General features: G+C 42.6%; 4 protein-coding genes across 7 annotated transcripts; 2 read left to right on the forward strand and 2 right to left on the reverse strand.

The window, feature by feature from the left end:
• Positions 1–5024: 5024 nt before the first annotated feature.
• On the forward strand, positions 5025–12180 carry CDKN3 (cyclin dependent kinase inhibitor 3). Its single transcript, XM_061356286.1, has 9 exons — positions 5025–5130; positions 5246–5335; positions 5553–5733; positions 6446–6501; positions 7150–7194; positions 8544–8766; positions 9658–9689; positions 10510–10613; positions 11857–12180. Exons 1-9 carry the CDS (start codon positions 5025–5027, stop codon positions 11941–11943), a joined length of 924 nt encoding a protein of 307 aa, XP_061212270.1. The 3' UTR covers positions 11944–12180.
• Positions 12181–16868: 4688 nt separating this feature from the next.
• CNIH1 (cornichon family AMPA receptor auxiliary protein 1) lies at positions 16869–25086 on the reverse strand. Of its 2 annotated transcripts, XM_061355634.1 has the most exons (6): positions 24904–25086; positions 23137–23205; positions 22823–22870; positions 19515–19627; positions 18376–18519; positions 16869–17629 (listed from the first exon to the last, which is right to left on the reverse strand). In XM_061355634.1, exons 1-6 carry the CDS (start codon positions 24982–24984, stop codon positions 17602–17604), a joined length of 483 nt encoding a protein of 160 aa, XP_061211618.1. In that variant the 5' UTR covers positions 24985–25086; the 3' UTR covers positions 16869–17601. The 2 variants fall into 2 exon arrangements, with proteins under 2 accessions (XP_061211618.1, XP_061211627.1); XM_061355643.1 differs by lacking the exon at positions 22823–22870 and having other exon boundaries at positions 24904–25084.
• Positions 25087–32962: 7876 nt separating this feature from the next.
• On the reverse strand, positions 32963–46073 carry GMFB (glia maturation factor beta). The gene is made up of 7 exons (XM_061355654.1): positions 45967–46073; positions 43552–43648; positions 42973–43022; positions 41964–42015; positions 40887–40967; positions 38932–39005; positions 32963–36727 (listed from the first exon to the last, which is right to left on the reverse strand). The coding sequence occupies exons 1-7, from the start codon at positions 45967–45969 to the stop codon at positions 36656–36658; spliced, it is 429 nt and encodes a 142-aa protein (XP_061211638.1). The 5' UTR covers positions 45970–46073; the 3' UTR covers positions 32963–36655.
• Positions 46074–46617: 544 nt separating this feature from the next.
• Positions 46618–60758, forward strand: CGRRF1 (cell growth regulator with ring finger domain 1). 3 transcript variants are annotated; one of them, XM_061355891.1, is made up of 6 exons: positions 46618–46655; positions 52775–52914; positions 54176–54353; positions 54545–54692; positions 57808–57915; positions 59394–60758. In XM_061355891.1, exons 2-6 carry the CDS (start codon positions 52836–52838, stop codon positions 59700–59702), a joined length of 822 nt encoding a protein of 273 aa, XP_061211875.1. In that variant the 5' UTR covers positions 46618–46655; positions 52775–52835; the 3' UTR covers positions 59703–60758. The 3 variants fall into 3 exon arrangements, with proteins under 3 accessions (XP_061211875.1, XP_061211865.1, XP_061211884.1); XM_061355881.1 differs by lacking the exon at positions 46618–46655 and adding an exon at positions 47570–47686; XM_061355900.1 differs by lacking the exon at positions 46618–46655 and adding an exon at positions 47778–47796.
• Positions 60759–61809: the final 1051 nt, after the last annotated feature.

The raw sequence follows: 61809 nt of genomic DNA on the forward strand, positions 1-61809 counted from the left end.
AATAAATATGACAGAATAGTGATAAAAGAAGGGCAGACAAGAAACATGCACCATCTCGCATCAGCTGCACACTATTCTCGACTCCTGATAGCACTAGACCTTCTTTGTCCCTACAAAAGGCTTCACAGTTGAACTCAGAATAAACAGGGATTTGTTGAAGACTGCATGTCAAAATATCCTGATATGTCTTTAGTCTCAATAAAGCAGGGCTGCACCCTGCTTAGAAGTGTAGAAGATCATCTGCGCCAACAATTACCAGTAACCATTATAAAACTTCATGGAATGCTATTTCATTTACCTACAACACTGTTTTTCACCAACCAGCTTTAGGGCCAAATCTCAGTTCAATAGACAAGTAGGATTTACAGAGCTAGACAGAACTTAAGCCCCTTTGTGTTTCTTTCAACTCATAATTCCATAGTACTATCCTGGCAAAACAATCCATAAATCCGGTTTTATGGCAGCAGCAACAGCATAAAACACTATATTCACAAGTAAGTCACTCTACAAGCCAAGAGCTATTCTCAGTACGCAGGGTGGTTCTGTTCAAAGCTACAGAGAAATGACAGTTCTGAAGCTTTATTGACAGAAAAGACAGCCAGTCCATGAATCTTCTGTTTCCAGCCAGCTGTCAGCCGCAGATGTGTTTGGGTTGTGATGGAAAGCAATGAAAACCCACATGGATATGAAGAAAAAAAGTTCTCTCAGAAAATTTGGAGTAGGAAGGTAGATGTTCTGAAATAACAAACCTTGCAAAGAACCTGGCTTCAGCAACTCATTGGCTTGGAGCAATCACCATTCACAAATATTTGTGTAGGTGTTTTCTTGGCATGGTATTTATCTTTGAACAAGATATGCTCTAAGACTACATACCATCAAGCTCTTTTGGTCCTCCTTTCACACTAAGGAAAGACTGTGCCTGTCTCTGTATACACACTACTTTACTCCCAGGCTTTTACATGAGGTAAATCAATTATTTATTTTGTCTGAGAAACCTGAGTGCAGAACAGCAGATAGGAGATACCACACATATGAGCCACTCCAGTGTCCTCAGGGATGAGGGTTCTTTCCCTGACCCAAGAACAGTAAAACGAGGTTAGGCTTAACTGCATTTGTCTAGCAGTTAGAATTTGAACACGCTACTGATATGACAACCCGTGAACTCAGGGTGTAAAGATCTTCACCTTGTCTTTGCACACAGACATGAGAACCAGGTGTAACCAGGGTGACATCTGAAAGCCACCTGGCTCTCAGGAGCTTGACTGTTTGCTCAGAAACAAGAAATAAAAATTACCCTCAAACCCAAATAGGTTTATACAAAATAGGTTTGTCCCAAATAGGATTGCTTTCATAGGAGTCAGAGTTGGCTCAATGAGAAAACTCTTGGCTAACCCATCAGGCCTGTCTGGATTTTCAAAAATCTCTGACATTACAAATTTTGTTACATTACAGATTTTGTATGTGTCAGACCACAAACCCATTCTACATATATGTATTTAAAGCCTGGAACATTGTGCTCCTTGGAAAACCTTGCTGTTCAACCTCCCTCACTGTAAAGTACTTTTAATACCTTGGGGGGGGAGGGGTGTTAGTTATCATTGCATTAGAGGCATAAGTGTCTTATGTCATGTAACTTAAGTGTTATTATCTCTCTCAAAATAAAAAGCAATGAAAAAAACATAACCCTAAGCAGCTACCATGTAAATACAAACTTACCACTCATTAATTGCTGTTGGCAACACCCACAGTAAGCAATTATTTTCTTACATGAAGTAGAGACTTCCCATATTCTAACTGCTGTTCATTGCTCCTTCTCTTTCTGCTACACTTCTCTAAGAGCAGACTGGATCTTTTTTTCAACCTTCCCATTTGGTCCTTGTAGACAGCAGTTCCTAGCCTAACCATTTATCTAAAAGGCCAATTAAAATTCTGGTTAAGTCAAACCTTCTTCATCACCCTCTCTCACCAATGAAATACATCTTCCAAACTATGTATTTCAGCCCATCCCTGGGACTATTTTTCTTCACTTTGCACAGGCCTCCAAAACTGACAAAAATTTCCAGAAGGTAAAGCTTTGATGTTGATACATTCCTTTTTATATGCCAAAAGGGCACTTTCCTGTAGACCAGCTGATGTTAGTCTTTCCTATAAAATACACCACAAACAAGCTGATCTAGATAGTTTAGCACATTACAATTTTATGTGCTGGGCAACAGTTCAAGTTAAGAATTAAACAGAGAACCCTAAGGCAGTCAGATAATATTTGTCATAATAAACATATCATTTGTCATTTAATGCTGCAAGATGCCCAAGGTAATAAGGAAACTCACAGGATCTCCTCAGGTTTGGCTTTGGGTTTTTTTTTCCCCCACCTTTTCCCTATATTAATTTCAGATTTCATATTTACATACTGTACTTACTCATCTCTGCCACAGCAGATCCTAAGTTCCAGCCACACATTTTGCAGGCTCCTTGGCATCACCTGCTGTTATGACCGTTTTAGATTCCATGCAATGCTGCACTGATTTCTACCACATGAAGGCACCCAAACTCCAGAGAATTCTTTTGATCTTTTCAAACAACCAAAAGTGTTGTCACTGTTGCTATTTAGTATCATTGCTATACAAGCTCAATAAGAATGAACGGTGTGCAGCTGCAGCAAAGAAAACCAGCAGGATGCTGGGTTACCTCAACAAGAACATCACCAACAGAGATATAGATGTTATTGTCCCATCTAGTCAGTGCTTGTCAGGCCACACGTGGAATACTGTGTTCAGTTTTGGTCCCCACCATACAAAAAAAGATGTGGACAGGCTGGAGAGGGTCCATAAAGATACAACTCTCATAGTTAGTCTGAAATACCTTTTACAAGAATAGGCAAAATCAATCACAGAGGGAAAAAAAAAAACAACAAACCAGCAAATTTCACATCTACATCAAATGGTATAAGTGTTACACATAAATTCTAAGAGACCCAAGATCATTAGACACTGAACAGAAGCAAATAACATACCTGTTCCTTCACACAGTGGCTGTAGAAGTTAATAAAATGATGCTTGCAGCTACAGTAGCTGGCTGTCTCCTGTTGCCTCAATTCTTAAGCAGCATTTATTCCCATTGCTCATTTGCATAATTTTAATCCTCTATTATGCTCACTAATGTAATTTTTGTACATTTGCTATCATATTCTGGGTTTTAATAAACTGGTCTTCTCAAGCCTCTTATCATGTTTCTTTATTCCCTGAACCTACCTTAAATCCTGCGATGCCAAGCAATTTGTTTCTATAATCCTCCTCACGCAGCTTCATTAAAACCTCAATCTGTGGAACTAACATTACCAGTGTTAAACTAAAATCTCCACATGTGGAGATCCTTGCACTGGTCCTACTGAGAATCCCACTAAATCCAAACCACGTCAGGGATTTGTTCTGACTTCAAACAAGATCTATCAAAGTCTCTGATGTCATCCTCTAGATCAATGCCAAAAATCACTGTTTGTGCCTGGCTCCTTCAGAACACGGTTCTATGCAGATCTGAACACAGGCTGTAGAAATGCCTTAATAAAGTTTTTAACAACACAATTCCACACTATCAATTTATGCACTTCTTCCTGCTAATAAATGGACAGAATTACTGGCACCATAAACCAGAAATGATGCAAAAAAGAGGTCTACTAAAATGTTTTAAGCATGGGCAACAACCTAGCTTTTAAAAATGAGGAAGCCAGAATCTTTTTTCCCCCTCCCCGAAGCCATCTTTCAGGCTTAGGTGGAAACCTCCATGCAATATCCCTAAAACCTATTTGCACATAACATTTAAGAAGAGGACCATGTCAAGAGTGGGGTGAACACATCTAAAGTCTGAATTTTCCATGGAATGTCACAAGGGCATACACGACAGCCACCTTTAGCTTTCCTTCTGCATGGAGTTATGACTTGGCTATCTAAGCAGCAACATTAAAAGAACATTTGTGAGGCCTGGATAGTCCCAAAAGCTAGATGTCTTACTGCTGCCAGAATATCTGACATTAACTCCATGGTTTAAATGAGTAAACATTCCTCATTTTCTGCTTTTAGAAAGCCCTATTTTCTCTGCACCCAGAATTGACCACACGAAAACCTCTGCAGGGCACCTGGGAGCCACTTGAAATCTCCCCTGCACCCACAAAGGCCACAGCCACACACAAAGACCATGCAAATGCAAAAAATTGGCCACCACACTTCACTGCAGCCCGATGAAGTCAAGCACACCCCTGCTCTCACATGTGCTGTGAGTGAACACTCCCATCTGCCTCCATTGCTTACTCACAGCCTGTGTAGATGTATATTCTTTATTCCACAGCTCCATAGTTGAGGAAAAGCCCATTCCTTTAGTTTTTTCTTCTCACTCTCTCCTGGGTTCAGCAGTAGCAATCATTTTTCTCCTTCTTAGTAGCTGGTGCAGCACTGTGTTTTTGACTTTCATCCTGGGAACAGCGCTGATAACACCGATGTTTTTAGTTGCTGCTCAAATGTTTACTCTGACCAAGGACTTTCTGAGTCTCATGCTCTGCCAGGGAGGAGGGAAGCCAGGAGGAAGTAGAGACAGGACACCTGACCCAAACTGACCAAAGAGGTATTCCATACCACAGCACATCATGCCCACTATATAAACTGGAGGCAGTTATCCGGAAGGGCTAGATCACTGCTCGGGTGGGGCTGGGTATTGGTCAGTGGGTGGTGAGCGGTTGTATTCTCTTCCCTTGTTATTTCCCTTATCATTATTGATGGCAGCAGTAGTGATTTCTGTTATACCTTAGTTACTGGGCTGTTCTTATCTCAACCCATGGGGGTTACATTCTTTCAGTTCTCCTCCCCATCCCTCTAGGAGCCAGGGGAGGAAAGGGGAAAGTGAGCAAGTGGCTGGGTGGTTCTGGGTTACCAGCTGGGCTTAAACTATGACACACCCCACCTGCACTAAGCACCCCACAGCTGATATAAGCCCAGTAGGGGGAAATGGAAATAAAATGATAAAGCTGCAGGAGCATGGGGAGCCAAAGAGTGCATGTCTGCTGCGTGCTTTCCAGCACATTTACCTCAGGAAGAGCATCCCAGGTGAAAAGGACCAAGGACAATGTGGAAGCAAACCACAGTAAGCCAGTGCAAAGGCTATTTCCACCCCTTTGTGAGACAGAAAGGCGAAGCTGGCTTTAACAAATGAATTAAGTGGGGACGAAGGCAGCACCTTCCTTGTCCGCCCCTCGCAGAGCCCGCAGAGAGCCCTCGGGCTCGAGACACCACCCCTTCCCACTGCACGGCCTCAGCCAATCAGCGCAAAGATGACAGCGCCAGCTTCGGTTTGTTTTCCTTTAAGCCCGCCTCTGCCTCGCTGCCCGCCAATCAGAATGCACCATAGTGAAGCCGTCGGGAGGGCTTTCCACGCATCCGGCGCGCGACAATTTTCCATTGGAGGAAGGGAGGCAAGGGCTCAGCCAATGAAATAGCGCAGCCAGCGGGAGGGTACAGTTCAAACCGGTAGCTGCTCGGGAGAGACGCCATGGTGAAGCTGGTGAGGCTGGGGGCCGTGGCCGGACCGGGATCCCCCAGCGCTGCCTCAGCCGAGGGGGGAGCCTCGGCCCCCAGGTGAACTCCTCCCTCTCCTCCAGCCACAGGCCTGCGCAGTGTTGGTGGGTGACTTTGATTCCTCTGATGAAGACGATGCTGAGGAGGACACGAAGCCGTTACTTATTTCCTGGTGAGACGTACCCTGAGGCGGGGGCCGGTGTCTTTTCCCTCAGAAGCTCTACAGGAGTTATCGTAAAATCCCTGTCTTGCAAAACGGAAAGGCTTTTTCCTGACGGAAACACCTGCCGGGCTCTGGTGCCCTCTCAGAGCAAGGACGGAGGTTGTAGTTGCCAGGATAGTGCCCCTGACAAGGGATTAAGTTGATGCTGCTGCAGAGAAACAAAAATAGCAGCCTTTCAGTACCTAAAGGGTGCCTGCCAGAAAGCTCGAGAGAGGCTTTTGCCAAGGGCATGTGGTGATAGGACAAGGGAGAATGGCTTTAAACTGACAGAGGGCAGATTTAGATGAGTTATTAAGAAGTTCTTCCCTGTGAGGGTGGTGAGGCGCTGGCACAGGGTGTCCAGAGAAGCTGTGGCTGCCCCATCCCTGGCAGTGTTCAAGGCCAGGCTGGACAGGGCTTGAAGCAACCTGGACTGGTGGAAGATATCCCTGCCTGTGTCGGGGGGGGCTGGAACTGGGTGAGCTTGAAGGTCCCTTCCAACCTAGACCACTCTGTGATTCTATGATGTGGGGCCAGCTCCACTTTGGAAGCATTTACCAGTCACTGTCAGTCTATGTACCTACCTATATAGGATAAGTGTAGTCTATTCTACCTACCTGTATAGGCAGGTATTTCTATTCAAATAATAAAACGTTCTCATTTTTATCTTATTTCCTGGCAGGTTGTCTTTGCCTCCTGTCTACCCTTCTGAGTTCCTGGGATTATGTTCCCTTCCAGGTAAGAAGCATTCACTGAAATTTGCAGGCCTATTTGAAGCTGAAGAGAGGCAATAACTTGTACCCCACAATTCTGTGTTGCATTTACCCCGTGCAGTGAGTTGCTTTGTAATCTACCACTGGAATAATTGTTTCAGAAACACTGAAGCTAATTTAGATGAAAGATAATATGGCAGAGTGGTAAGAGAATAGTGAAGAGGGAGAATTTTTATGTGATTTGTGCTGAGTATTACAGAACAGGGAACTTACTTTCCTGTTAGTCAACTAGACAATCTTAAGTGATCTCTATCCAGCTTTTTTTTTTTTTTTTTGGTTGTTTTGTGAGGCTTCTATATTTTATTTTATTTTCATAGTTGTACCTAGATTTATAACGTCCAAAACTTTTCATCTGGAAAATGCATAGCAGCTTAAAACCTTGGACAGATGTTTTCAATCTTATCACATTACAGTATTAAGCAGATAATGGTGCTTAAACTGACTTCTGCACTAGTGATCTATTTGCAAAAATAAGAACTGTGTTTTACTTGGAGTGTGGCTTTGTTCTTTGGTTTGCGGAGGAGGTTGTGTGTGCTCTGTTCTTCATCTGTAGCAGCTATTCCATAAATGTCATTTACCCACAGTGGTAATTGTCACTCATCATTTGTTTTAGGTTGCAGGTTTAAAGGTATTAGAAGAAATCTTCAGAAAGATATAGGTGAGTCTTCTGGCCAGCGTGTAAGTACCTCTCATCTCCATGTAACAGCAAGAAAAATGTGCAGGTAAACTGAAAGCATAAGTTACTAGTTTTACTTTGTCTTTGTCTGGATACTGCTGGAGTTGCTGTTCATCTAATCTGGGCATAAGGATCCAGACACCTGATATCTAAACCAGTGGTGTTTTACTGATGCTTTTACAATGGTTGCTATAGTTGTCCATGTACGTGCCATGATATTGCATGAATGCAAGGTAGTTATTTACAAAGTCTTACTGGGGGTATGTACAACAGCAGTGTCTGTCTGACTTTTAGTAACACTGCTTGAAGGTACAGCAAATATGTTAGCACAGTCACTGTTGTGAGTACTAGACATAATTGTAAAGTGTGCAGTGCCACTTTTTCTGTGGCTTCTCTACCAAATACTGAATAGTCAGGGTGTTTCCAGGCTGGAGCTAAATAGGCATCTGTGTATCTTTCAGAGTAACCATGAGGTCTGCTAAGTCATGTGCAGGAGACAGTATCTTCAAAGCAGATAGGGTCAAGATAAATTACAAACTTGTAATCTCTTCTTCCCAGAGAAAAGTGAGATTGGGACTGAAAAAATGAAATTATGCAAAGATTTGTGCTGGATATTAATCTATAGACACTAGAAGAGCAGAAAGTAATAGCAAAACAAAATAGCAGCCCTCTAATACTTAAAAGGGGCTTGTAAGAAAGCTGAAGAGGGACTTTTGACAAAGGCATGTAGTGATAGGACAAGGGGGAATTGCTTTGACCCGACAGAGGGGAGATTTAGATTAGATATTAGGAAGTTCTTCACTATGAGGGTGGTGAGGCCCTGGCACAGGTTGCCCAGAGAAACTGTAACTGCCCATCCCTGGCAGTGTTCAAGGCCAGATTGGAAGGGCCTTGGAGCAACCTGGTCTAATTGAAGGCATCCCTGCCTGCATCAAGAGGGTTGGATGATCTTTAAAGTCCCTTCTAACCCAAACCATTCTGTGATTCTAAGATTCAAAACACCATAGTGTTTGGACACAGCCTCAGCTGGAGACAAGACAGAATCATGCTTAAGCTAGCAGCAGTAACAGACTGTTCCAAATGGCAACATGCCTTCTAGTTAGGCTTGTCTCAACTCTTACTCTGAACTGAAAAAATTCCTGTCATGGCTTACCTGAAAGCAAATGTGGGAGAGACTCAGTAGAAGTAAACGCTGCTCAAAGCAAAGTTGCTGACTTCTGTTGGCTTAATCTCAAAGATTAAGCAAGAGAATCAGTACCAAGTAGCTTATCTGTTTATCCTTGAGCTTGACAGGCTTTTGTTTATTTGCAAGTGTCTTAATCTGTTTGCAGAAGAACTAAAGAGCTGTGGTACCCAGGATATATTTGTGCTCTGTACCAGAGGAGAGCTCTTAAAATACCGAGTACCAAACCTAATGGATGCCTACCAACAGCATGGGATCTGTGTGCACCACTATCCTATTCCAGATGGGGATGCTCCTGACATTGCAAAGTGCTGCAAAATCCTGGAAGAACTCAGAAGCTGCCTGGAAAGTAACAGGAAAACAATCATACAGTAGGTTCTGGTTGCCTCTCTTTCACCCCACATTATGTAAAAGATACCAGCTTCTCTCTAGATGTGTGACCAGCTGAAACAGAATCCTCTCAAACAGTTGCATTCTTTAGGGTTAGTTCAAGCTGTGAAAAACTGCTTGTTTCTTCTCATGCACCTTTTTGAGCTATTTTGCCGTTTGTAAGATTTGAATCTCTGTTTTCCTCTTAACTCTGTTCAGTAAGCCCTTCAAAGCGTGTGTTGGATGACACCATGTTTCTCATTGCTGCTAGCCTAGCTGGGTGCGCAATGGATACAATATGAGTTGTAAACTAAAGCAGCTGTTTCAGAGGATACCACACGTCTGAGCTATTTAACATGGACTCTGAGGGTTCCAGCAGTGCAAAATTCACTCTTAAATTGTATGACACTCATGTAAAGTTATTTCTTTGGACACCTGTAGCTGAACTCGGAGTAGAGGGGAAGAGCTTTCCAAGTTCTGTGCATGACCCTGCTGACAGCTCTCACACTTATATCAATGGAGTCCTTGGGCTCCCTGCTGATGCAGAACCCTGCTCACAGCTATTGTCCAAGCTTTAATGTGGAGTAGGAATGAAAGAAAATTGAGGGTGTCCATCTTCTTGCTGTTTTGTGGCTTCCTGTGCCATTGAGACTATCCCCATCAACAAAGGGGAATGTTAAAACCACAGTTTCTCTAGAAAAATGCTACTTAAGGGAGGTCTGAAGAATAAATGGAGATAGTCTTGTAGGTATTTCTGTAGACATGCCTATTCTGACTTTGTTGCACCACTGCTCCTCTTGATTATATTGAGACAAGAATTATCTATGAATTATGGGGGCTGTGTGTGTTGCAGTGTACTACTTGTTACAACCAAATGTCTTCTTCTCTTTCAGCTGTTATGGTGGCCTTGGACGCTCATGTCTCAGTAAGCAGTTGTTTTCCCTCAATGCCTGACTAACCCATCTTAAAAACTTATTCTTGTGAGACAGCTCTGTCTAAAGTAGCCAAATTCTGCTTGAAGCTTGCCTGTTGGTTACATTACAAACCGTGGCTACAGGTAGCAGGCTAGTTAATATATTTGGGCTCATTTTTTGTGAAAGGTGCTATCAAATGGTAGTAACATTAGCTGCCTGTATAGAAACCCTTGGGGATGAGTGACATAAGTATTTCATGCTATAGACCTGAGTTTGTAGGTGAGGAGGGTCAGGCAGGGTCAGTTGTTCAGTGAGGCTGACTGAAAGTTCTCTCATATTTTCTGACTTTCCATTTTCGCTGCAAATTTTACTGTTCTCTGACTGATGGGATTGCACTTTTCCCTGAACATTTCTTCAAGAAAAGGAGATAACCCTATTCCTCTGCATCTTTCCTCAGTGCAATATTTCCCCTAAAGTTTTCAGGGTCATTAGTTCACCAAATGTGATCAGAAGACACAAAGGGGAATTAACTGTGTGTACTGTGATTGTTGAAGAGCTTAGGATTTGCATCCCAAATGCTGCTGGAAAAGCAGGGGGGAAACAGTGGGAGGGTTTTCACCAATTTCCTGCAGGCTTAGGCAGGAGCACCAAGTGAGCAAGGCCAGTGTCAAGAAACACCATTCAGCAAAAGATCCAACAGATCTGTGACCCTGGTGTGCCAAGGTTGAGTTTTGCTAGAGTGGTTTTCATGGAACAAACCATGCAGAAGTGGTGCAGTGCACAGTGGGAAGTGCTCAGTAGCATGTGTGTGTCTGTACCTTTCTCTTACAGTAGCTGGGTGTCTCCTGCTTCAGCTTTCGGATGCTCTGGCACCTCAGCAAGTGATTGACAGCCTCAGAAACCTGAGAGGATCTGGGGCGATACAGACCATCAAGGTAATGGAGCTAGAGCAGGCAATGCATGTGCTGAAATTAGAGTGGAGAACTTGCACAATCCTCCCCTTCACAAAGGGATCCCTGTTTGAGAGACTCCACAGCTGATGCCCCTGCTGCTCCCCAGGGTTCAGCTACTTCTAGGTTTCTGCTTCCATGCTGATTCTGTCTTGGTCTGTCCCTGCTGAATTCACCAGCTGTTCTGCCTGTCTGCTCATCATTAGTAAGTTTCTGCTTTCTTCTTATCCCTGCTCATAACTCAATTATTCTCTCTTTCTCTGTTTCTCACATTCTGTTCACAACTTGGACACCTTTGATTTTTCTGCCTTGGTTTTGTTCCATTCTCCTAACCCAGCCATGTTCATCTCCTGTAGCTATCGCATCAACCTACTGGCAGGTTTTTTTAAGAAGTATCTCTAGCATTAGTGGTGAAACGTACATGAACAGAGGCCTAAGTTACTGAGCATAATGGGTTTTACTACTTTTGGTGGGATTTTCAGCTACTCTATACATTTTTCTGTTGATAGGAGTCCTAGAGGTAATGCTCTTAACATACTTCTGTGTACAAGAAAGAGGATCTGATGTTTTAAGAGTTTACAAGATGGTAGTTTCTGAAGATAAAGACTTGCCTAAAGACTGTCTCTATTAGCTCTAAGCCTTTCTGGAAGGCAGGTCTTGTTTAAACTACTCATTGAAAACCATTTTTCCACAACCTAAGAGGCAGGTGGGGAGCAGCTTGTGTCCTTGACTGAAGAGAAACCCTCACAGACACTTGGGTCAGGTGATCTGTCCTTCAGCTTCTGCTGAGCAGTGGTTTTATTTCACTTTGAACTCGTAACTTTTTTGAGCATATGATGTGTGAGTTGACCTAAGAACTCTCACTACAAACTGTTGTACGTGATACTTAGCTGTGTTCCACATCAAGGACTCATTATGGAAAGACTAATATTCTTGCTGACCCAATTAAAGCAGCTTTGAATTCTGACATGAAACTCCCACCTATGAGGCCATGGTTTATGTTGCCTTGAGCTCATGTGTGGCCTTTATGAGGAACCACAGGATCCAAGCCAAGATCCATGTACCTTCTGTCTGATGGTGAAAAATCACAGAGTATTTGGAGTCAGCACAAGAAGAATAAATAAATGGACTAGAGGGTGCAGTTTTCATCCTGGGATATCAAACAGCTTTTTAAGATGGGTACTGCCTCTTCTGAGCACTCACTGTAAATCTGGTTGTGCTTTTTCAGCAATACAATTACCTCCATGACTTCCGAGAGAACCTGGCTGCACATCTGGTGACAAAGAATACAACACCAAGATCGGTGTCGCGGTAACTAATCCCAGTGTGGTGTGTCTTTGTGTCTACATGGCTGCAGCAGGCTGACACTTGGGCAAGACACCTCACCTCGCTCCTGACCTTTACAGTCTCCTCTTTGGTACTGCATGTATGACACAGCTGCTTGCTTCCAAATCTGTGTGTAAAGCTTTGGGGTGTGGGGGAAGGAAGTCTTACAGGACATTCAGTATCTTCCTCTATTTGGTAGTTTTTAATACGCATGGCCTTAAAAACACATGGGAGTGTACTTGTGTTCATTGCTGTTCTGCTGGTGGCCTACATGCCTCATCTCATGCACTTCTTTATAATAATGACTTTTGCACAATGTCTTCACTTTTACCATCATTTGATACCAGCCACACACATCTGCTGCCATTGAACTGGTACACTGATGTTTTCATATTGAGGTCCAAAGGGGTGCTTCCAAAGGGTGTACTTTCCAAGCAGAAGAGATGCTAGGCTAGCAAACTAGCGACTACATTTCAGTTTGATTTCATTTCCACTTCACATACTGTGAGAATTGGGACAAGCTATTGGATGTGAACGTAGGATCTGTGAGAAAACAGAATAGCCTGTACCTCCTCACAGCTATGTACAGGCTTCTGGTGCCAACAGGCTGGCTTTTACTGCAGTGTGTCAGGGAGAGAAAAGGAAAGGAAGTGAAGGGTAAGTCCTCTGCTGCCTTTGTAAGAGTGTCATGCTGGGGTAATGTAGCTAGATAAAAATTACACTGGGGCTGTTTAAGAAAAATCCCTTGGCTCTAGCTTTAAACCGAATGAAAGTCAAGTATGAAAAGTTTCCTGCTGGAGTGCTTGCTCCTCTCAACTAGTAAGAGCTCATTCTGAAACATTACAGTTCTGCTCTTGGTGTGTTCAGTGCTACTTAGGAATGAGACCCCTCATTCCCAAAGGAGGTTTAGTACTGAAGATCTGCGACAAACCAAGCAGGTGGGGTTTTACATGAATGTGGTAGGAAGAGCTGCTGCCCTGTAGCTGTGTGAGTTTCTGGTACTGCATTTCTGCATACTAATGCTAGACAAAGTAAACAAACAGCTGTAGGCTGAAGAGAGCTTCACAGAAAGATTCCTGTAATGGTCCACATCCCTTCTTTTTAACTATCTCCACTTGTAAAGATCAGGGAAGATGAACAGGCTCCTGAACAAAACATTTAAATTAGTTGTGTTCCATCCTGAGGAAGCAACAAGCATCTGGGTATCCTGTGACGCCCTATGAGGTAAGTTTTGGCTCCAGGAAACACACTGTCTTCCGCTATTAGACAAACGAGCGGTGTCAAGAACTGTTGCCTGTGGGCTGAAGTCAGTGGTGTGTCAGCATACCAACTATCCACCTGTTTCCCTGCAGTGCCTTTTTCCTTGCTGAGTGCTTCAGGAAACAGCTGGTTCCCTGCCCCACACCAGCCCCTTCCTGTGCTCCCCAAACCTGCAGCCAGCACTTCCCTATAGCCACAGCAACTCAAGCATTCACAGGTCATTTTGATGCAGTTTTGGTAACTCCAAGTCAGAAGTTGTGCCCTGAGACTCTGACACAGCACCAGTGGCTGTGAGTTGAAGCAGATCTTGCAGCTTTGTGAGTTTTAAAATTCACCACGCTCCATTAACACATTGCTTGAACCCAGACACTTCAACACACGCTTAAAGGCAATTTCTATGGATAGTATTTAATTAGCTCTTACTGCCATTCCCTTCTCTACCCCTAAAGCAGACAACAGGAACTTGTAGTTTTCACAGCGTGGAATCACTTACAGAAAATACTTTGCTGTAAATGCACATTGTTCCTCCCCCAACACTGCTCCCAGCACACAAACAGCAACACAGAAAAAGCATCTGTGTTCCTTCTTCAGTGACTGATCCTTGCAACTGATGGTTTTCAGAGTAGGTATCAGATGGCGTTTTAAGACCACTCAGCAGGAAACTTGCTGACTGGGAGAGAAATGTTATTTTCTTCATATCTCTCCCCTCCTGGAGCCCCAAAGATCAATTATCATCAGGTCTGCAGTTTGGACACAAAACAGCTGGTTCTCTGGCTGCACAGCACATGTAGGTATCCACAGGTACCAGTGGCTTTCACAAGGCACCAGGTACAGATGACCATGTTCATGCCACCCAGCAGCTGGGGGTGCTGGTAGACACCAATTCTAAAGTGTACAGAAATCAAGTTTCAAGACTGTTTTCTAAGGACCCCACCATCATGCTGTGTTCTCATAGGACTTTTTAACTCCTCGTATTTCTGACCTTTCCCTGTGACGTTCTGACACTTTAAAGACCTTTGAACTGAGATTAAATACCTCAGTTCTGTGTTGAACCACAGTGGGCAGAGCAGGGCAGGCTACAAATGAGCATTTTGCTCCTGCGGTTAATGGTGATTTCAGGCTCACCGGCACAATTGTGCTGCCAAACCACTGTGCCATTCCCACCTCTTGAATTCCCTTGTTCAGGAATAGTCAGAGGTGTTTTTACATTAGATGTGGAAGCCGGTCATTGCTGAAACAGTGCAAGTGTTGCAAGCACTTGGTTAAATATTCCTGGGCAAAGCCTCCAAGCTGGAGTGGGGGTTCAGAAGCAGCTATGAGCTGGATGCAGTACATCTACATCTCTTACTCTGGAGCATAACTTGCCTTACATTAGCCCAGTATGAAGGGAATGAGAGGCAGCTGAGGGTTTGTGAGCCAATCAGTCCCATTTCTATAACAGACTAATAAAGATTTGAACATAAGAAGGGATTAATGAGCTTTGCTGCTGCATTAAAGCAGTCTGAAGGAGCTAAAGCAACAGAATAAAAGTGATGCACCAGGAACAGTATTCCCAGGTTTCTAAAAAGCCTTTCAAAAATTCTGCTGAAAGCTCAAAGTCATGATTCATAAGGAATAAAATCCTCACCAACTAACAACTGACAGAAAAGGATTTGGGAATAGGAGTTGAGGAGGCACAGAAAACACCAGCCCTGGCATTAATGCCTGTGACTGGCACAAATGTTTTGGGACAGTGATGATAATAAAATTACACATTGTCACACTGAATGCTTGAGCAGGGATGGTGTGGGAAGCAAAGTGTGAGTAAGTGCAACCAGGAAACACATGTGAGAAAAACAATTTTATATATGTAGTAATAAGGTGCCAGGTGTCTATTATTACTTAAGAAAGAGAATTTGCAGTTATCACAACTTGAATTCTCATACCCCCAGTACTTTATAGTAAGAGGAGAGGAATTCAGAAGCAGCAAGCAGGAAGTTGCATTGCAATTCCCTGGACAGCCACACTTTGTGTGATGACAACAGCTTAGAAATGGAAAATCTGCAAAGGACGGCCAGTTAACAAAGCTGAAGAAGGACTTCCAACAGAGGAGAGGTTAAATGGGCTTCTCCGCTTGGACAGATGATGTGATGAAGGTGTATTCAATCGTGCCCAGCATAAATAAGGTAGCAAGAGGGAAATTTTCAGTACGTTTTAAAAAAATAAGAGGTATGTGGGACCAGATGAAGTGCAGCAGAACTTTTAAGCAGGTACTTTTTACATACAGAGTAATTCCACTGCAGAACTCACTGCCTGCCAGGGATCTTCCATAGTGGGTTATGAAAGTGCTCAAAAAGCAACTGAATTAACAGAAGAAAAGCTGTTCAAGGGCTGTTGAAGATGCTCAACCTATAGCTCAGGACATCTGTAACATCCAAATACATTCACTGCTCAGGCAGAGAGCTCAGTACGTGCCGTGTTTCATATTCTTTTCCCTCTGTCATTGCTGCTGTCCAACACACCAGCACTGGAGTATCCAAATTTCTGGCTAAAGCCAGTGCAGCCATTGTACAGCTCTTACTGCATCCAACACCCAAGACACCCAAAGTGAACAAATACACAGTTTATACAAAAAAAGTTTTACTAAAACTGGGCACTTGTTCATTATTCTCCAGCACAGCTAAACAAAACAGATTCCTAATTATTACTCCTAAACCCTGCTGTTTGCAGTCACAATTTACAATCCAGTATTATCAATTTATCTGAAACATCTTTACCCCCACCCCATCTACCATTTATCTGCAGACCCAGAAAAAATAAAAGGAAAGCAGAGCTTCCCTTTTCCAGGCATAACTTGATTCAGTGTTCTGTTTTTAAAAGGTATGTAATTATCCACCATGAAACTAAGAGGTGAACACTGCAAGTAGCTGTTCTGTTCAAAAACAAACCAAGGCACCAGGCAAAAATAAGTGTTTCTGCATTTGCGAATCATTTTGTAATTATCATTATTTATTGCACTAAGGAACAGCAGGGCAGCTTCACAATCCCACTTTCTGCTTTGAAAAGGTCTGTAGTACTATTCAAGAGAAATTTCACACGTGTCCTGGTTTCAGCTGGGATAGAGTTAATTTTCTTCCCAGTAGCTGGTGCAGTGCTGTTTGGGCTTTAGTCTGAGAACAATGCTGACAACACACCGATGTTTCAATTGTTGCTTAGCATTTACACCAATCAAGGACTTTTCAGTCTCATGCTCTGACACTGATGGGCACAAGAAGCCAGAAGGAAGCAGAGACAGGACACCTGACCCAAACTAGTCATGCCTAGTATAGAAACAGTGGGGAGTCACCCGGAAGGGACCAATCACTGCTCAGGTCAGGCTGAGCAATTAGATTGTACACCACTTGCGTTTTCTGAGGTTTTGTTTCTTCTCTATTATTGTTATTATTGTTGGTATTTTTTCTGTTATCACTATTTTTTATTTTAGTTATTGTTCTTATCTCTACCCATGGGGGTTACAACTCTTTTGATTCTCCTCCCCATCCTGCTCAGGGGAGGGGGAAAGGTGGAGTGAGCGAGCAGCTGCCTGGTGCTGAGTTACTGGATGGGTTAAAACCATAATGAAAAATTACTCAAAGAGTAACTCAAGAGTATTTTCATCATTGGACTCAATAAATGTTGCAGATTTGTCCATTTGTTAATAAGACAGCACACACATTAACAAAAACAACCGTCATTTAAATTCATTCCTTTGTGGACAATTCAACTTCTATCACAGTGACAGACAGTCGAGATTAAAGCAAGGTTAACGTTTGGAGAAAATACAGAACTCTCTGAATCATGCATATACAGGGAAAATTAACCAGATAGAAAACAAAACCCAAAATGAACCAAAATAGAACTCTTACTTTTGCAATTGTGTCCATGAATTCATCTCCTAAAACTGACATCGCCTACAGGTAAAGCACAGACAGCAATTCCAGTCCTTCCCAAGCCCTCAGCACCTACAGCTGATTTACAGTTAGAGTGGGATACACAAGTCCAGATGAGCTACTACAAAGCCCAGCCTAAAAGAGACCCCTAGTGTGCTAAGGCTAGTCAGTAACCGATACCTATGTGGAGATTAGGGCTGTTCCTTGTGGAGTGCAAAGTCAAAACTTTTCAAACCCAGTAACCTTTGTATTAATTTACATACAATTCATTCATTTCAGTGTCCCAGTAAAATAAGAAAACAGTCTTTCCACAAGTATAAAATGTGGAAATGTTTTAAAAAGAGGGGTCATTGTTTTCTAACGCAAATGCGATCATCAGATTTCATATTTAACCTTGGTAAGAGGTTCTTGTTGTAAAGAATCCATGTTTTGTGGCTTTTGCATGCACTTAACTGGAAGGAAGCTTGCTGAATGCCTTCTTAAGAGCTCACCAGAACATAAATCATGCTGGAAAATAAAATAAAAATATTACAATGCATCATTTTCATTAGTGTTATACATTTAATTCTACATATGTATCCTATATTCTAAGGCGCAGACCTGTGAGAGGTACAGGGATTGTGACTGCAGGCTTTACACAAAACACATCAGAGGGGCATTATAAAGTACAATTGTCACTAGAGCAAGTGACACGCTAACAGGGAGCCTGTATAATCACAATGCTGATGTGCTAAAAGCCACAACTGTTGCAGCCATGTTGCAGGAAGCCCAGCGTGCCCAGAGGAAGGGCTGCACGCTGCTTCTGTGTCACACCATCCTAATGACAAGCTTGCTTTGGCTCAGAGGAAGAACTGGGAGGAAGAACCAGGCAGCAGCACTGGCTTTTGTGCCTCTCACCCCTGTTAACCCTCGGAATGACTCTTCTACCTTTGACTTCAACAAAGATCATATTTACATCAATATAACTACTTATTCTATAAATAGTCTTAATGCAAACAGGGGGGGATTATATTATGCTAAAAGAAGAAGAAAAGCTTGGAGCTTTCCAGCCTCCAGTCATGGTATACATATTCAAAACAGTAATTCTGGCCAAGTTAAGACTTACGGTTTAAAACATAATAAATGGTGATTGTGGATTCTTTTTCAGGGAAGTTGGCGCTATATATGTTCCTATATACAAAATCTTTCTTGTGCAACAAGACAAAATGTCAAATTGAAAATCAGATGGGAGACAGAGGAAAAACAAAACTTACCCATACAGGTAGTAAAAAAATGATAGAAGGTAGAATGCTAATTTGCACCATCCTTCTTTCTGGCAATAGGCTAATATATCTGCATTCATGATTGTTGTAGGATCATACAGACCAGGGCCACTCATCACGGGTCTACTCATGTATCTGAAAGCAAAGCGCAGTTAGTTTTGTGGTGACGGTGATGGGAATCACTGTCTCCAGCCCACTCCCGGCCCCCTCCCCAAGTACTAGCAGAATCAGGACACGGAAACACATCCCTCAGAAAAGCCCATCAGCTCCATGTAGGAGATGGCAAACTGCAAGAGCGATACAAAGCTCCAAACTGAACCTGCCTATGGAAGAGCTCTCACAGGCTCACCTCACCATGACAGCTCACCTCAGCCTTAAACCATGATGAGCTCTGGTACACCAAAAGGAAGTAGGACAAATTCAGAAACAAATGAAAAACGGGATTCCTTATAAAAGCGTCGGAGAAGCTCCAGAAGAGACCAACATACAACGCTGTGTAACCAACAGCCTTTCCTCATTAAAGAACACATGCTGGCTGCCATGCTGAAGGAATAGTCACACAGACCAGTACAAAATGAGCCCAAAAATGTAGTTTAACATAGGCTACTAGTGAAAGGAACAGTCCTACCTCCACCTCTCCAACCCCTCCTCTCACCAGGACTGGCACAGATATTGCTGCAAAGTGGAAGCTGTTTGGCTGGGTTACAAGTCACCCAGACCAGCTACCTCCTGCAGCTCCCTGCACAGGCCTAATACCAGCTAATACAGACATTATACCTAATACATGGAGAGGTGGAGCCCATGTCTCAGTGGCGGGAGGAAAGCGGGATTGTGGCTGCTGCCGGCAAGCCACAGTGTGAAACCGCAGTAGTGTATCCCTCTGACATGGCAGCTACCTCCAACCACCCACAACACAACTCCATTCCTGCATAGCACGAGAGAGTAAAACCCAAAAGTGACAACAGAGAAAGCAAAGTGATGGTTCTTATAACCATGGCCTAAACTTCCTCAATGCCCTACCAGAAAGCATCTTTATTTGCCAAAGACACAGAACACTGAACAGGAAGCACTGCAACAGGAGAATGAGTAACAATGAACGTGAGTACAGATGCCAGACTCGTCAATATTACCTCCAAATATGATAAGCCAGCAAAGGCATATTGAGACCCAGCGTAAGCCACTCTGCTGCACAGAGAAACATAACACAGAAGAATGCATGGATGAGGTACTCTGGAAGTACAAGCTGGAAAAGAAAAATATGAGTTAGGAAGTCTCAATTACTCAAAGCAAAATGCATGGGGTTTAATCTATTAAAATACTACTCAAAAACAATGCTAACAAGATTGCAGAAAGTGAAAACAACAACTAGCAGTGTGTGCCTTGCTGTTTTCACATGGTAATTCATGAACCATGAAGGAAAATTTACAAAACTAAACGCTCAGACCAATTTTTTTTATTCCTTCTATTAATTTAAGTGCACCATTAACAGGTTTTGTGCTTTGTACGTGACCTTCACAACAGAAGAGTTCATAGAGATATTTCTGCTCATGCAACAGTGAAATATCAGTAGGAAACATGCTCCGTAGAACGGTTTATAGGCAAAAAGATGTTTTGGTTTTCCCTGTTTTGCAGCTTTGCTTTGGTATTCACTCAAACATCACTTTCCAAAGTCAAACTACTGCCGGGATGTAGCCCCTCAGGCAGAGCTTCACACACAAGAGCAGTGGTAACAGCGCCTGCGGCGCACAAGGAGGGCTCGACAGCAGCCACACACATAGTTTGTTGACCAGTTTCATTTTCCTTCCCCAGTGTGCATGCTCTCCGGCATCATGCTTCCCAAGCAGAAGCCCACAGAGCTGTCAGTTTACTATGAAATCACGGGAAACGTGAAATTCCAGGTAGTCTTAGTGCTATTAATAGGAATCATATGGAGAGATACAAAGATTAAACACATGCAAAGAGCCAGCAGAAGCCCATACCCAGCACAAGAGTAAGCTCTTCTAAAACAAGTCACCCCAGAGTGATACGGGTTACTCCTTCACCATGTAGCTCAGAAAAGAGGAAATCTGTACAATTCTGACTTCTCAACTCAGGACACTAAAACATCTCCTCATGAAAAACAGAATCATAGAATAGTTAGGGTTGGAAAGGACCTTAAGATCAAGTTCCAACCGCCTGCCACAGGCAGGAACACCCCACACTAAACCATGTCACCCAAGGCTCTGTCCAGCCTGGCCTTGAACACTTCCAGGGATGAAGCTGTCACCACTTCTTTTGGCAACCCATTCCAGTGCCTCACCACCCTCATAGTAAAGAACTTCTTCCTTATATCCAATCTAAACTTCCCCTGTTTAAGTTTTAACCCGTTACCCCTTGTCCTATCACTACAGTCCCTAACGAAGAGTCCCTCCCCCGCATCCTTAAGGTACTAGAACGCTGCTATGAGGTCTCCACGCAGCCTTCTCTTCTCCAGGCTGAACAGCCCCAACTTTCTCAGCCTGTCTTCATATGGGAGGTGCTCCAGTCCCCTGATCATCCTTGCGGCCCTCCTCTGGACTTGTTCCAACAGCTCCATGTCCTTTTTATGTTGAGGACACCAGAACTCCACTTCTACCCAAAGACTTCAGTTGTCTACATTTCAGTGGTTTAACAGTTTGCTCATTCTCTCAGTCTGCTTTAAACCCCCCAAAATATCTTCCTAGACATATAAAACCTACCATCAGACATTCTCACACTGCTGCTACAACATTCTGCTTCTCTAAATGAAGACTACCACACAGAGCAAACTTGAATCAACATCAACAAAAAGAAGCTGTCACACAGGAAACGTTTCAAGTAAATATTTTCACCCAGATCCTTCTTTGTATACTCACCATTTACAATTTGGCATTTACATATCCAAAACACAATGCACTTGGCAGCCTCCTAAGGCAGATTTACCAGGTTGGAAAATCCGTAGTTTATTTTAACTACACATCTCAAAACAGGTTTTTTCTTTCTCTTGTTTCTTAGAGCCTACTCCCACACCACAGTACCTGCCTCTCAAACGCACTGCACCTGATCCTCCCTGGCTATCCTAAAGAAAAATTAACTACATGAAATTCCACCATGATATTTATTTCAGAAGCGAGGGAGGAAGAAATCTCCTTGCTGTGAAGAGACACAACTACAACCAGAGCAGGGAAGAGAGCATCAGCGGCATACTGAGCAGTTACTATTTTGGGCTGATCTTTCCACTGAGGCGCCTCCATTCCTACCAGGATTTTTGATTCTTTGCAGAGGCAAACAACACTTCAGTGTGTTTGTCCAGCACCATTTACCGGATCCCAAGAGTCTGGAACTTAACTTCACTTTTAGTGGCTACTCTACTTTCACAAGAACAGCAAATATGAAGTTATTTAGTATTTTCAGTTCACAAAGCTATCAGATAAATAAACACTACATGCATGTGGGTTAACAGAAGGTTAATATTTGTGTTAAACATGCACATTATAATACTTCAGAGGTTGCAATAAGATTATAATGCATAAATGTAATGAGAATTTGCCTTTCCCCATACTGTAGCAGGGATGACCGTAGAACAGATCAAGCAAGGGAAACTGTTAGATGCACAACCATCAAGCGGCAAATCTCACCCTCTGAGATGCAATCCTCTGCCTGCCACCTCTTCTCCTCCCCACCCATTCTCATGCTGCAATACTCACTGGCAATTGATGTTTAACGCTTGGGTTTTCTGCCCCAAACTACTGCAAATTCATTTTTCATTTGCGTAATTTACTTAACTCTTCAGAACACAACCCAGGCCACACTGCTATGCTGTCCCTATATTCTACCTCAGCCCGGGCACACCAAGCTGAAAACCCATGAGGAATGTACAAAAACCCAGCTGTATCAAACAACACGCTCTTTAACAAGCATCCCTCTTATTATCAGCCTGTTACAGACGCAAGCAGATAGTTTGCCTCTAATTCTTTTCATAAACCAAGGAGTGTCGGGAGTTGTACCCAAGAGAGGACAACAACAAGATACACCCCTGATCCTGGACAAAGAAGTGAAGATAACACCTACCAGGCTGCATCCCCTAAATCCTCTGAGATCAGAATATATTTGGGCAATGCTTAAAAAAACAAATAGCCTCCTATAATCTCAGAGTTCAGTAAGTCTTGAAAAACACTAGTTATGTCTACCTCAAGTTACTTCAGCTGACCAAGAGGATATCTAACTGGCATGTAACAGTTTTCCCCACTTCACTGGGTAAGCAAGCAAATCATTTTGCACAAAATATGGAAATCCATGGAGTTGCTATAAACCCCGACAAACAAAGAGTGAGCAGATGAACAGGCACACTAAACAAAACAGCTTAATAGTACTACAAACGTTCCTAACAAAATGAAAGGGAAGTGGCATTAAGAACATTAAACTGAAAAGCAGTACACACCTTTAATGCAATTTTGACTCTTTTAATCTTTTTGACCTTTTCAACTGTCTTTGTGCCGAAAACGTAGAAAGCAGATTGAAAGAATGTTAGTAGAGGACAGCTGACAAGATCACCAGCAGATTAACAACAGTCAGAATATTCAACTTGAAAGTAAAGAATCAGACAAAGAAGTTTCCATAGAACTTCTATCAAACAGCCAGGTTTTGTCAACCCAGGTGCAATTCTATTGCCTAGTTTGATTACATCAAACACCAAAAACAAGCACTTGCATATATTTATTAACAAAACCCCCAAATTTATAGCATGCTACTCACAGGATTGAGTGTATTACATTGGTCTATGGGATTCTTGTAATCAGTCTTCAGTTCATCAAACGCTATAATCTAGAAAAAAGTAACAATGAAACAGTTGTGATTCTTCCGTCCAGGAGCAACAATGCGTTTTAACCATGAAAAAGTAACGTTTTGGCACAGAGCAGTAACATCCACCCAGAACACTGCTTCTGCCAAGTTCTAACTTCGTAAACGCGCAGGTCAGACACGTTTAAAACTGGTTATACAAATGAGAAAGCAGAAGACACTTCAGGTGTTCAAAGCCCTCTGCCCACACCCCACTTTCCTGCCTCCCACCAGCAAGGAATTCCCAACATCCCTCCCAGCAGCTCCTAACCCCCCACTCCCTGCGCACAGACCCATTCCATGCACCCACCCCAAACATCACCAGTGACTCTCTTGGTAACCTGAACTAAGAAAAGTCAGCAGCAATCTTAACAGCAGACAGATGGTTTGTCTTATTGTCAAAGTAAATGCTGACTCCACATATATGTGCAAAAGGTGCATCCATAAAGAAACCACACAGACTCGAGCTTTTCATGTCATAAAAGTGAGACAAAGGTGCAGCATGAAATACAGCAAAAGCCACTCTATGGAAGATATGTCTTGCCAGGCATTATGTCCTCTTCTAGAGAAATATCTCACAGCTGACCCTAGGTAGGTTCCTATTTGCTCAGCTCTCAAAAATTAAGTCTCAGTATAAAGCACAAAAAAACCCCACATCACACAACATGGAATTCATTATTTTTTGTTAAATAAGCAGCCAGACTGACTTCAGACTGACATCTTCATAAGAATCACGGAATGGTTTGGGTTGGAAGGGACCTCAAAGCTTATCCAGTTCCAACCCCCTGCCATGGGCAGGGACACCTTCCACTAGACCAGGTTGCTCCAAGCCCCATTCAGCCTGGCCCAGAATATTCCCAAGCATGGGGCAGCCACAGCTTCTCTGGGCAACCTGTGCCAGGGCCTCAGCACCCTCACTGGGAAGAACTTCTGCCTAATGTCTAATCTAAATACACTCTGTTTTAAAAAAACAGCTCGTATTTAAAACACCGCTCATTTAAACGGCTGTATCTTCTATGAGCGCTCCAAAATCCACGTTATCCGCAGACGAGCACTGCCAGGTTTCTCCCTCTTCAGGCCAAGTATGACGCCGCTGCCTCAGCCCCAGCTCTTGATGGGGCTGTGCCTACCGGCCTCGCCGCTCCGGAGCTTCCACTGGGCCCCTTCCCCCGGGTAGGCAGGAGATCCCTGTCTGATCCCCAGAAGCTTCCAGCCCACACGCTGTGGCTCAGGGGGGCTTCTCACCGGAGAGCCCTGCGTGACACACCTCGGCCCTGCCGGCCGCGGCTTCACATTCAGCTCCAGCCGGGCTGTGTGCTCCGAAGGCGGCCTCGGCTGTGCCCTCCTCCCACCCTTCTCCGTGCTATCCTCGGTCCTTAATTGCCGCCGGCCCGGCACACAGAGGGGTAAAGCACGTCCCGCCGCAAGAGCGGACACGGGCCGCCCCTTCAGGCGGACTGACGGGCACCATGCCGGCCTGCGCCGGCCCCCCAGGGAGAGCAGCCTGCCGAGCGCCCAGGGACCCCACCCGGAAGGGCCGCACTCCGCACCCGCAGGACCCGCTGTCGGGCCGGCTCGGCGGCCGTCCCCTCAGGCGGGGCGGCGGGAAGGGAGTGGGAGAGCGGCGCCTCAGGCCGCGGGGAAAGGCCGGCGGAAAGAGCGAGCCGCCCGGCCCGCACTCACATGCCAGATGGCGAAGAAGATGAGCGCGGCGGTGAGCAGCAGCGCCAGCATGTAGCAGAAGGCGGCGAACGTAAAGGCCATGGCGGCGGGGCCGGGCGAACCGCGGCGGGCTGCGAGCAGCGCAGGGAGAGCCGGGAGCGGGCATTCACCGCCGGGAGGGGCCGCCAGCCACGCCCCACGGGAGCGCCCTCTGCCGGGGACCGCCGGCACCGCCGCCGTAGCCTTGGGGAGTGACCCGCGGGGCCCCGGGTGAGCACGGACCTGCCCCTCGGCAGGGCAGAACGTGGCGCGGGGTAAAGAGCGGGAGGCGGCAGTGACCGAGGGGGTTGCTGGCTCCTGTGAGGGGAGGAGGGAAGTGCGTACCCCTGAGGAGCGGTGTCACTGGGGCATACAGCCCCTCATCGGTACCGCCTGGAGCCTGCCGGGAGGAAATGGATAGTGATTAAGGTAGATTTCACATCGATTCCTGCATAGGCTTAATCTCGATACAAGGCAGAAGTTCTTCCCTATGAGGGTGGTGAAGCACTGGCACAGGGTGCCCAGAGAAGCTGTGGCTGCCTCATCCCTGGCAGTGTTCAAGTCCAGGTTGGACACAGGGTCTTGGAGCAACCTGGTCTAGTGGAAGGTGTCCCTGCTCATGGCAGGGGGGTTGAACTGGATGAGCTTTACGGTCCCTTCCAACCCAAACCGTTCTGTGACTCTGCGATTTTCCTTCTGCAGGGCCAGATAAAAGTAATTTCAGCTTTAAGTAGGGATATCTCATGGTAACTGACAATCTGGGTAATTGCTGCAGCCATTCCCTCCAGACAAACAACAGTAGTAATGGGGGTTGGCCTGCATGACCTTTGAAGGTCCTTTCCAACCCAAACTATTCTATGAGTTCCATAAAACTAATAGCTGCCAAATAATATTTTCCAGTGACATCTGCCAGAAAGCTTTACACACAGTAATTGACTGTCACAAGGAGAGATGAGCAGAAGCTTTATGTCCTTCACCAAAATAAGAGGGAAAAGTGTAGCAAACGAGTTGTCTTTGGGAAATCAGTTGTTGCGAACATAAAATTGATCTTTCAGCATAAAATCACTTACCCACAAACTACTCCCATAAAACCTCCATGGTGTCATTATGAACTTCAACTGAAACCTAGAAGAGACCTGAAAATTAACCTTAGTGAATATTAGTTAAAAGGTAAGAAAGTAAAGGAGATGTGGCTCTGGCAGTGCATCACAGCCACCCTCCAACAGTCCTTATCCCTTGCTCCTGAGGAATGAGTTAGAAACAACAGGAGACCAAAGCCTTCCTCTGCAATAAGCTATTTTTGTACAGACAACTTACCAAATGTTTCATTAGAATGTATTTATTAGCATAGCTCATTTCCTACCTCGAGAAGACTCCAGATGCATAGAACACTTATTTCCAAGCCCATCTGACAGGACTCTGCTGGAAGACCTAATATTCTGTCGCCAAACTCCTGTTTTCAGGCTGTTCCTAAGCAGTCCAAGGAGGGTCATTTGCATCAGAAGAGCTGTGGCATGTACAGAAGATGAAGATGTGTGTAAACATCCTGCTATAACTTGGAATTGGGTAGTGCTGCTTTTCAATCGCAATATGGAAACCAGCAGTTTGATCCATTGGAGGTAGATACCCAGTTACAAAGGCACCCAGATGTAGTGATCATCACTGCCTGAACTGTTACACCTAGAGCCTCGCTGACAAGCCAAAGCCCTGTAGAATTACAGGTGTTTTGGCACTAAGCCTTTTAATACAGCTCAAGAAAGAGACCTGGCTCCCCACAAGACCCATAAGAAGCCACCAGGTTCACGTGTAACACAGGAATTTGTCCTTCAAGACACATAAATGTGCAGTAAGGACTCCACACAGGCTTAGGCCAAGCCAGTGTTCATGTAAGACCTGGGCAGGCCAGCACCACACTGTCAGCAGCTGTTTGAACACACAAGTCATTGCAGCAGTAAGATTTCCTTCCCAGCACTCCAGCTGGTTGGTTTGGACTGGGATGCATGATCTGAATTAGCTGAAACAGGGGAAAGAAAAGGGAAACGATCTGTGCTGTACCTGAATAAGCAATGGGGTTTCATTCAGCATTCTTTTACAACAGAACATTGTGCAACAGGGATATGTAGTACCAGAAATAACAAGGTGTGTCAGCCATGTACTTGCATTTGCAATTAATATTGGTTCTGCCTCAAGGAATGTGACATTTTATTGGCTCTGATGCTTGCATGCCATTCAACTGCAATTATCTTGTCAGGAGAAATGGAATGCAGCTGTAATCTCATGCAACACAGATCTGTTCATTGAAGGATTTCTTGTGTTATAGATTGTCTTTTTAAGATAACACAAAAGGAAATTAAAAGTAATTTCTATAGAAAAGGGTCTAATCAATTCTCGTTCATTTATTTAGGATCTTAAACAATGTTTCTCAAATCCAATCAAATAAAATCAAATAAATCAACCAAAATGAGTACTTGGATTAAACTTTGTAAACAATGTAAGGAAGACACAGATCTGGAAGACACAGAGATCTGGCGATGGCCTACAGCCTTTAAGGCACTGTCCTTTTATCCTGGATTCACTGAGTTTAATCCTGATTGGAATCCCAAGGGAAAATGTCAGTGTCTGTTCACTTCATCTTAAATCCCTCTCAAGTATTTTTCCTTGTCACAAAACAGTCATATCATCAGTCATAACTCAGCACGTTTTTTTAGGTGAAGAAGACTCTGGCAGGTCGTGACAGCAGTGCTCTGGCAGAGAGCTGCGAGAAAAGGTTACAGAGCAATATGTCTGAAATAGCATGGTAGAAATGCCTGGGTTAATGACATCTGTTGACATCAAAAATAATATCCCTGCAAAACAGTCATTTTAGTTGCAAGTATCGGGGAAGAATCTAATACTGTTGAACTCAGTAATAAAATTCCTGCTGATTTCAGTACAGATTTCACTTCCTGGGTGTTCAGGAGAGGAAAATCTGAGTGTTTACCTGCAATCCAGTAGAGACTCCAAGTACCTCTGACATATTGTGGCAGAGGTCACCTTTCTGCACACCTTTTTGATACACGTCAGAAGCAGCAATGCCATCTCCGCACCTGCTTACCTCACATTTGCGCCAACAGACAGCAGGGTAGAAGATGGTGGTTCACTGATCAATCCTTAGCAGAGTGAAAAGATCCCTGGACTTGCAAGCTTCCTTCCCAAACCAGCAAGTATCCTTCCCTGTTGCACTTAATAACTCATCTTTGGAATCCCTGGTTAGACTCTACCATTATGTATGCGACCACGTAAACAAACCGATGTTACGAATTCATTTCCAGGTGAAAGTGAGTCTCAAGGGAAATCAGAATTACATTTAAAAGTCAATTTCAGAACACAGACACTGCCAGGCATCTCGCCACATCTCATTATGGAATCCACTTGTGGCCTCAATCCCTCTGACATTTACTGTCACATGGCAACAGTTTTCTTTTAATACTGAATACTCATCCTGTTCTTTTAATAATAACAGGGTTTGTTTTTCTCTTGCTGTGCTGTTGATGCCTATCTGTACAATTCTGAGCTCATGGCATAATAACCAGCCTGTGATCAGGCAAGAGGACCAATAATTGTTTTTTCAAGAACTATTTTAGAATGCATTTCAGGATGTGGCTGCTCATTAGCAAATTAAGAAGGGGATTTTCCAAGACATTCTGTGTTCTCCTGTAGCAGTGATGACTCTGAAAATGCCACCCTTAGTGTCTAACTCTTCAAAGAACAACTTTAAATTCCAATCCAAATATAAACCAGTGCAGCGGTGTCAGCCTGAATAAACAGAAGATGAAGCCATAGTAGTGGTGTTTTAAGATGGCATCATGTTTGGTACTGAGTGACACCTAAAAAGGTCTCCCTCGTTAATTATCTCATTGTTAATCGTTTTTGCAGAAACCCCATCACTGCTGGAGATGGTGGGAATATTGCATCAAGGTACTCACTGGGACAAATGAGGCATTCAGTCCTCTGCCAGACATAACATCATTATTGTTTCTGCCCAAAAGGAGGGATGATACATGCAACTTCTGCTTTGTATCATAAAACCCATGAGCTGTTCAGGGATTGGTGTCTTGTCAACAGCCAGAAGAGACAGCCCAGTTACCACATGTCCTGTCTTCAGCTGTAGCAGTTATTTTTCTCCTTCCTCATAGTTGGTGCAGTGCTGTGTTTTTTACTTTAGCCTCAGAATAGTGCTGATAACACACCAATGTTTTAGTTGTTGCTAAGTAATGCTTACCCCAATCAAGGACTTTTCAGTCTCTCATGCTCTGCCAATGAAGAGGTGCACAAGAAGCCAGGAGGGAGCAGAGATAGAACACCTGACCCAAACTAGCCAAAGGGGTAATCCACATCACAGCACATCATGCCCAGTATAGAAACTGGGGGGAGCTACCTGGAAGGGACAGATCACTGCTCAGGTCCGGCTGGGTATCAGTCAGTGGGTGGTGAGCAGTTGTATTGTGCATCACTTGTGTTTATTGTTTTATTTTCCTTTTCCCCTTTTAGTTTTGTACTCTCTGCCCTTCATCATTATTATTATTGACGGCAGTAGTAGTGGTTTTTCATTATACCTTAGTTACTGGACTGTTCTTATCTCAACCCATGGGGTTCAGTTCTCCTCCACATCCTTCTGGGAGTGCAGGGGAAGAAAGGGGGGAGTGAACAAGTGGCTGCGTGGTTCAGAGTTACCAGCTGGGCTTAAACCATGACACCACAACCTCAGGCTTCCCCAAGCTGCTCTTTTGGTCCCAGCTGGTCTGCAGCATGCTTAAAGATTTGTGAGGGAGAATAAAGAGTCAACACAGGATGCAGTTGGCTTTGGTCTCCTTGTTCTGCCATAGACAGCCCATGTGGCTTTGAGTCTGGCGTCTTCAGGCCCAATGTATATTTACACACTTAAATCACAGTAAATAGTATTTTAAAAGGCTTCATCTGCATCTGAATTCCTTATAAATCTTGCTTTTTATTTCTCCAGCCATAGCCGTATTATCAAATCATCTCACAGCTCTGTCAGTGCTAGAAATCCACCTCCTTGGTTGTTCTTAAGATTCAAATCCTGCCATGTATTGGGGCTCTATGTCTGCATGAGTTCTCACATCAGTAACCACATGCAGAGGGAGCAGTAGGGATGGCTGGCTCACCCATCACATCTGCCCCTCCAGGCCATGTGGACAAGGTTGCAGAGCCAGCAGCTCAAAGATCTTTGGACTAAACTGCAGCAAGAAGAGCAACAGCAGTGCCAGTGTAAGGAACAAAGGTGCAGAAGCTCTGTGCAATGAGAACAGCTCTTCCTTTGCCTCACAGAGAAGGAAAGCAGGCTTATGTCAGGCTGTACAGACCTTGGATGTGGGCCATTTAAGGAGAAAATGGCTCTTGAGTGGATGCATCTATTTTTCTATTCTTCCAGTAATACAGCTATACAATTTGTTTTGTATTTCTGAACCAAACAATTGCACATTAACAGTTGGAAGTAGGGTATAAATATTGTCTCTAGCTGATCCCTTGATCCAGTTGCCCTAGCTGAATTAATCACATTCACAAATCAATCCAGGATTTGGTGCTGTCAGAGCAGATGGCCAGGCAGGCTCAGTTGTGAGCAAGGCAGGCACATTCTCCTTCCATTATCCAGCAGCAGTTTCCAATGACAGATATTTAAAATTAGACCTTATTTTGAAGAACGGCTAAATCTCTCTTGCTCCTTATTCAGCTTAATAAGGGCACTGACCCCTAACTTTCTGCTCAACATCTGTCCTCCAAGGCTTCGGTAAAAGTATAGAATGGCTGGTGCCCCTTTCCCTTTGAACTGAATATTTCTGCCCTATTTTCTTCTGCTGTCTTCCCACTTTCTGCAGAGAAGAGGTGACAGCAACAGATGCTGTTTGGCATGGGGTTTTCCATTAATTGATGAGCTGAGCAATGCAGAAAGGGGAGGAGAAGCTGCATTCATGTTACTAGCTGCCTGCCGCAGCACATTAACAGCAGGGACAGTTAAGAGCACACCTTTCAAAAAGCCTTGCTGGGACTTCCCCATCACAGTAGTCAATTTGCAATGAAAGACAGTCATGCTGTTCTCCCAGTGTTCACATCTGTTCTGCATTGAGAGTCTTTCTGGCTGATAATTGCTCTCTTCTGTCTGCCTCTTGCAGAGGAATTCATAGAGCTGTAGGGAGAGTTTCAGCTGAGCTCAGTCACATTCTGTACGAGATGTCTCACTTATCACCAAAGGTGAGCAAGGTTAACCAGGAGTGTGTTTGCAGTCCCTAAAAGAATGGAACATGACAGCACAGTCCAGAGGAGACAATTCCCCTGTGGTGTGACAAAATGGCCCATTCTGATTAACTACCTCTATGCAGGTGCACTAAAATAATCTCTCTCACTTTAAAGACCTAGAGGCTAGTCAGATCAAGGCAAACTGTACAAGTACATGCTGCAGCAGATAGTCTGTCACCCACACGGGATCACATAATCTTAGTAGCACCAACAGAAATAGCAGATACTGAAGAAAACCTACAAGAACTGGGAGGGGAACAGTGGCCAAGTTTACACTAATGCAAATACAATTTGATGTAGTGTACAAACCATTACCACAGCATAATTTTGTACTCGACCATTTGCCTTCACCATCTTCCACAAAATGAAAGTGGAGCATCAATAATGTATGTATGTAATTGCTCAGCCTCGTGCTCAGCCTTTCAGTATAGACACCTGGAAGATACAAATGTGATTAATTGAAGCAAACAAAAGCTTATGTCAGGGCTTCCTACACTTCAGAATTATGTTTATTGAAACATGGCTGGAAGCAAAGTTCCCAATGCCTTGAATACAGCACAAATCAAGCCAGTCCACTACCTTATGCAGCAGCCCAGAGAGAGGTTGCCAGTTCTCCAAGATTAACATTTGACCCCAGAGGTATTCTGAGAACTATGACTCCTTTCACTCACTAAGCTGCAGGGACCTTTACACTTGCATATCCAGAGCTCTGGACTGCTCTTTAGGAACACGAGGGCTTCCTCGTAGAGCCCAGAATTCTCTCCTCCCCAGCAGTTACAATTTAAGCCGTGCACCCAGGCCAGCCTCAAGGCCAGCTTAGTGCACAGGACTGATTCTCCATACTCAGTATCCCTCTGGAGGAGTTGGGGAAGCAGCCACCCTTCTCTCAACTTGGTATCTTCTCCACAACTCTTCCTCTGCTGTTAGAGAAGCAGTTGCCTGCCCCAAGACCATACAGATAATAACTGTTACCAAACTAGACATACATGTAGAAGAAAATTGCTATTCTTCAGCATTGGCAGAAACAATGTATGTCACAGTATGAATTCCTTAGGTCATTAGTAAATTTTTTCTACGATATAAAAACCCCACAACCCTCCAAAGATCAGGAAAGGCAGAAAGTCAGCAAGAATGAGGAAAACAACTGTTTCAATCAATCTAGTGGTCTTTTGGCCAGGAAACAGATGAGCCAACAACTATGAGAAGGTATAACCAAGTTCCTTTGACTCCTTCAAGCTTTGAGGCCTCCTCGACAACTACTCTTAACATTGCACAGTTGGCACCTGCAGTCTATACTAATTCACTGTATTTCACTCAAATACTGTACTTCACTGCTCCAGGTCATGCTAGGAGCCTTGGTCTTGTGGAAGTGCAACATGGAACTCTATGTGGCATTTCAGAATGAAATCCAGCTCTCATGCTGCCTCCAAGTCACAAACATACGCTGAGTTTTGTGACATGGAGGTGCAAAGCAGCAGAGGATGATGGCAGTTACCCTGTGGTACCCCATCAACTGCTGTCCTCTCCTCTCGCTTGCTGCCACCCTTCACAACAGATGGAAAGAGGAATTATTTGGGGTAGAAGAGCAAGTGAGGGAGCACATTCAGGACTGAAGATCCCACAAGTACAAAGTAAACTCCAGGAAGCTCAGAAGAGGAAGAAAGTCATGACTAGTATTAATAGGTTTTCCCTGTCAGACACCCATGCTAGATGTGCTACTTTGCAATTAAAACAGGGCACCAGAACCTCTTAATTAAACATTTTATTTAAACCAATACAAGCACCACGCTTAGCAAAAAAGATTTGGTTTAAAGTAAACATGCAATGTGAACTAGCAGAAACTGAACAGCATATGGAAGTTGTACTGTTTTTTTCATGGAATTACCAAATGCACAAAACTGGCCATGAACCTCTCGCACCTTTTACTACCTGCAGCAGTGCTGCCAATCCTGGCATCTCACAGCATGCAGGTCACACTGAGTCTGGATCACACCACACCTCCACTTCTCTAGATGTATCCAAAAAAAGTATGTTGGATATTTCTTTTTTGAGCACACTGAAGTGAGGAACTGAACTCCCTCATTTTGCATATTTGATTCAGACCCTTGTTACCAGCTTAACATAATTTCTGGACTAGTTATTTGAAGGTTAAAAATACAAAAATGGAATGCTAGTACAAATGCCTAAGATGCTCCTTTGGAGAACTGAAAAGGTGTCGACACCCACATTATTGCCTCCTTTGACAGATCAAAACAGCATTCATGATACTAGAAACTTAAACCATCAAATACCAGCATGTAATTCTTTTTCTTGTTAAAAATATTCAAACAATACAAGTCTATTTTACAGGCTGACATGCAAACTCATGCTTTAATTCAGTCTACCATCAATTAATAAGATTACAACAGCTGCATCCCAGCCATCTAGTCAATACTTAAAGCAAACCAGATTAATTGTGGCAGAATTCTCCCTTTGAGGGACCTTCAGGCCAAAGATTTTATGGACCAAATTACTAGCTCCTGAAAAATAGGAGCTCACAATGGAAAATGCTGACTCTCAGACCTTTAGCTACAAAGGCTCCCACAGGTGCCTTTAGTTAATTTAGGCTGTCCTTTTGTCTAAACCCTCTTTCAACATCTGAAAATTCAAGACAAAAATGTATGATTACAGATGGGCAACTCGCTAATAAAGCACGGTCAGAACATACTGGTGTTCTGAACATGGACACATCTGCCACCCACTGATCTTAAGGGAGCAGCAGTACAGAAAATAAGGTGGGAAAAATGTTATAAAAGCAAGTATAATTTGTGCAGGAAATATTCTGACATGATTAATGTCTTTGTTTAATCACGTATTAGCACTACCTGTATCTTGAAAGCCCAGGAAAGTAAACATCATACAGTTGTGTCAAAACACTGCATTAAAAACAAGGAAACCACAAACAAGCCTAGAACAGCAAACATCCTCTGCACACTCATTCTCCAAGTACCTGCAGCTGCTCCCTCACTTCCATAGCTCAGAGAGGAGAAGGAGGTACAGCTACCAGGGCTATATGATGAGTAATACTGGTGGGCTGAGCAGCATCATAGAATCACCATTCACAAGAAAGTGGGCTTTAATACTCTCATCAGGATTTGTTTGCTTTCTGAAAGACCTGAGGGGAAGCACTCAAGACACAAAGTCCTTAAGCAGAGGCAATAAGAACTTCTTTCTGATATAGCCAAAAGTAGCAATATTTTCTTGGCAGACGGTGGAGTGATGCAGAGATGAAGAACCAAATTCAATCACTTGGCTGCAGCAGCTCCTCCCCTCCTGAGAGACAGGCCCTTTCACTGTTATTTTTGTCAAGACCTGTGCAAGCAGCAGTTGGATGCTGGCAGCCCACCAGTGTACAAAGTACAATGAGAAAGATGATTAATCCAGTTTTCCCCACTGCAAATCAAGCTGAACATTGCAAGTGGCATCTTCCCTCTCACCCACACTGTACTTTGACATGCCTTACCCTTAGCACACCACCACAAAATGAGATCAATTCTTCCTGTTTCAAGAGCGATGCTTAAAATGACACTATTCTTTAAGCCAAAGTCTTATTTATACAATGTTTGTCACAAAACACATGGCTTTTATTGATCTGTAGTACATCATGATCAAGCAACAGTTTCATAATCAAAATTTTTTTTTCCAGGGAAATGAAATAGTTTTTCCAGTTCACTACATTAACACAGAAATTTAATTGCAAGCATTTCTTTTCCATACTGAAAGATCAATTTAATTGCACCATTCTAACACATATTTTGAAAAGCTCCTCTCAAGTCAGGTTTGACTCCATATAAATGAGAGTAACATCAAACTAAGAAGAGGTTTACCAACACTGAGGACCTTTGCAAATTAATTCATTGTGATCTCAGGGGAATTAGTGTTTTAACACTAACACAACATATGTTTACAAATGAAAATAAACCTCCTTTCAGCAAAGGTTTCACAGCATGAAATACTGGCCTCCAAATTTAACACTGCATTCCTTCCCACCAAACAGATTTGTTAGGGCAGCTGTATTTTCAGGTACATTATCAACAGGAAGCTGCTCTTCTGCAGATACTTACGCAGCAGCACAACAAACACAAGATAGTGAGATACTGTCACGTGAGTACTCCTTGTGCCACTGCATGGGCTGAACATGTCCCATATCAGACAACTACTCTATTCAATATAAAACAGACCTGTAAAAAGACTGGTCATTTATAAAAGTTAAATACTAATTTCACATTAGAATATTTGCTGTTTCAAAGAGATGAACCGTAAGTAAATGAAAAATCAAATTATCACTTATGCAAAAGCTTTATCTGGAATGTAATTTTGACCAACAAGCAGTTAAGAAAGTTAAGAGATTGTATAATTTAAGTACTCAAAGCTGTATGTGGCCAACTTCTATAACAAAAGAGATATAAATCATTCATTATAATGAAAAGCTTTAACCTCCTGACTCCTACAAATGGAGTAGATGAGTGGAATTTCAAAGAAAATGAGGTTGGCTTCTTTTTATTTAAACAGATGTCAACTGCAACAATAGGCACTAGGAAAAAATGTTACTTGGATTCTTTAACAAAGTTTTTACCAAATTTGTAGTAAGTGGCAGTGTAAAATTCTCAAGTCATCTTAAAGCTAACAAATTAAAGGCACACAGTATTAACATGTGTTCATATAACAGGAGATGAGCAGAGGTAAACTTCCTAACAGTGTAATAAGTTATATATGCAAGACATCTGGTACAAGAGTAACCAGAGTCGTAATTCAGCCCTTAGTTATCATCTAGTTCCTGTAAGACTGTATTAGCATGAGAGCTGGACAGTCAAAGCTTTGCCCTGAAGTTTATTAAGACTGACTCAACTGAGGAATTATAACAAAAATTTGTTCCAGGAACTTGAGAAAGTTCACACAGACTCAAAGGAAAGATTTGCTGTACAATGATTTTGTCTTTTTAATACTAAATGTTTCCAGGGAATAGTTTTCATAATTAAGAAGACATTAAGTCACAAAATCTGAAGAGTAGTTGACAGTAGACAATTTTTGCATATAAATGGCTAGTACGTCTTAAGGATGCATTTGTAGCTCACAAAAAGTTAGCGTCAGCTTCCAAATGATGTTTGGAGATAGTTATAAATCCAGAACTGAACTGTTTTAGTTATAGAAATATTAGTTACAAGAGTGCAAAAGGAGTCCCTGCAGAGGAGTATTCCCTTTTAACAGGTACAAATAAGGAAACACCTGCAAAGATTTGTTACTTCAAGGAGACAGACCTGCTATTCTTTGCACAAACTCTGCACAAGAGAGATACTTGCAGGAGACAGATGTAAATACAGTGCATACTTCAGATGTAAGTATTCATGTCTGGTTCCAGTATTATCAGGATGGTACATAAATACTTATCACAGAGGTTTTCTTAATGGAAGAAGCCCAGTTTCTCACGCAGCCATTCTTCAGTTAGGTCTTCTGTGTTTCTTATTTCAAATACCTAAACAAAATTGCATTGCAGAAATTATTGAGGTGATGGTACTTGAAAGGGATAAGTATACAATGCAGACAGTACCTTTCCACACAACTTCAGCTGTAATAAACCAGTAATCAAACTAGAGTTTTCATATGCTTTCTTGAAAGCATCAGTTAGTATTCTAAAGTAACATCAGTGAAAAGTGCACAAGACTAAGTGGCAAGGAATATTTCCAACTTGAATAAGAATCCTGTAATTCCTATTTCTAGGCTTCTCTCTTCTTTAAGAATGTGTGACAACAGCACATGTACTACATTTTAAAGTTAGTCTGAAATGGCACCATCTCATAATTGTTATCTCAGCAAGAAGGCTGTCTATTTAAAGAATACAAATGACTTTAACATCTGGTAAAGCCAAGTAAGTAAATTTTACAAATCACAGAATGGCTTGGGTTGGAAGGGACCTTAAAAATCCACAGGTCTTCAAAAGCATTCTTCTAGGCAATGAAAACAAAAATATTTTAATATTTGAAATACTGACAATACTGAAAATAAAAACGCATCAGCACCAAATCCATTATCTGCCCTTCTAATGGTATGGAGCACCCGGCTGCAAAAAGCATGCTCAGTCCAATAGAATGGATGGGATTTTGAGACTCACAAAACAAGCTTCTCTGTGAACCTGCCATTTGGAGTGAACTTCTTACTTCGTCCTGTCCTCAGCCATTTCACCATTTTAATCTCTTTCAGGAAACAATTCAGGTTTTGTACCTTTTCTTCCTCATTTTCCATCTCTGCTGGAGTGGGTTCTGGACACTCCTGTATTCAGACAGTAATCCACTACTGTCAAACTAATACTGATTTTTTTAAGTAAAATATAAGGGGAACCCCAAAAATTCAGTGTTATAAGGACAGAACAGTTTAACAGAAGCCAAGCTAATATGCAAGCCACTGGAAAAAATAAAAGGGCTCAGCTGAGTCAAATGCTGAAATCACACCAGGAAGAAGTCACAGCATGAGCTAAATTGAAACATAGCTCAGTGAGTGGCAAGAATAAAGCACATCTGAAGTGCAAGTAAGCAACCCAAACTGAAGACAGGCTATCTTCTCCAGCTTCAGAAGGAAGGTGATCATAGACCTCTATATCCACTCCTAGGCTTTCATTCAAAACCCTTTCAGAGTGAATTTCTCCCACCTGACAGGTGCTAGTAAGTCCCATAGAGCTAGTCCCCAGGCTTTCACTTTCTTCGTATCAACTCTTTCCTTTCCTATTGCTGAAAACTGCCTTCCTCCTTAAGCAATTCTTCCTTTCTATCAAAAATGCTAGAGTTCTCAGGCCTCTAAGAGGCAGTTTCAACAGACCTAAACAGGGTTTTCTTGGGGCTGTAAAAGACTGCTTCCACCATCTTCTCTTAAGCTTCACTCCTATTTAATCCTGTCAACTTGACATCTAATTTAAAACAAAAAGGTCCTTTCTTACATGGTACAGCTAGAAGAGTTCACAGTTCTCTTACTGGCCCAATATAGGTTTTTACTGCAGTGTTAAAGTACTCAGTCAGGATAAGAAAAAACAAAAGGGAGCAGTGCCACTGGGGAATGGTTAAGTCATTTCACATACAGAAAAGCTGAAGTGACCACTGACTATTTAGCTTTACTGGTTGGAACTAGAACTTGAAGAAGTCTAGGTCCCAACTAAGCAGAGATTTTAAAGATTTCCCAAATGACAATTAGGTAGCTTTTTAAACTTTTAAATATATATATATACACACACACACACCCCTATCCCTAGTAAATGCAGCGATCTCTTTTGATTTCAGTACTGAAGGAAGCAAACACAGTAAGACTTAGAATTGTTCAGCACTCGGCACACACTAACGAATTCTGGAGGCTATGTTCTGCAAGCATACAGCTCCATAAATCATGCAGCAAAACTAGTCTGCACCACACCAAACTAAGACTTCGGTCTATTCCTCCCATCAATGAATTCATTCCCCAAATAAAGATATCCATCCTACCAATGGATATGTTAGTTTTAGAGACCACTGTTGTTCCTGTACCCTCAACCATCAGAAATCCCCACTCCTCTCTTCAGTCTTCCTAAAACAATCTGCACAGTGGAATTGCAAAGTCTTGTAACATCTTTCTTGTGACAGGTTCAAGCAAGACACAAAACAGCTTTCACAACCTGTGTTTAAGGAGGAGACAGTTATTTCAACTAGTCAGTTATACCTTAGTGAGTTCAGCTGTCTGTACAAGCTTATTCTTGCTTCCAGCATACATCATCTGCTGTTCAGGCTTACATCCTGTAGTTGTGTGGAAAAAACAGAGATTTTGTTTAGTTACTTTGACTGTAATAAAACAAACAAAAAAAAAAAGGAGTATTTGAAGAATGCAAACTGAAAGCTGAAGTCTCCATTAAGTGATCTATTTCTTCGTGCACATTCTCGTATTTGCTTTTACTTTCACATCTAGTACTTGAAAGGCATCTCTAGAAGTAACAGTTGTGCAGGTTGAACTGATGGTCTCAACATGCCAACCTTTCTGAGACAACACCAAATGTGGCAGCAGTCAAACTCAAATCACAAGAGCCAACAAAGTAGTTATCTCCTGCCACTACAGTAATGTGATTACGCTATGTTCAATTTTTTGCCCTCTTGCTATTTCTGGAAGATTCTCATGGTTTTCCTAGTTACAGTTACACAGATCTGTATATTATATGCCTTTGAGCTGAGACAAAATGAGAACAAGCTAAGTTGGTTCGAATTTGTTACTCTTCTTCCTAATCTAATCTCTCCCCAAATACTCCGATTGTATTGGTAGGTCAAAGTGACACACACTCCCCTTCCCCTCCTCCCGCACCAAACACAGAGCGACTTCAGTCACAGCTGAAGTTAACTGCTGTTTAGAGTCCCAACTAATGTTTTTTTTGTGACTACAGTTACAGCCTAACCACTAACTGCAAGTCTGCCCGCTTTGCTATTTCAAGGTCTCCCAGGAAGTTTCTTACTGCTTTTCTAACTCACAGAGTATCTCTCCTTCAGAAGAGAAGTAACACCCATAACATCCATGCAAACATTCTCACGTAACTAAAGATGCATATGCCCACAAGTTGCTAAACTTTTACCTACCTATTCTAGTTCTGAGTAACGAAGGGTAAAACAATTCAATCACTTTATCTTCTTCTATAGGATAACAAGGACAATCCAGTAATGCTAGCAAGCTACCCTATTACAACTCAGAACACAGTTGGAAGCCACAGGCGCAATTCAGCTCTGTAAGTCCACATCAAGTACACACAGCTAATTTGGCTTCTATAAAAATCACACAGTTCCCTCACAGGTATGTTTATATTGAAGGTTGATGTAGCACAAACAGAGGAAGCTACTGCTCTATATAAACCTTGAATGATCCAAGATTAGTTTCTTTCTCTTTGAACATAGCCTGTTCACCCAGCACTTCCACCTCCCCAGATCTGGGTTATGGAGCCATCTTTACCTCCTTCACCCATAGTTGTGGCAGCCCTTTAGACCTCCAAATCACAGCAGTATTTGGAGGCATCCTCTGTCATTAACACTGGAATAGCAAGATGGACAGGGGTGAACAGAAACCCTCAGGAGCAGTGGTGGCATCTTCCAGCTCTCTCCTCACTTATCCCGAGCCTTGTCTGGTCATATTTTGAAGATTCACCAAGATTTGAGGAGAGGGTAACAGGAAAGCCATTAGGTTAAACCTGTATGACTACATGTGGAGTGCTCCAGGACCCTATCCTTTACAGGAGGGTGCTGCTGAGCCCACCACCAAGAACACAGAGGGCAGGCACATTTAGGAAGACACATCTTTTGGCCAGCTATGCAGGAAACTAACACTTCCATTTAACTTTTGGAAATGGAAAATAATCTGTTCTATCATCTATCCTAAATGTCAACCCCTAAAGACAGTGCAACTGGACAGACAGAAGCACTTATCACAAGCTGATGGTGTGAGCAGAGATTCCTCTCTGCCAAAGAAGGTCTCCAGTAATGCCATAGCTTTACAGTGCCTTGCTTCCAGTGGTGGCATAAGCACATGTAGCCTTAAGCACCTGAACCAGTATGCCAGATTTAAGAAGTCAGCTTCTCTTCCACAGTAAAGAATATTCTCATTTTTACAGCACATACTAGCTACTATTCACAATGTTCACTCACCAACTGGACTGGAGAAGATAAAGCACAAAGGATAAGAAACTCTTCCATCTTCATGCTGATACTTGTAACTATACACAATAAATGTTTTTTCTGAGGTTAAAGAAACTAAGAAATCAATGATTTTATTAGCATATAATCCTTGGTTATCAGAGCTTCCATACCTGACTTTCAGAACTGATCCTGCCCATCTTTACTGACCTCTACCACAGCTGGGTGTGAGGGCTGTCTCTATATTACTGTTTCACATCAGAGCTAAATATCGCTGTTTCATCACAAATGCTCCCAGCTGTGTAAAAAGATTTCCCACACCCACCAACATGTTTCTGGCTAGTGAAAGGCAAATTCTTTCTTTTAATGAAATGAAACTTCTTGCTTTTAATGAAAGGAAAATTATTTCTTTTGCAGACTAAGCACTTCATTGTTTCAGGTATTTTGCTGAATATAACTCAAGTTTTAGCTAGGACTCCTGCTTTATACCCTCCTACAGAACTACAGTGATAAAAAGACTCAGAACAGCACATGGAATAGTGCCAGCCAACTTTTGAGGCTGATATTTTCTTCACTTATAACTTGAGTAACTCCTTTTATTTCATCTAGCTAAAGAATAATTTACTTGTCCCTCTCTTTTTCAATACAGGGATTCTTCCCTAGATCACATGCCTACAGCACTCCTAGAATCAGTAACTGCAGCAAAATAGCAAGGGCCACATACTGAGAAAGTACCAAAACAGATTCTAAGTTACACAGGCAGTTTTCTATGTTTAGAAGTAGCCACATATAAAACTTGTACATTTTACTCACTTCTTTACATTAACAGCAGTGTGGCTTCGCTTTACCTTCCCAAACATTATATAGTCTAAAGAAATAAAATCTTAGGAAAGGCTTAGACATGTCAGTCATTGTTTCAGCAAGTGGGACAACTTCTCAGCACATCACGAGAACTGATCCCTAGGTTATCTCACAAAGGAAGTACAGGTAAAGTCAAACTACAGGTAAGTATGGGCCCAAGAAGGTGAAGTCCAACTCTCAATGTTTTGAACAGCTTCCAGGAATAAATGCCAGAAGCATAAAAAGGATATCGAGGTTGTCTCTCAGGCAGCTCATCTTTTAGTTCATCGGGAGAAATACCCTGGTAACATTAAACACAAGCAGTATCTGAGCATATGATCTTGCACTTCAAGGTAAAGTATGAAGGCTAAAGCAGAATAATGGAACAGTGAAACATCTGTAAGTCAGGTGTACATCTACATCTTAACTGGTAACCTTCTCTCAAATTACTAGAGCAGTTTAGGAAAACTCACGTGCTAAGAGATCCCTACAACCCAACACAGAATTAATGTTAGCATGAGTAATCACTCCTATTTTAGGCATAATGAGTTTAAAAAATATTTCTGGTTGTATGTGCTGGCAGCTATCATGCTTTTCTAACTCTAGTGCTAAACAGAAGTAAGCAAGCACACAAAAAACTATCTGCTAAAATCAACGACATAAATGGTTCTTTTGAAAATAAATAAATAAATAAAGCCTTCCTCCTTGAGCAAGCAAAAAGAGTCCCCATTCTATTTAAATGTTACATTAACTCCTACATTCTAGGGAATAAGAGCTATGGTTAATGCTCAAATCCCTGGAAAGGATTTATTTTTTCCCTATGTACCATTAAGAAACACTGCATGCTGGGCTGACCTTATTATGCCACCCATCAAATTTAGAGTCTGCAGAGGATTAGCAATCCTAGCTTCTAATTGATGGCAGACCAGCTCAGAGGCAAATATGCAGCTTTACGGGGAAACAGCACAAACCTCTTCAGCCAGCCAGCAGGTGTAACAGATTCTTTTTACATAGCTGTGTCCTAACAGCTTATAACAGCTTTCTCCTTTTTGCAATTAATTAGTCAATTCAATTGCTTCTGCATAGCTCCACTATAAATAGTGCTGTGCTTTACATGCAGAGTGACCATGCATTTAAATAAGCTCATGACCCAAATTAGATTAAGAGTTTGATAACAATTTGAAACTAAGGCAGTACCTTAGAGACAACAATACATTGCAGGCTGAAGATACTCTTATTTACAATTCATTTAACAAACCTCATGCTCCTCATCCAGTACCACCAACTGCTTATCCTTGTCGATTTTCACTATAAATCAAAATAAAAGAGATCGTTTCTTTCAATCAATTTATACAACATATGCATGATGCATTTTAACATTCCCCCACAAGTATATGCCTTGTGCTTCCATTGTGCTGCTTCATCCCATGACTTCACAAAATCACTGAGGTTAGAAGTGCACAGTCTGAGCAGGGTTCACTGCAATACACTATCCCCAAATTTCAAAGACAGAAATGCCAAACCCCCCTACTTAAAGGCTATAAAACTTACAAACTCAAAATGACTGTGCCTAGATATTTTTTATTATCATTTTACAAAGCATGGTAGACTCCAAGCCACAATTAAGTAAAAATACTATGAGCAGATGCAGTCTTGTGTCATAAAAAGCATTGCTTTACTATTAAAAGTACAGGCAGGCTTGGAAGAACTTAAGTTCATACACGAAACAGCCTTCTGACTCACCTCTACCTGTTACAGCAGCAACATGACATGGGAAGGAAGAGACAGAATTTTCTGCAAGACCTTGCAATTTTTGTCAGACATGTTTTTAACTTACTTATAATGGCAGCATTGTTGGTTTCTTTACGAAACCGGAATTTTCTCAGTTTCTCCACCAGGTCCTCAGCAACATCACAAACCACCAGAGATTCACTCTATAAAACAGAAATGGGGGGGGGGGGGGTGATAAATCTTTCTGGAAAAACAGAAAAAAATCCCCATGTCACATATAGGTGCACATAAACTCTACTGAAGTGGAATTGCATGCACCCTGTCCAAAGTTTGAAAACATACACATAAACCAGAAAAAACATGGATGAATGCAGTTTAAAACACACAGTAACAGAACCTAGTATTGAAACCTACCTGTTTTACTATCCCTCTTCAAGGCCACACAGTTAACTAGAAATAGTTTATTAGCTATTCCCAGAGTGGGATTATTCTCAGAGCTCTTAGAAGTAAACAAATTTTGCAGTTCATTTGCTAAAATAAGCCCTGAAATAAGGAAGGCCCTCAGAGAGGCACTAAATTAATTTCAACTTTGAAAGAGTAGAAGCTACTGTTAATATTTCAGAAGAACACAGACAATAGTTAAGGGTGAAGGCTTATTTTTACCTACAAAAATATTAACTGAACTTTTGAGATTTATGCACAGAAAACATTTTAGACATTTTAGTAAAAGTACACATGCTTTTTGATTAACTCCAAATTTTCAGAAGAGATGTCCAGATAACATATTAGTCATCACACTGCAGATGGGGAAGGAAATTATTTTGCAAGCAACTATGCAGGTTATCTTCCATTACACATGCAATTTTCAAACTGTACCAAGCCAACCACTGCCATTTCCTGAATAACATTTTATACACACAACCTCTATTGCCAGTTATGGCATGCATGCCAGCTAGACGAAGAAAAGTTAACATGTCTGGCTTATTCATACTACTGTATTCATAAACTCCTAAGGCATCAAGGCTTTTGTGCCAAAACCAACTGTATTTCAGGACTTCTTTAAAAAAAAAAAAAAAGTTCAAATAATAAATAGTTGCAAAATTACCTATCATAAACTCTGCCTAACACTCTAAAGAGCTGTTTCATTGAGACAAATCACTGCTTATAAATCAGAAGAAAGTTACTATTTGAATTCTGAGTTCTGTCTCCTAATACTCAACATTGGCTTGTTTATGAGATTTTCCTCAAGAAGCAGAGAAGTGTCTCTCATTCCCCAATTCCAAAATCACCTTGTAAATATCCTGTATTTGTTGTTACCCCTAGAAAAAAATTCCACCTTGACCAAATTCTGGCACAAAGTCTTGTGCCTCTGCTTCCTTTTACCAGCTGGAACTGGAACAACAGTAAGGCAAATGCTCTTTCCTGAAGGAAGCATTTCTCCCAGTTCTCTGAGCTCAGCAGTTTCATAATGCATTCCAGCAGACACTGCAGGGTAAGCAGTGCTCTTACGGAATCACAGAATGATTTGGACGCCACCTTAAAGACCATATAGTTCTAACTCCCCTGCCATGGGCAGGGACACCTTCCACTAGACCAGGTTGCTCCAAGCCCCGTCCAACCTGCCCTTGAACACTGCCAGGGATGGGGCAACCACAGCTTCTCTGGACACCCTGTGCCAGGGCCTCAGCATGCTCATAGGGAAGAACTTCTTCCTAATATCTAATGTAAACCTACTCTCTGACAGTTTAAAGCCATTCCCCCTTGTCCTATCACTATACACCCTTGTTCATATCTGTGCAGCGACAGAAACATAAATCCCTAATAGAAGATGAAGGTTGTGCCTGCAAAACACATGGTGACATCTGATTTGGATCATCTGCTGGGGCTAAGCTGGCTCACCGGTGCTTGCTTTAGTAAAAACTAAAGAAACTCGAGAGACAGAAGGGCTGCAAACAGCAGGCAAATGTGCCACTCAGCACAGGGGAGGGGGTGTCTTGTTGTTGATTAACCTCAGCCACCATACTACGAGATAACCAGAAACCGATTTAGCTGGCTCCCGGCAAGGCAGATCACAACTTCCTTTTTAAACAGCTGTTTCTTCACTCTCCCCCCGCAGGCTGCCAACGCCCGCAGAAAAACAACTGGGGAGGTCCGTAGCAGGTGAACACGGCACGACCTGGGGCTTAGCCACGGCCGGGAGAGCTTCTCACGGCAGTACCTTCCCTGGCAGCACCCTAAGACCGAAGGGCTCGCCCTAAGGAGACCCCGGTCCCCATTACTCTACAGGCACCTGTTCTCCCCTCAGCGCTTCCACCCCACCCCACCGCGCGGGGACCCCGGCTGCACGCTGCCCCTCCCGCCTCAGCGGGGCACCCCCCAAGCCCTCAACGGCAGCCGGGCTCGCCGCGCCTCGCCCTGCCCTGCCCTGCCCTGCCCTGCCCTGCCCTGCCCTGCCCTGCCCAGCCCAGCCCTGCCCCAACCCGGCCCGGGCCCCCCCTCAGGCGCCGCGGGCTCCTCTCACCATCTTGCGCGCGCCCAACCGCCACCGCTCGCGCGCCAACAACGGAAGCCACCGCCAGCCACCCTTTCGCTGAGGCTGCGCACCCCGAGAGAGCCTGCGCGGCACAGACCCCGCCTCTCTCCCACCCCCTGTCCACAGCTGGCCAATCAGCAATGTTATCCCGGCTGGGCGGGCGGGGTCACCCGCCTACGGGTAGCGGGAAGGCCCACGTGCCGCGGCGCCACGTGACGCCCTCGGCCTCGCACCGTGCTGTGCTCTGCTGCCCGTGACGGCTAGGCGCTTCCCTCCCGCGGAGTCATGGCAACGTGGCGGGGCCGTGCGCTAACGTTGCACGGCCGTTTCTTCTGGTGCGGTACGGTCTGTGCTCGGGGAGAGTGGGTTTGGGGTCTGGACGGTTGTTTGTCAGCGGTTGATGGCCTTTAAGGGGGGCAAGGGGTGGTTGTTTTAAGTGCTGATACGCTGAGGATCCCCCTTGTGCTGAGTCCGGGCTGGGGTATCAACCCGCAGGCAGGGTCAGCGCCAGGCCCGGGGAGGGTGACCACACTTAAACAAGGCTGTTAAGTAACAGTAACTTTGCATACTTTACTAAAACACCAGAGAATGCACACACAAAAACGTCTACTAAAAAGCCTCAGCTAGAATGTCTGTCTCATTAAATATCAGAAAATTCAAGCACAAGGCAGAAATCAGTAAGTTCTGCTGCTTGTGGCACTTCTTGTTTGTACAAGTGGAGTGTAGTAAACCAGGATTTGGAGCTCATGAGTCACAAATACGAGAGTTGAGCACGAGGCAGACACTTCCCTAATAGGCTGCTGGTGGAGGGCTGTTGTGGTGCTGGGGTAAATGTCTGGCCTTTTTTGTGCTGCTGGGAATTTCAGCTGCTATAACAGAAACCTGAAGAGGGACTTTTGACAGGGGTATGTAGGGATAGGACAAGGGAGAATGGCTTTAAACTGACAGAGGCAAGATTTAGATTAAAGTAGTTCTTCCACCTGAGGGTGGTGAGGCCCTGGCACAGGGTGCCAAGAGAAGCTGTGGCTGCCCCATCCCTGTTAGCATTCAAGGCCAGGTTGGATGGGGCTTGGAGCAACCTGGTCTAGCGGGAGGTGTCCCTGCCCATGGCAGCATTTGGAGCTGTATGAGCTTTAAGGTCCCTCTAACCCAAACCATTATGTATCAGTGGCAATCCTGTATTAGTGAGAATTGAGAGTATGGTTGCTTGGCTCATTCAAAGAGAATGAAAATGTAGTCAATACTTCACATGTCCAGTACAACCTCTTGATAATTAACGACTTAAATGCTGATACAATTGCACATTTTCAGCGACTTTTTCAGCATTTGGCGCTACCCCATCCTCACCCAGATCAATCTGTAAGCCCGGACTTGCCGCGTTAAGGCCTGAGGCGATTAAGGTGGTGGTGGCGGACGGCGCATAGGCGTTTTCTTGCTCTTTTAACACTTTGTGCCACCGCAGGCAGGGAACTCCGGCAGGGGCCAGCAGCACCGCCCATCTCCTGGCAAGATGAGGGCAACGGCTTCCCTCCGCCTCCGCGCATGCGCCCGACTGCCGAGCCGGAGAGGGGTGTTGTGAGGGTGCCTCGGCCCGGCCTGTCTCCATGGCCGCTGTGTTCCTTGTCACACTCTACGAGTATTCGCCGCTCTTTTACATCACCGTGGTGTTCGTCTGCTTCCTGGTCACCAGCGGCCTGGTGCTGGCATGGTGAGTCGGCGGGGCGGCCGGCAGTGGCGGTTCCTATGGGGCCGGTCCTGCCTGTGGGTACCGGTCTGGGGCGAAGGGCTTTGGCTGCGGAGGTCTGTCCGTGTATTGAGGTGGCAAGGCGTAGGAGGGGGGTAATAGGAGCTGGTACCCCTTGGGGAATGAGCTTCAGGATGCGGGGTGCTACAGCGTCGGGGCTGGCAGTGGGGATGGGTGTGTGAGGCTTAGCAGAGGTCGGGGAGTGGGGCTGTGTTGAAGGAGAGATGATAAGGAGGGCCAGTACTGACCATAGGGGAAGAAGAGGGGCTGCTCGGGCAGGAGAATGAGAGCTGTCAGGAAACACGGTGGCCAGGAGAGGGCCTGACCCTGAGCGTGGGGGTGGGGAGCAGGGAGAGTTCCTTCAGGAGAAAAGTTTGGCAGTGTTGGAGATAAACATATCAAATCTTGATGGTAAATAAAAAGGGCAGATATTGAGTAAGATGACTAGTGTCAGGCCGAGTAGCAGCTAAATCTGACAGGCTTTAAGGCAGGGTTGTTACTGAGGTATGAGAGTACCCAGGACTGCTGATGGGGCACCAGCCTGCTCTGCTGTTGGAACTTGGAGGAGAAGGGGGCGTTTAAGGTGAACGTAACAGGGTGCTGGGATTGGGATGAGGAGGAGCCTTAAATAACTGATCTGCTAAAGTATATAAAGGGGCCACGAGTGGAAGACCTTCTACTTGTGTTTGCTAGGATTCAGCAAAGATGTCATTGCTGCCTTTTTCAGAAGCAGGTCCTGCATGTCTGTTATACATAGCACTGTTCTGCCTGTTTTCCTGCCAACTCAGGAGCATCTGTAGATGTAAATACTGATACTTGCCAGTGCAGGGCATTGATTGGCAATCAAAATACTTTGTGTAGGAACTCTGGATACATTACACTTGTGTGGCTTCTGGAGAGAATAAAATTGAGTTATTTCGTTTCCTCCCATTAGCTCAACATTAATATTTGTAGTGCTGTGCTTCAGTGTTTTCCATCCATTGTCTCTCTTTGAGTTACAGATGTTTTAGCTGTAGCTATTTGTCCTTTTGGCAGTTTACAAATACTCTGCTTGACTTTTCCTTCAGTGTAAAGTCTTTCCCTTTTTTTTACATCACTTTGTTAGCTGCCATTGGCTCAAGCGTGTTCTATCCATTGCTTTCAGTGGGAATAAAGCACGTCTTTTGATCTTTCAGATGTTCGGTGGAAAGTTTTTGTTCCTCTTTTGCATTGCCTCCCCTAGTGCTCGGCAAGTGGTAGTGAAGGCAACTGGTCTTTGTTATTCTTTTGCTGGAGGAAACTCCACCTCATTATTTACTTGGAGAAAAAGTTAAAGAAATCCTTTCATAATGCTCTCTCTGTGTCTTACTGCACACTCATGTTATTACATTGCCATCCACTTCACTTTTTCTTTTTTTGCTTCATCAGTTCTTCAAAAATATTATCTTTACCAAAAAATGATGCAGAATCATAATTCAAATAAATCTCCTGCATATGTATCCCAAACCAGTGATCCATTTATCAATTTTATTATTTTTTAATAGAAACACAGAATCATTCTAGTTGGAAAAGACCTTTAAGATCATTGAGTCCAGCCATTAACCCAGCACTGCCAAACCCATTGAAGTGGATGGAGCCATGCTGTATCTGGTCTCCTCTGTTTTCTGGGGCAGATGAGGCTGTTGGGAATATTCCTGCCCCTATTTAAGAAAGAAGCTGCCAGCACTCTATTTCTGTACATGAAGGAAAACAGTGTGTGGAATTAAATGTGACAGCTGAGAACCTGCTTCAAACACAGAATCAGCTAAGTTGGAAAAGACGTTTAAGATCATCAAGTCCGACCATTACCCTAGGACTGCCAAGACCACCGCTAAACCATATCACTGCGGGCCTGCTTTGCAATTCCCTACTGTAAAATGTTAGAAGGTCCTTACCTCTGATCCTTACATGTGTCCATTGATGCATTTTGGGCCAGAGGGTGTGCAGAGGACTGTCCAGAGGCATTTTTATTTCCAGATCAGAGATTCTAGGTGTATCTACACTACGTATTACTGCAATTTATGTAGATATATACAAACTGTCTACAAACTAGTTTGTTAAGGAACTGTTAGTCAAGTAGAACCAGCAGTCAGGAGATCATTACCTGTGAATATGTAGCGAGTTGCTCAGAGGTGATTGCTGCTGCCTTTGAACTCTACCTTACCACAGCCATATGACCAATAGCCTCGAAGCAACTTAAGTGTGTCTGCAGTTGCAGTCATGGTTTAAGTGCTCTAGAACTTACTCGTGAAAACAACTTGATCCTTTATTTGCTACAGAGAGTACTATAAATGCATATGGTGTGATATAAGTATGTAATACATAATATATTGTTGCAATAACATTTTTTCCCCCATCATTTCAGCATCAATTGTCAGTTTGTTTTACAGATATGTTTGTGGTGGTGTCAGTGAGCCTGAAAACCACCAGCTGCTTGAGAATGTTGATGGTTTTATTTGCAAAATTCTGCACTGATTTGATGAGTGGCTGTTTTTATGGCCAGGTCTGGATACCTGTGGCTTTGCTCAGAGAGTCTGAGTAGGTTACTGCACAGGTAACCTACCTAGAGCCAGTCCAATAGATGCTCTGGGTATATAGGAATGACTTGGAATTTAAATTAGCTGAAAACGATCCTCTGCGTCATCTCTTTTAGCTGTAGATGAATTATAAGGAGGAACTGGAGGCTCAGCATCTGTTCCAAGTCCAGACTGCTCTTTGGGGAAATTAACCTATGAACAAAGATGTTGGAACCTCCTGCCTTTTGTAAACTAACCTTCTGAAGAAATTAATTTTCCTCTATACCAGCTAACGATCCTGGCTGAGAGACCAGGATCATAAAATGAAAACTATATTAATCCCTTGTATGCTGAATACTACCTTAAAAATTTTACAGCAACACTGTACCTTATTGTTGAACAGAGAGGCCTTTTTGCCTTCAGCTGCTGCTAAAACCGTACTAGAGGCTCTTTTCTATGGCTGCTTTTCATGGTGATTATCCTGTTGCTTTTGACCAGCGAAGAAAGTTTCCAAAGAACAGGGGTTTTACTTCAGAATCAGCCAGATGGTATAAAACAGGAGGCATCTTTATGTGCAGTAGGAGAGATTAGCTCCACTGAGTTTTGGGTATTGAATAAGTGAAACAGCTGCTGCACCTGGTTTCTTTGTAAGATGTTTAACTGGTGTGTTTCATTACAGCCCTGGGGAAGTCAGGGTGGCTGGTTTTACTTGCATCAGAGATTTGACCCTCCATGTGCCCAAACCGAGTATGGCTGAGTGTCCTATATTATATCATTGAAGAAATGCAAATGTTTCTATCATAGTCTAGCAAAACAAAGGCATTTCTCAAAGACGGAGTAATGAGTATAGAGTATTTTCCACCAGCCCAATCTCTTTTCTCTGTGTTGTATCTGTGACACTCTGGCACACAAGATGTTAAATGGTAAAGGCAAATATTTGTTAGACTGCCAGGAACAGGTTCTTGCTATTGAGAATGGATTTGCAAATTTTTTTTTCCTGAAGTAGTTTCCTCAACTTGAAAATCACTTTTGACTGATGTTTTTCCCAGTTAGTCTTACAAAGGCACCTCTCTGACATGAATCAATAGGAAAGAGCCCAGTGTCAGTAAAAGCTCTGTTTTTCATCTCCTTTTGACGCACAGGAGTTGTAAAAGCTTTAAAAAACAGGGAAAAGTAGTAGTTAAACACAGAATTGTCTATTTCGCTCAGAGCTGTATTGTACACAAAATTACTTTAGCAGTTTCAAACTGATTAAATTCAAGTTGGTAGTGCCCTTTTCAGCTTGAGTTATTGATATAAGACCCATCTCACTGTAATAGCTGCTATTTCAGTATACTAAATGGAAACAGTTGATGCGGAGAAGAACTGGTGCTTTGTGCCATTTGGTGTTTTCCAGCTCCCAATACTCTGATGGCTGCCTAAACCAAAATTCAGAGCCATTAAACGGGCTGTCATGTCAATAGTACATGTGACAGCAACAAAAGCACAAATTCAGGAAAGTACAGCCTGAGCTAAGTAATAACTGTTTTCTAAAATGCATTGACAAAAGCCTCCCACAGCCTCTCCCTGTTACCTTACTAATGAGACAGGACTGGATTAATGCAATTAAGGAATCTCTTTAGTCTCCAAAATAATCTTCTTATAGCATATCTGGGACAGTTTCTCTAATCAACTTTTGGTTATTGAAAGTTATTTCTAAGAATTATATTTAGCCACATGTAAAAGTAAGTCTGTTGTTTTCTAGATCCTGACCTTATGTAATGGTTCTTTTAGAAGCCCCAGGTAATACGAAAATCTTGGGGGTTTTAATTGGTGTCAAAAATCATCCCAGAATATTCTTCCTCTCTTTCGTTTTTATTTTTATTCACAGGGTGTTTAAACTTTTAAACCTTTTCTTCATTATCCTTTTAGGGTAAGAATACCACTTGGGACAGTGTGCTAGGTTTGGCTTTGAAGGGGTTGTAGAGTCTCAGCTTTGATTTAGCTATTTTGCACTTGGTTTCTTGCTCAAAGTAGAGGCTTTACGGCTTTTGATTCAGTATCAGCATATTGTGATTGAGGTTTACATGGGAAACCATGATCTCAGTCTTGCTGGCTGTAGCTACAGCTAGAGAAATATCTTAGAGCTGAATGATCTACTCTTCCATTTGAGCACCCAATCGATTAAGGTTGTTCCATCTTTGCAAGCAGTGATTTTTTTTTTGCCGGGGATCCTGTAAAAGAATGTGCAAGAATGTTAACTGCGGGGAAGTACTGGCTAACCGTTTACCACTAGAGGGCATTGACCATTCTCATTTATTTTACTCCCTTTTTGGAGAGGCAAGAGTTAAGTATTCCGTTTTAGAGATCTTCTGTATCACTGAAGACTCCTACCTTCTGCCACGGAAAGCTGAAGTCAGATTGGCAGCCTGCGTTACGTTTGCATCCTGGCAGACGTTGTGCTGCTTGCTATTTAGAGTGAAGAAAAATTCAAATGTGTCAACACTAATACTTAACCCACTTGTTTTGTGTCTCATAGGTCTGGTTTGGGTGTTCCTGTTATTCTGAGAAACTCAGAAGAAACAGAATCCAGTGCAAGAATGTTGAAAAAGCAGATGAGACAAGTGAAGAATCCTTTTGGGTTAGAAATCCTTCATCCTGCTACAGCTTCTGTAACAAGTCAGTGGATTTCTGCTGTGCTTGATTTTTGTCAGTTTGGGTTCCTGAACTTAGTGCTTTCTGTTTTCTTGCTCTCTGCCTTTTTTTTTTATCAAATTCCTCAGAAACATGCTTCTGTCCATCATCACAACAGAAATAATTTTTACACCATTTATAAATGTGGTGGTTTTAAAAGTAAAATTTTGGGCTATTTAAACAGAGTTTAATTCTTATTAATGAAACAGTTCCTGCTGTAACAAACTTCTAAGTAGCAAAAACATTTGTAGATTACAAAAATGCCTGCAGTAGGTGGTAAACTTTACAGAATTGTAGAACTGTATAGATTTTATTACAGGATATATGCCAGCCACTAAAGTCTAAGTCCCAGTCTCCAGTGGAAGTGTACTACTTTACTTTAAAAACAGATCTCCTCTTTCTATCTGTGTTTCAGTGGAAACTGAATTTAAGTATCTGTTTGGATCAGAGTTTGAGGTAGTTCCTAACATCCATGAAATAGCCCACATAGGAAGTGAAACTCATGCCCTTCTGCATCGCTGGGGAGTAATAAACGAGGCTGACTTGCATTGGCATCTTCTGCCATCACAGATGTGGAGCCTTCCTATGAATGAGAAAAGGGCTGCAGCAGTTTTACCCCTCTGTCTACATCAAAAAAGCCCAACAAACCCCAAACAAGAAATCCAGTGATGTAGTCTTCGGGTAACTTGAGTTTTTCAAGAGGTTTGGACACTTGAATTTTGTGAGACTTTTCAAGAGCTCTGCTCCTGTTTGTGCAGTAAGTGATTAGAAGTTTATGGGTTGGGTGTTTGATTTTTATAAAAGAAATTAAGCACACAGATCCTCTGTTTATCCTCCCTCTCTATGATCAAAAGGGCCTTATTATTTGAGACCACATAGTGTTGTAAGCTGGTGATCCAATTAATACTGTTATCTAAGGAGGGAATGGACTTCGGACTAGGGGTTGTACTTGTGGGTCTGCCAGTAAGTGTGCAAATTATTACCAGAAGTTAACATTTATCCTTCACAAAATGTGTGTGCTACTTTTGTTAGCTTAATCAGCTATTTTGTTTCCTTGCACCCACTTTCACATCTCCATTGACTTTCATAGCACTAAATCTGGTCTGAATTCTGAGATTAGATTATGATAAAAGTCTGGGACGCTGAAGTTGTTTTCTGCTTGCTGCCCTGTAAGAACCTACACTTAGCAATTCCAGAATTCCTGCACATAGGTGGGTTAATGAAATCCTTATCTTCTTTCTACAAGAGGGTATAATACTGACACCAGACTGTCTGGAAGACTGTATTCTTACATGTTACTGGGGCTGCAGTGTTCAAAAACTCCACAAAGCATTGCAGAAACATGTCTACTGCTTCAGAATAAAGACTCCTCAGGCATTAGAGGATGCTCTGTACAGCGAATACCTCTATCGACAACAGTACTTGTATCCTTTTTTGCAATTGTTTTGACAAAATGCTGTTTCATTGGCACAGGGAGTGTTAAGACTTGTGAACATTCAGCAGTTCTTGGCACAACATATTTATGAACAAATACGATGACAAATATTCTTTATGCAAACGTCACATTTGTCTACAATTGCAGTAACACTGATTGTTTTCCTTGACACCTACTAAGCATTAAAAAAAATGACAAGGAAGAAAAACATTGTCAGTTACCAGAAGATGCTCAAGTTGTTGATTTTGGCCCGGTGCCTAGATCTCGCTATCCCTTGGTAGTATTGCTGACGTTAGCAGATGAAGAAGACAGAGAAATATATGATATTGTAAGTAATATAAGAATATATTTTAGGGTCAGTGTGTTTAAGTTCTGAATGTTTCAGGAGATAGGCTTGAATAAAACAGCGTCCTTTCTCTGTCCCCTAGAATTTGGTCCCTAGCCTTGTCACCTGTGACTCCGTGGGAGCATGGCAGAAGAGCAAAGATAATTGCTGTATATAAAATGTGTGTGTCATTCAAAAGATGCTTATGATTTTCAGAAAGCTTATCTCAGCAAAGTTCTCTGTGGTAAACGCTGTAGTCAGATGAACTGGGGTTGTGGTAGGTTAGTAAGATATTACTCCCATTTTTCTGATCGCATAAACCTGTGGTGGAGTTCTTGCACTGATAGAGTCTTTTGAATTGCTGTTGGCAAAGCGAGAGGATTTTTTTGTGTGTGTGTCTGGCACAGATATGTGAGCTGACTGCTGGCTTGGCAGTTAGGAACATAGAAGTTACCTTTCTGCCACAGCCTAGTTCTGTAATACAGTACATTGTGTTTCATGGTAGCCAGATCCGGGGTGTTTACAGGAAGGTGTGAAGGTCTTGCAGTGGACTGATACGGGATACTCTGCTCCCTGGAAAGGTCTCCTCCTAATCTCTTCGTTAAAACAGCTTCAGCTTTGTCACATGCAGTTCAATATCCCTTCTAAACACTAAATTGATTCTTTTTAGAATGATTTGAGACACACTTTTCTCTCCCATCTTTTCATTGGCTTGATAACCTATTAGCACTACCTGCTTGAACCTTAATACAAATGAACTATGAAGCAATTTGCCTAAATCCACTAAACACTTCTTCATACATTCATTAGGAAATTGATTGTGATCACGCCAGTGCCTAAGAAATCTGGTTCTTTTCCAAGTGGTGCCTGTCCTTGGCTCCTTGTCACTTAAGCTTAGGACTGCCTCCCTCCCTCCTGTCCCCACTTGAGACACTCCCACATGCCCCAGCTATTTTCCATGTGTTTGACATCAGTATGGACGTGAATTTGTAACACCTCTTTTGTTCGTTAACATAGAAGAAAGGGATGAAAGGAGATTGGGGAAGGTATATCCTCTGGTTTTGGGGAAAAGGAAAATGACTGGAATCTGTTAATATGGTCAAAGAAGTAACTCTACCTGAACTCCTTGCCAGACAAATGTCAGAATTGCATCTCTTGTTGTAAAAACGAGCTTTTAAAATATAAATACAGTGTGGAAAGGGATCTTTGCCAGTGTGACCAGTATGGTATTACTGCATTATTCTCACATCAGTGCATCAAGCACCATCTTTAATTATTTTGTGTGTCTGTGTCCATCACTATGGATGGTGTTCCAGTAGCTCTTTTCTGGAGAGACTAATTTTCATCCAAACCATATTTGTGGCTAGATCATACCTACTTGATTTTGTGCCCTAATATTCCTCTAGCTCCATAAATTAGCATGACCATATATGAGAGTTACAGAAATTATGTGAAGACTGGCAGGGGTGAAGTGGAAGAAAGCTTAGATCTCAGGCCTGGGTAAAAAACAGAAGATGAAGAAGTAACTTGATCATGGTGTACAAATACTTAGAGAGAGAAAATACCTGGTACTGAAGACGAAAGGGCTTTATAATCAAGCAGCGTAGCATTTCTACTAGATCATAGTATCACTGTATATGTTTCTGTACTACAGGGTAACAGAGGAATCAATAACTTGAAGATCAAGATGGTTGTATTAGGAAGTGATCCCATTCAGAGTTAAACAGTTTCCTAGGTGTCTGAACAAACTAAGAATTGAGCATGTGTTGTCATTGAGAAAGCATTTGTGGTGGAATGACATAATACAAATACATGCAAACTGTTAACTTTTGAGATCTTACTATCAAAAGACAAAAGCTGTCATTTTAATGCAGATTTAATGGCTTTCGGGTTTGAAAACAAAGCTAGTAGTGGTGTGGGGTTGTTTGTTTTGGAGTGGTTTTGACACATTGTGATTTAGAAAAAAAGACCTTATTGCCAAAGAATAGTAAATTCAGTTAGTATAAATACATATGTGTAGGTACATATATTGAAACTGTGCATGTAATTAGGCATATGTGGATTTTGAAGTGCAAGTCTGATTTGCTTTTAATTTTCTTGTTTTTTCTTTTTTTTTTTAACAAAACAGCTTTTTTCTGTATTTCATTTCTTTTTTGACAGCTTCTGGGAACTACAATAATATTGAATTTCACTTTCTTTTTTTCCTTATTTTTAGAGCCTGTTATGTAATTTAGGTAGGGTGAGGGGTATTAGGCACAGCATGCAAGCTTGGAGTGCTTTTACTTTCAGAAAAATTACTCTAAAGTCAGTCCACAGGATCCTTTCATAATCCTTTCCAGTGAAGTTTTGTCTTTTGCCTACTTGTTTTAGAACCAAGCAGGGACACTTCTAAACACTTTTTAGAGTCAAAAACCCAGGCCTGTGTTTGTGAGGGAAGTGAGAGAAAGTAGAGAAAACTTTGTCTTTTACATGTTCCTCTCTAATTACGCAGTTGGAGCTCAGTGGACAGGGTCATTTCTTGTCTTGAAGACAGCCCAGGATGTGACTGCAGAAGTTGTACGGAATCTAAATGCCTGCAGTCACTTGGGGCTCGGTTGCTGTAGGAAACCCCTTGCAATTTGTCAACTTCTCTCCCATGTAGGAGGAGCTCATCATGAGTTAGTGGAGTGGAAAGAGGAGTGTAGGACCTGCTTCTTGTGGTTGAAATATTTTTTTTCTTCCATGGCACATCTGTGATTGTGTAAGCAGCCCTACCTCACCTGAGTGAGCACTTACCTTCAGGAGTGCATGTGCTTAGATGCATTTTCAGTGTGGGGTGTGATTGCGTTAGGTGAGAGCAGTCACAGGTGGTCTTTGCTGCAAACTGGCCATAAAAAAGGCTCCATGGAGAGCAAGGGCAGAAAACTGAAGTGCCACAAAGTGCTGTCTTATGCCATGTCCTGTGTATGTTTTATTTTTTTTAAGCTGTGTTTGAAGTCATCATTGTTGAAGTCCCCATTGTCTAAGGAAATAAGCAGGTCAAGAGGTACGCGGTCTTTCAAACCAACTGTTTTATATGAAACATATAAGGAAAAGGAAAGTTATTAAACATATCTTTTTCTTTTTTTTTTCTTTTTAGATCTCAATGGTAGCTGTAATTCACATTCCTGATGAGAGCTACAGACTTCCCTGCAGAATACTGTATCAGTATCTACTTCTAGCTCAAGGTCAATACCATGAGCTGAAGGTAAGCCCTATACTGTGTGTTTCATTTGGGTGACAGTGTTAAGTTTAGCTTATGTAGGCTTTCAGGAGCCTAAATTACTGTAAGACTTTTATTGTCAAACAAAGAACTGGATAATAGCTAAAATTATCAGTTAAGTAATTTCAGCAAAAGTTACTGAACAGAAATATCTTATATTATAATATTAAAGATTTGGTGGAGAAATTACTTGACTATAGTCCAGGCAACCTAGGTCATGTCTGCTTATTAAAACAGTAGGAAGAAATTAACTAGCTGTTGAATGCTTTCTGTCTCCAGAACATGCTACCGGCTTTCTAGTCTCTCAGAATTTCTCCTGTACTGCCCTTCAGTTGGGAGAGGTGAAGAAGAAATTGGTTTTGGATTGTTTTGTTGTTTTGGGTTTTTTTAATGTATTTTTACTGCAACACATGCACAAAACTTAGGACAAACACAAAAAAACCACAAAATTTAGGCCTAGCACAAACCAGTAAAAATTAAACCAATGGTCTTGTTATTCCAGTCCAGTTTCCCTTATCTATGCTTCCTGTGGGAGCATCTTTCTCCTGTGTCTGTCAGCAGTTGATGATATGATTCTATGCAATCCACTTTATCACTCATAATAAAAATAATATATGATATTGATAAGCTAGTAGTTGGACCAACTTAATTCAACTGAGTTGATTAGCATTCATTCAGAAATAGATTTGTCCAAAGACGTGTTTATCCTGCCCATTTTTTGCAGACATACTATCCAGGTAAACTTCCCTGTTGATCTCCTTAAACCTTCTCATTTATTTATAAATAAAATTTATTTATGCTCGTTTGTATAAATGTATGTACATCCACACACATCCAAAGTGTATGGTTTCCATTGTAAAACACACATCAGCTGAACGGAAATAACTGTGCAGCTGCACACTGTGTAGTTGCGTAGTGTGTTCTCTACAGGCACCTTTGGCTGCATGGTAGTTTACCAGCTTTATTAAGTTATCACACCCAAAACAATTTGCACTTCACATAAAATACAACAAAAAGGAGTAGGGGATTGTAATGTGAGCAAGAGTGGAATGGGTCGAGTGAAGTAGATTTAACAGCTAGGTGGATATATTTTTGGTAGGAATGGATAGAAGCGTTGCTCTAGGCACAGAGAAGAGTATACCAGAAACAGAAACCTGAGCTGGGTTTCAAAACCTGGACAGTCCTGTTAAAGTTCATGCATGTACATTGATTTGGTTTAGCTGAGATTTGATGACTTACCCTTAATATTTTCCCAGTGTTTTATATAATCTTATGCTTCTGAACTATCTTTAACTGAAGGCCAGGTAACTGTCAGGACATGGGGGAAGAGTGTCTGGCACTACTTGACCCAGTGGAAACCAGTCAATCTGACCCAGTGGAACTTGCATCGTGTATATATGTATTTTCAGCTATCAGGGAGAAGTTCATTGGCTTCTAAATGTTTGTGTATATGTGTATTGTAGCAGCTCTTCATGTCTGCAAATAGTACTGCAGCATCTTCAAGCAACACATCTCCTGGTGAGAGAAGTACTGACAGAAGCTTACTAGAAAGGGCTGGACTGGCTGAGGATGAACCAGAATTGCATGAAGAAAACAGTAAAGACTGTGTTGTTTGCCAGAATGGCACAGTGAACTGGGTACTCCTACCCTGCCGGCACACGTGCTTGTGTGATGGCTGCATCAAGTATTTTCAGCAGTGTCCAATGTGTAGGCAGTTTGTTCAAGAATCTTTTCCACTTTGCAGTGAAGCAGAGCAAGATGAAGATGAATGAACACATATCTTGCAAGATGTTCTTCCTGGAAGAGTTTTTTAATATGGAGAAAAATAGAACTGGGTTGTATGCACCAAGATTAAATGTAGAAAACAGACTGTTTATGGGAGGTTGCGTAGCATTAACTCATATGGTTTTGTTTTTTGTTGTTAGGTAATTCTCAGCTTCCTTATTTTTCTTTTCTCCATATGCTCACAGGAACACCATGCTTATCCATGCAGTGTGGACGGGAGAAGTGTGTGGGGTATCTTTGAAGAATGTGATTTCAGTTATAACTTCTTACTAGTTTTTCATGGAGCACTATTGGAGGCTATTTTGATTGCTAAATCTAGTGCATCTACTAAAAAAAGAACAAAACTTGCAAGTGCAGTTGCACGCAGCTCATTCTATATTTATTGTATTTAAAATACTAGATGGATACATCATTTTAGCTGAGTATAATTTAGAAACGTAGCACTTTACAGAATGTGTCAAATGAAGGAAAGTTATTCTTCGTTGTTAAACCCATGTATGTTTATTTTGTAGATGAAGGCTGTATTGCGGCAGGAGGTGGGAGTCAAAGGCATGATTCAGGACACTGTTTCTGGCTGTTTTGAAAGATCTGTGTGTGTGCGTGCATGTGTGAGGGACCTTCATCAAAGTCCATTGGAATGAGTGGAAAGATTTTTGTTGATAATTCTTGTCTTGAACTAAACATTGCTGTCACTTTCAAGCCTAAACCTCTGCTAAGCCATCTTGAGACAGACTTTCCATCTTGTTAGCTATGGCTGTAAGAACTTGTTCTCCATGCAAATGTCAGTTAATTACTCCACAGAGTGGTTACTTGGACAGTTTTGTGGTGCTATTCTAATGCGAGTAGCCTGCTTTGGGGAATTTCCAACTCTTTTTACTTGTGTTCTCATCTTAGATGTAAAGTTAACCATTCACCTTTTTTTCAGTAGTCCCAAGGAATTTACTTACTCAACGAAAGAAGCTAAAGAAGAGCAGAAAATTACTTCTTTTTCCCTCCAGTGGTGTATTGTCAAAAGCAATAAAAATGGCTGTTGAGAAGAGAAAGTGTTGTTTTGCTTCTTAAGACAGTGCTGAATTTTCCTAAAAACAGGCTGGGTTTCACATCTGCTTCTGGAAGACAAAAAATGCAAATGCTCATTAGAACCTGTGGAAAATGGGGTGTAGCTGCTTTCTGTCCTCCCTCTTGTTCCTTTGCAGCTTTTCCCCACATCCAGTTCCAGCACAGTTGCTCAGTACTGGGGAAAGAAAGCCCTGCTCCAGGCCATGCTCCAAGTGATTCACCCTGCAACTCTTCTAACAGTGCTGCTGTACAAGGTACATACAAGTTTTATGTGCTGCACACCTCAAAACCAGGGCAAGAAGCTTCCCCTAATCAAAGGTATTGCATCTCCTCATCATTCTTTTCATTTCGTTTGCCATGACCCTGCTTCCAAACTCTTGGTAATTGCCTCTGAGGAAAAGATTTAGGTGGTGGTGGACAGTAATGTTGTAAAGACAGGTTGAGGTTGGGAATTGATCTCCAGCATTCAGCAGGCTGTTTGTAAGACAGTTTATCTGGTCTACATAAAGTGACCTTCCTTGTCAGGGACAATGTGGGAACAAACTGCTGGCCAAATCGGCCTTGTGTTTGCACTGTAGATCAAATGGAGTAAATACCCAGGTGTCTGTGAGAACTGCTTAGTGCTTACAGAGAACACATGGTTCTGTGAGGAAATCATGGCAAAGAATGAATGGTGTGTATGCTGCAATTCAGGAGGCTGAGAACAGTGAGAGGAGAGCAGAGGAGAATGTCATTGCAGAAGGAATGAGTGCTGGTGGCAGCAAGGCCATACCTCAGATAAGAGCACAGCACAGATATGGAGCAACAACAGGGTGATGTAACTCAAGCAGACCCAGAGCTGCCTGTATCAAAAGAGAGTATATTGACTGTAAATATCATATGGTGGCTTCACCACTCAGGATGAATCAGATGAGAACTTGTCTTCTGTGTCACTCTAGGCAAGCCTCACTGGATCCCTTGATGCTAGTGAGAATGTGAATGTGCAAGAATGAGCATGAAAGAATGAGTGGGTAAAATCAGCCTTAAAAATCATAG

The sequence above is a fragment of the Neopsephotus bourkii genome, unplaced genomic scaffold (assembly GCF_033783945.1).
Source record: "Neopsephotus bourkii isolate Nb327-2 ecotype Australia unplaced genomic scaffold, CSIRO-AGI_Nbou_v1 NB_95, whole genome shotgun sequence".
Lineage (NCBI taxonomy): Eukaryota > Metazoa > Chordata > Aves > Psittaciformes > Psittacidae > Neopsephotus > Neopsephotus bourkii.

Coding starts and splice junctions, on each gene's coding strand:
- CDKN3 (XM_061356286.1), top strand. CDS start 5,025: ATGGGGAGCCAAAGAGTGCATGTCTGCTGCGTGCTTTCCAGCACATTT. Junction 5,131..5,245: donor CAATGTGGAAGCAAACCACA/GTAAGCCAGTGC, acceptor CGCCCCTCGCAG/AGCCCGCAGAGAGCCCTCGG. Junction 5,336..5,552: donor AGATGACAGCGCCAGCTTCG/GTTTGTTTTCCT, acceptor GAAGCTGGTGAG/GCTGGGGGCCGTGGCCGGAC.
- CNIH1 (XM_061355634.1), bottom strand. CDS start 24,984: ATGGCCTTTACGTTCGCCGCCTTCTGCTACATGCTGGCGCTGCTGCTC. Junction 19,628..22,822: donor GAGTCAAAATTGCATTAAAG/GTGTGTACTGCT, acceptor TTTCTTTTCCAG/CTTGTACTTCCAGAGTACCT. Junction 17,630..18,375: donor TTTTTTTACTACCTGTATGG/GTAAGTTTTGTT, acceptor TTTATTTTCCAG/CATGATTTATGTTCTGGTGA.
- GMFB (XM_061355654.1), bottom strand. Junction 40,968..41,963: donor GCCTGAGAGACAACCTCGAT/ATCCTTTTTATG, acceptor CAGAAAAAACAT/TTATTGTGTATAGTTACAAG. Junction 39,006..40,886: donor TATCTTCTCCAGTCCAGTTG/GTGAGTGAACAT, acceptor ACACAACTACAG/GATGTAAGCCTGAACAGCAG.
- CGRRF1 (XM_061355881.1), top strand. CDS start 47,583: ATGGCCGCTGTGTTCCTTGTCACACTCTACGAGTATTCGCCGCTCTTT. Junction 47,687..52,774: donor AGCGGCCTGGTGCTGGCATG/GTGAGTCGGCGG, acceptor TGTGTCTCATAG/GTCTGGTTTGGGTGTTCCTG. Junction 54,354..54,544: donor CTCTATCGACAACAGTACTT/GTATCCTTTTTT, acceptor ACACCTACTAAG/CATTAAAAAAAATGACAAGG.